Source organism: Hyla sarda, chromosome 6, assembly GCF_029499605.1.
Source record: "Hyla sarda isolate aHylSar1 chromosome 6, aHylSar1.hap1, whole genome shotgun sequence".
Taxonomy (NCBI): Eukaryota; Metazoa; Chordata; class Amphibia; order Anura; family Hylidae; genus Hyla; species Hyla sarda.
In genome coordinates this window covers 187,723,778-187,795,866 of record NC_079194.1, presented here as the reverse complement: position 1 = coordinate 187,795,866, position 72,089 = coordinate 187,723,778, and the positions used below count along the sequence as shown (strand labels likewise).

At 42.5% G+C, this 72,089-nt stretch overlaps 1 long non-coding RNA gene across 1 annotated transcript; it reads left to right on the top strand.

Annotated features, from left to right (window-relative positions):
- Positions 1 to 24,643: 24,643 nt before the first annotated feature.
- LOC130276560 (uncharacterized) lies at positions 24,644 to 53,988 on the top strand. The gene is made up of 3 exons (XR_008845166.1): positions 24,644 to 24,795; positions 50,114 to 50,387; positions 53,855 to 53,988. It is a non-coding gene; the product is annotated as an uncharacterized LOC130276560 (long non-coding RNA).
- The last annotated feature ends 18,101 nt before the right edge of the window (positions 53,989 to 72,089 follow it).

The following is a 72,089-nucleotide window of genomic DNA, read 5'->3' as shown; positions in this document are numbered from 1 at the left end:
AAAAGTGCAGTGCAAATCATACCTTTATTAAATAATGAAAATACAAAATAACAAACAAAAGCAGAATCCAGGATCTTCATGTCACACATACACAACCAGATGTCTTGAGCGAGCGCTTTGAAAGAAGAGGACGCGCGCAGGCTCCCTGGCAGGGGGAGGGGGGTAGTGGGTTGAGCGGCGCAACGGGGCCAGGGGGGTTGCGGGCGGCGCAGCAGGAGCGGGATGTGCGGCCATTCACCTATACAGTATGCCTCCAGTTGTTTCCCCACTACAACTCCCAGCATGCCCTGACAGCCAATAGATGTCAGGGCAAGCTGAGAGTTGTAGTGGGGAAACAGCTGGAGGGACACTGAATAGCTGAACTAAGGGGGGGTGGGGAGTGAGTTGAGCAGCACGACGGGGGGCGGGGTTGTGGGCTGCGCGGCAGGGAGCGGGAGTGCACAGCGATCACAGATACTGTTTTCAGCTATACAGGGTGCCTCCAGTTTTTTCCCCACTACAACTCCCAGCATGCCCTGACAGCCAATAGATGTCAGGGCAAGCTGGGAGTTGCAGTGGGGAAACAGCTGGAGGCACCCTGTATAGGTGAACTACGGGCGGAAGTGTCGGCCCCAGCAGGCATCAGTGACGTGGTGCAGGCTGGGGAAGTCTGCCTGCTACCAGGCAGACAAAAAGGCATTTTTTAATATGTAAAAAAATAAAAATAAAGGCAGGGAGGGGGTTAGGGATAGATGGGTAATAGGCAGGGACAGAAAAAAGAAAAAAAGTGATGGTGGGAGCTACCCTTTAATAGAAGTAATTTACAAATCTGTTTAATTTTCTGGTGCCAGTTGATTTAAAAATAGATAATAAATGTTTTCCACCGATGTACCCCTTTAACCCAGATCTGGGCTCTTTATCTGCTGTACCATTCCTCTTGTGGTATGGTCATCTCTAAACACCCACCCAAGGGATAATCCTCTACCCCAGTTCCATTACATTACACCATGGCGCCTTTTTGAATCACTAAACTCGAGGCAAATCAGTCATTTCCTCTGCAAAGTAGTGCTTTAGTGGATCTGTATTTCAACTCAAACAAACACACTATATAAAGTAAATTATACATTTTCAAAAATAGTCTAAAATACAAAACCAGTGCAGTAAATATACAGAAGAGAATATACTAAAGCTATCTAGCCTGATCATAAACTGAAGATTCCTTTAGACCAGTTAACATAGTTCAGTTCCAATTTTGCATGAAAAAAGTATCCACATTACCCGTGGCATTGTTCCCATACACTGCAGCATTACCATGTTCTTTTCACCAGTATATTAAAATTGATTAGATTCCATTAGAATTATTTTCCGTGTGAGGTACAAAAGGGGATTTTTCATTTCAAGTTTTCATAATATCAAACTAATCTTTGAGCAGGAATGGATAGACTGTTATTTAGATTTTCAATTCTGTGGAGACAGCACTCCAAGCAGATTTCGAGATATATTCATGACCTCTTGTATAGTCTGATCATAATTATCCGACTGACTGATGTGTATTATTGTTTTTGTTCATTGTGTTATGTTGTGTCTTCAGCTCAGAGTTTTAATATTATCCCTTTAGTTCTGAAATTGTCATAAACATCTCACAAATGCATTATCTGATGAAGGAAATAGCTCTGATATTCATGGATGTTTTCAATAATACATCAGAGTATATTTGTTGTGGAAATAAGTTATATGAAAAAGTTATTATAGAAGTTTGGAATCTGTAGTGACTCTAAGGACTGAGATGTTATTTAGCAAAGAGTATGGGATCTTAGGAGCCATGGTAAAATACAACACATGGGCCGAATGCCATATTTCCTCTCTAAAATATGTACTAGCCAAAAAGTTACCTGTGTTTGCTTGGAGGCCAATGGAGAAGTAACTCCAGTTACAATTAATGGGGTACTCTGGTGGAAAACATTTTATTTTTATGTTTTATTTTTTTAAAGTCAACGGGTGCCAGAAAGTTGAACAGATTTGCAAATTACTTCAACTGTACTTAAAATTATTAACCCTTCCAGTACTTATGAGCTGCTGTATACTACAGAGGAATTTCTTTTCTGTCTGACCACAGTGCTCTCTGCTGACACATCTGTCCATGTCAGGAACTGTCCAGAGCAGGATAGGTTTGCTATGGGGATGTTCTCCTGCTCTGGACAGTTCCTGATATGGATAGAGATGTCAGCAGAGAGCTCTGTGGTCAGACAGAAAAGAAAGTCAAAGAGAAAACTTCCTCTGTAGTATACAGCAGCTGCTAAGTACTGGAAGGTTTGAGATTTTTAAACAGAAGTCATTTACAAATCTGTTTAACTTTCTGGCAACATTTGATTTAAATATATATATATATATATATATATATATATATTTTATTTATTTTTTTTCCCCCCCACTGGGGTACCCCTTTAACCCCTTAACGACAATGGACGTAAATGTATTTGATGGTGCCGTGGTACTTAACGCACCATGGCGTACATTTACGCTCCGTCATGACCCCGAGCACCTGACCAGTACTCGCGTCATGTGCGACAGGTCCCGGCTGCTATCAGCAGCCAGGGACCCACCGGTAATGGCCGACATCCACGGTCCCCTCACCTGGCTCCAGCAGTCTCCTTGGGTCTTCTGCTCTGGTCTTAGATTGAGCAGACCAGATCAGAAAATCACCAATAACACTGATCAGTGCTATGCCTTAAGCAGAGACTATTTAAATGTAAAAATGAAAGTAAAAAAAGTAAAAAAAAAAATGAAAAATCCCCTCCCCCAATAAAAATGTAAAATGTCCTTTTTTCCCATTTTACCCCCATAAAGTATAAAAAATAAAGAAATTGATACACATATTTTGTATCGCCGCGTGTGTAAATGTCCGTGTAAATGTCAAAATGATTAAAATATAATGTTATTGATCCTGCACGGTGAGCGGCTAGAACGGAAAATTGCTGCTTTTTTGTCACATTTTATAAAAAAAAAATGTAAAAAATGTATAAAAGTTTTTTATACACAAATGTGATATCAATGAAAAGTACAGATCATGGTGCAAAAAATGAGCCCTCATACCGCCGCTTATACGGAAAAATGTAAAAGTTATAGGTCATCAAAATAGAAGGATTTTAAACGTACTAATTTGGTTAAAAAGATTGCGATTTTTTTTAAGCGCAACAATAATAGAAACATATATAATCATAGGTATCATTTTAATTGTATTGGCCCACAGAATAAAGAACACATGTCATTTTTACCATAAATTGTACGGCGGGAAAACAAAACCTTCCAAAATTTGCAAAATTGCGGTTTTCTTTTTAATTTCCCCACACAAATAGCATTTTTTGGGTTTCACCATACATTTTATGGTAAAATGAGTGATGTCATTGTGAAGGACAACTGGTCACGCAAAAAATAAGCCCTCATACTAGTCTGTGGCATTAGCCGGCATTAGGGCAGGGCAATCCGGGCAATTGCACAGGGCCCCCATCCCCCAGGGGGCTGCTCAGTGGCGAATCCCCCCCCTGGATCCACCACATAGCAGCCCCCAGGGGGATGGGGGGCCTGTGCAATTGCCCAGATTGCCCCGCCCAAATGCCGGCTCTGGTTACAAGGGGAAGACAGACATTATTAAAATATATCTATTACTTGTTATTTTAACTAAGCCATGGCCATATGGGCGTCATGGTGGCAACTGTGCTCCAATATAAACACACATGCACACACATAAACTTGGGAGGCAACCTTCTGGGTCTTATTTTGCTCACCAGATGGAATACAAGAGTACATTGGGACAGTCTGTATACACGTAGCCCTGTGATTTGTCTTGAGATGTTTCAGAAGCATAGAAATAAATTATTAAAGTGGTAAAACTTGGAAGCCCTCAGCCACAGTAATTGATTAGAATGACTTCTGCCGTGAATGAGTGTTGGCTGATTGCTTAGTCCTCAACAATACACATCTCTTGTATTTTCAGAGGCACAAAAGCAGAAGTTGTTCAGGAATGTTTTTTGCTTGTAATGCGGGGTAATCCTGCCACTGCAGAAATCACTCTATCAATTATTAATTGCTTTTAATGAGTGAAAAGGATTTTTTTTTTTAACTCTACAACACCAATTTTGGGAATTTGGCATTGAAATGCAAAATATGACTATTAAAATATATGTTGTCACCAAAAATGTCATTTAATATTGTGCAATATAATGTGGTGTAGTAGTATATAATTATGATAATGGTGTAATGATCATAATAGCAGAGTATGCTATAAAATTGCTTTAATATATTATAATACTGTAAAATAATAATATTAATAATAATAATAGTAATCATCTATACATATAAAACTCAATGAGGGGAATATGCAAAGCTCATGGTAAAAAAAAAAAATCCAGATATACTGTATATTCAAAATTGTGTACGTTGGTTTTCTGCAAGGTTTGCACGGTTCATGTCAAAATACTAAAGTGGGCGTGTTAACGTAATTTGAGAATTTACTATTATTTAAGGCTGTGTAGACAATTTACTTGAAAAAATATCATGTAAAAACACACCAGCTCTGAAGTGGTGTAAGTTTGTATTATTTTGTACTAAATATTATGTTTTTTTTAATCTTTATTTTCTTTCAATTATAACAATTATACATTCTGTATAAAATCACATTTCCATTTTCCTTTATCTATTATTAATATTTCAAAAGAAGAATTTTTAACCCCTCCCCCTATACATTTCTCAAATCCGGTACCAGTGTCCCGTCTGACCCTCGTCATCTGCACATTCTTTTCATTTTTAATCTTCTACTACCTCTCCCCCTCTCCCCCACTCATCTCCCCCCTAAATAAACCTCTCTATCACTAAATCAAAAAAAATAGGAAAGGTGACATTACCTTCTCCCCCTCTTCAAAGTCCAACTTTCAATCTAGGCCAATCGACATAGCTCATCTTCCTTCCTTCCAACTATTACCTCACTCTCTCTCTTCTAGTTTTAACCATACATATCATCCGTCAGTCTCTCTTTTTTTTCTCTCTTCCCCTTCCCTCTCTTTTTTCCCTCTTTTAATTCCCCCCTTACTAATTAGTATTTACAAGTTTCCTCCCCTTGCCAGTGAGGAGCGCTGCACCTTCACGCCCCACTCCTCCCTAACTACTTGTGCTCCACTGCTGATGTGTTTATTGTGCACCTTCCAAGATCACCAATTTCGGGGAGAACCTTTTTATTAACTATTTTATCCCTTTTTTGGGTGGGAAGACTGATACCATTTACCTCATTCACATGATCTGATACATGGGCTTTCAATCACTCTATTTTTATTCCATCTTGGAGAAAAGAGGAGCGGAGGATGAGCACAGAGAAACAAAAAAGAAGAACCCCCCCCCCCCCAAGAAAAAAAACAGCAATCCATAAAAGAGAAAAAAAAAAAAAAAAAAAAAACAAGAAGGAAAGAGAAAAAAAAAAAAAACATCCCTAACCATTTCATGGTTGCTTCTGGCTTCGGTCGGACAGAACACCTCCCCTTACAAATATAAATATAAAATCACCCCCTCCCCCCTTATCCCACGCTGTGGCAGAAGGGAGGAAAAAAAGTGTATTCAATTTATCTGAGACTCTCCACCAAACACCATCTTTCTCTCTCTGTCATACTTTCAGTCCACCTTTCCCAAATTGCATGGAACTTAGCCAAGCATCCAACCTTAGCTTCCCAACAGAACTCAAAATTCATCATCTTACACACCGTGGCATTAAAGGGGTACTCCGCTCCTGGCATCTTATCCCCTATCCAAAGGATAGGGGATAAGATGTCAGATCGCCGCGGTCCCGCTGCTGGGGACCCCGGGGATCGCCGCTGTGGCACCCGGCCATCAATACTGCACAGAGCGAGTTCACTCTGTGCGTAATGATGGGCGATACAGGGGCCAGAGCAGCGTGACGTCATGGCTCCGCCCCTCATGACATCACGGCCCGTCCCCTTAATCCAAGTCTATGGCAGGGGGCGTGATTACCGCCACGCCCCTCCCATAGACTTGTATTGACGGGGGCGGGCTGTGATGTCACGAGGGGCGGAGCCATGACGTAACGATGCTCCGGCCCCTGTATTGCCCGTCATTACGTGCAGAGCGATCTCGCTCTGCGCAGTAATAATGGCGGGGTGCTGCAGCAGCGGGACCCCGGCGATCTGATATCTTATCCCCTATCCTTTGTTCGTCAATGTTTGGAACTTCTTTAGACATCCATTTTCTTGCCACCAATAGTCTTGTTGCAAATTGCACTTTGCATCTTAGAATCTTATCCGTCTTTCTTCCTTCCATTCTTAACTCCCCCTAATAAACAAGATATCAATTTATCCTGCTAATTTAACTCTAGCCTTCCTTCTATCATCCTTGCCACTTTAATCCAGAACTCTTTAAGCACAGGACACTCATAATACATATTGAAGAACCCCATTCCTTCACTCTCACATCTTGGGCATTTGTATTTTTTACGTTTATCTATTTTTCCCAGGAGTTGCGGTGTATAATATAACCTATGTGTTATAAAACATTGTGTAATTCTATGTGAACCATTTTTAATAATATTCAAGTTCTCTCGCCAAATTCCTCTCCATTACCTTTCTGTTACCTGTCCTATATCCTTCTCCAATTCTTTTACACTAAAGTGCTTTCCTCCCTTATTTTTAACATCTATCATTATTTTATACATCCTAGAAATAATTTTTTTTTATCCGTGCCTTCCCTTAACACTTTCATTATCAAGCAGTCATTAATTCTCAATTCCTCTTTCTTATCTATTTTTTTAACTGCCTCCTTAACTGTGCATAACTAAATGGTGACATCATATTATTAGTAATTTTACATTGTGCACTCAGGTCCTCGAATGATCTGAGTTTCTCTTAAAAAAATTGTGCTACAAGTTTCACATTGTATTTATCCCAAAATCGCCCTTCCTGTCCCTCTAATTCTTTAAACCATGAGTTATTGCATAATCTCGTGCATGCAAGAGAACCTTTCACCTTCATTACTTTTTTCATTTGTTCCTATAATTTATCTACCATTTCCCCTATAGGATCCTTTCCACCCAACTTAGATTCTAGGAATTCTTCCATATCCTCACACTCGTCTTTTTTTTTTCTTTTATAATGTTCGCAAAGAAATCTATTTCTTTCCATTTCTTTACATACCTCAACTGTGCTGCTATATAATGTAGTCTAAAATCTGGAACAGCTAGTCCTCCATTATTCACCCCTCTGCTTAGATAACTTAATTTCATTCTTGGTTTTTCCCCTTCCAGACAAGTTCTCTTTCTATGGTTTCAATTGCTTTAAAAATTTGTTCTCCTAACCAAACTGGACTATTGGTCAACACAAACAGTATCTGGGGTAGGATTATCATCTTCAATAGGCCAATCCTGTCCGCCATACTGAGTGGTAAACCTAACCAGATTTTTATCTTTGCTTTTATCTTTCTCAAGATAAGCCAAACATTTAGTTCCGGGTATTTTTGGACTTGCCTTCCTACATTTATACCTAGGTACTTAAACGTTTCTCCGTCTCCTATTATCTTGTAGGATATTTGCTCTCTCATAGGACATTTGCTTGTCTAGTGGCATTAATACAGTTTTGTTCCAATTTATACTTAATCCCGATTTACTCCCAAATTCCTCTATTTCCTCTATGATCTCCTTCAATACCTGCTGCGTATTTCGAATATAAAGCAGTATGTCGTCTGTGAAAAGTGATATTTTGTCCTCTGTCCCACAACATCCAAACCCCTCTAACCTCTTGTTCTCTCTAATCCGTATTGCCAATGGCTCAATATATAGGGCAAAGATATGGGGGACAGAGGACAGCCTTGCCTGGCTCCCCTGGTCAACTGAAATCTTTCCGACTCCACACCATTTATCAGAACCGCTGCCATAGGGGAATCATACAGAATTCCCATCCATTTCATAAATCCTTCCCCAAATCCATATCCCCTCATCACTGTAAAAAGGTAGGACCACTCCACCCTGTCAAAGGCCTTGACAGCGTCCAATGACAGGATGGAGCGGTCCCCCCCCCCCTCCCTCATCTACAAATTCCCAAACAATCTTTTCACATTATATGCCGTAGTTCTTTCACTCATAAATCCACATTGGTCTTTTGAGATTAATAAGGGCATTACCTTTGCCAATCTCACTGCAAAGTTCTTTGCCAATATATTCGTATAGCAGCGAGATAGACCTATACACGTCCGGCTCACATTCATCTTTTCCAGGTTTGAGAATTAAAGTTATTACTGCCTCCTTCATTGAGGGGGGTCAGTATTGCTCTCTTTAGGATATCTTTAAATAGTTTCACTAATCTAGGAACTAGAACACTCACATACTTTTTGTATAGCTCGAATGGTATCCCATCCGGGCCCGGAGCCTTTGATCTGGGTGCCTCTTTTACCACCTTCCATACTTCACTTTCTGTAATCTCCCCCTCTAACATCTCCACATTTTATCTTCTCCTAGTAAAGCTGGATGCTAATCAGCATAGCTGTCACTATGTGTGTCATTCATCTTTCACAGATTCCTGAATGTCTGATCAACTTCTTTGTCATTCAGGAGTCCGAGAATGCTTTGACCATTTCAGCATGCTGGGTGTTGTAGTTTAGTAACAACTGAAGCTGCAATGTTTGTAAATAACTGTGTTAGAGCAGTGTTGCCTCCATCTGTTTTAAAACTACAGCTCCCAGCATGTCCACACATTCTTTATCTGTAGTTTTGCATACACAATAGAAATCTCCTATACTGGATACCGGTATGCTTTACGGCTGGTATCCAGTATGCTGTAAAATCTAGACTAGTCTGTCTAGCTAAAAGACAGGCGACCCCTAGTGGTGGCTATTTTGAGCTTGAATTTCAGGTGAAATTTTAATTTTTTTTAACAGGTGTATATTGTGAAATGTCATATTGCAATGAGTCCTGCAATATATGAAAAGTTTTTAACAATGACAGTGCCTCTTTAAGGTGAAAAAGGGCTCAGTCCTTAAGGGGTTAAACACTCCTAATGAAATTTAACAGCAGAAATAATTACCTTCCTTCTTTATCTATTTTGAGTTTAACAGCTCTAGCTTCAATCCTTTATGTATTAACACACTTACCCCTCTGGAGTAGCATGTATGTACTGTATTTTATCTTTTGTATCTTTCTCTAATAGACAAATAATATCTGGTAGATCTTTCTCAATTACTTTATAGACTGCCGTTCGTCTAACCCTATCCGCCAGCCCCCTTACATTCCAAACCAGTACTTTCATTCAAGAGAACCCCCCCCCTTCTGCCAACCCTCAACACCCCCTCCTCCCCCCCCCCCCCTCCTTCCTTGGCAATGCCAAAAACTTTTTCTGGCAATCCTCTATCTTGAGCCCCCCACCCGGTCAGCCGGCCAGTTTATACCTTTTTCCCCTTAAATTGCATCAATATTTAATTCTTTATCCATAGGGGAAACTAATACATTATATTTTACTTAATCCCTTCCTTTTCCAGCCAATCATTTACTTCCTCTGCTGAGGCAAGGAACCACGACTTATCTTTATATATCACCCTGAGTTTGGCTGGGAATAATAACGAGTACCTGATATTTGCTTCTCTTAGCCTTTTTTTTTTATCATGTATAAAAGTTAGCCTCTCCTGCTGTGTTGCCCTCGAGAAATCTGCATAAAACATAATTTTATTACGGTACCTTTGATCTCCCTATCTGCCCCTCTGGCTACCCTCAAAATTACATCTCTATCTGTCACCGAAAGTAACCTGACAAGAATTGTTCTCAGATGGGCCCCTGGTAGGGGAGGCTTTGACAGAACCCTGTGTGCCTTTTCCACCTAAAAAAAAAAAGCTGATAGACCTTGTCCATTAAAGTTTTTCAGTATCCAATTTTTAACAAACCCTTGACAATCTTCACCTTCTTGTCTTTCTGGGATTCCCACTATTCTTACATTTGATCGTCTTCCTCTAAATCCCTCAGCAGTCAGGGGATCATTTTACCCGCTAGCCAGACCGGGTTGTTAGAGCGGCGTCCCACGTGCACGTCCGCTTATATGCTCCACCCACCTGCCCTGGGTATCCACTAAATATTATTTTAAAAGCTTAGATAAATAATATATAGCTGTATATAACTATTAAAAGCAGTTTAACACCTTAATTCCTTTTTTATTAATAATTGTATAGTATTCTTTTTTTGCAGCACTCATTCTCAAAGTCCTAAAGCTTTTTTTTGACACCTACACCCCCATTTTTTTTAACCTCTTAAGGACCAAGCCCATTTTGGCCTTAAAGACCAGGCCATTTTTATTTTTACATTTTTGTTTTTTCTTCCTCAGATATAGCTTGCCAGCCTGTCTTTTCCCGGGTTTGCAATTTTGGCTCATAGCTCAGCAAAAGTGGCACAGATTTGTAACTATTTGGCGCAAAAAATCTAAAAAGTGTGGCAAAAATTTTTTAACCATATATTCAATTACTTTGAGAATCCCAAGTAAATTACTAATTGACGTAAAGAAAAAAAGTGCAGAAATATACATCAATCTTTGAATATGCTTGCCAATGTGTGTATGTGTGTTTTTATGTTCCAGCATCACTTCCAAACGGCTGAGGATAATTCGATAAAACTTGGTACACATGTTACTAATATGTCAATTACAAACATAGAATAGATAATTTAACCTTTACCCACCCCCATTTGCGAGGGTCAGTTTTTATTTAAAGTCTCATACAAGTCTATGGGAAATATGTGTTACTGCATATCTTCTAAACAGCTGGAGATAGTAACATAGTAACATAATTCATAAGGTCGAAAAAAGACCAGAGTCCATCAAGTTCAACCTATAACCCTAATGAGTCCCTACTGAGTTGATATCAATCTAGAATCCATAACCTGTAATGTTATTAATCTCCAAAATGCATACAGACCCCTGTTAAATTATTTTACAGAGTTCACCATGACCACCTCCTCCAGGAGAGAATTCCATAGTCTCACTGCTCTTACAGTACAGAACCCCCATCTGTGCTGGTGTAGAAACCTTCTTTCCTCTAGACATAGTGGATGCCCCCTTGTTATAGATATAGACCTGGGTATAAATAGATCATGGGAGAGATCTCTGTAAGGTCACCTTATATATTTATACATAGTTTTTAGGGACCCCCCAAAGCCTTTCTAAACTAAATAACCCTAATTCTTATAATCTTTCTGGGTAATATAGTCCTCCCATTCCCACGTATTACCCTGGTTGCCCGTCTTTGAACCTTCTCCAGCTCCACTATATCTTTCTTGTACACTGGTGCTCAGTACTGTACACAGTATTCCATGTGTGGTCTGACTAGTGATTTGTACAGTAGTAGAATTATTTCATTGTCGTGGGCATCTATGCCCCTATTGATGCACCCCATGAATTTATTTACCTTGGCAGCAGCTGCCCGACACTGGTCACTACAGCTAAATTTACTGTTAACTAATGTGGTAGCCATTGGGGGGTGTATAGTAGTAGGGATGTTGTATTGGTATATGAGGTATTGGTATATGTTAACCCTATAGTTCGTGACGCCAGTCTGAGGGCTAGTATGCTGAGGTAATTCTCCGGCCTATTGCCGACCTTCCCAGTAACGATAGGTGCATGAAGTGACTGAAGATCCACAAGGAGATTTAACTTGAACAACTTTACTTAAGTATTTACGGTACATCCAAGGCACAGTAACAGTCTAATATGACAGTCCTTATATTGCTCAGTGACTGACCTTGAGGTATTTAGAAAGTCTCTGAATTTAGGGAAGATATTGCAGATCCGTCCGGATTTAGGGGTTAGATTAGGTCCGGTGATGCTGCAGAGTGTCTGGGGATTGATACACTCTTGATTTAGTATTGATCAGCCGTCGCCGCAAGGCTCAGGCCTAGCTCACTGCGAGAATAGCTGCGCAGGTCCTTCTCGGTTGACAGCCCAGGAACAAGAGAGATGCTTACTGCTTGGCTGCGCAGGAACAAGAGAGAGAACAATGGCCGCCGCTCCCTTATATGGGCAGGGGCGGGGTGAATCTTATTGGTCCGAATACCTGTCATTCACTCGTACACAGAATGATGGGATTGCATACGTCATAGGGACCTCCACAGGTCCTCAAGCAGAAATACCATAGAGTTCACTTAGTCATGTGACCCGCAGGTCCTGGTATGCTACGCGCAGGTAATTAACTATTCATTTACATTTATATAACTATATTTACATAAACCTTGCATAAGTTACTGGTTTACTAGATTGAATAGAGGTGACAAGGGGTAGACTATACAACATGGACCCCTACGTCCTTGGGACTCTGGCTATGGGGACCCATACACATAATGGGACCGCATAGGATGCGGTACCTGGACACCACACTAAGACTCCCAAGTCCTTTTCAATGTCAGTCATCCCAAGTGTTCTCCCATTTAATACATAATCCCTGTGTTTAACCTTATCTGCCACTTCCCAGCCCAAGCCTCCAACCGGTCCAGATCCATTTGTAATAGTGAACTGTCCTCTATAGTGTTTACCACTTTACAGAGTTTAGTATCATCTGCAAAGATTACAACTGTACTATTCAACCCCTCTACAAGGTCAATAATGAATATACTAAATAGAACAGTACCCAAGACTGACCCCTGTGGTACCCCACTAGTAACAGAAACCCAATCAGAATAAGTACCATTAACTCCTTAACGACGAAGGACGTATATTTACGTCCTCCGCCGTCTCCCGCGATATGCCGCGGGGTCACGCAGTGACCCTGCGTCATATCGGGTCGGTCCTGGCGGCCATCAACGGCCGGGACCCGCGGGTAATACAGGACATTACCGATCGCGATGATGCCCTGTATTAACCCTTCAGACGCAGCGATCAAAGCTGACCGCCGCGTCTGGAGCGAAAGTGAAACTATCCCGGCTGCTCAGTCGGGCTGTTCGGGACCGCCGCGGTGAAATCCTGACATCCCGAAAAGCTTACAGGACACCGGGAGGGACCTTACCTGCCTCCTTGGTGTCCAATCGGCGAATGACTGCTCCTTGGCTGAGTTCCAGGCAGGAGCAGTCAAGCGCGGATAACACTGATCACAGGCGTGTTAACACATGGCAGTGATCTGTGTAAAAGATCAGTGCATGTAATGTTAGGCCCCTATGTGTTAATAAAGATCATTTACTGTATTTAATGCGTATAACACGCACTTTTAAAACTTAACCCCTTAAGGACTCAGCGTTTGTCCATTTTTGCATTTTCATTTTTTCCTCATCACCTTCTAAAAATCATAACGCTTTCAATTTTGCACATAAAATTCCAGATGATGGCTTATTTTTGCGTTACCAATTCTACTTTGCAGTGACACTAGTCATTTTACCAAACAATCCACGGTGAAACGGAAAAAAAAATCATTGTGCAACAAAATTGATGAAAAAATTTCATTTTGTAACTTTTGGAGGCTTCTGTTTCTACGCAGTGCATTTTTTGGTAAAAATTACCCCTTATCTTTATTCTGTAGGTCCATACAATTAATATGATACCCTAATTATATAGGTTTGATTTTGTCGCACTTCTGAAAAAAATCATAACTACATGCATGAAAATGTATACGTTTAAAATTGTCATCTTCTGACCCCAATAACTTTATGTACAGGTCGGTATGAGGGCTCATTTTTTGCACCGTGTTCTGAAGTTTTTATCGGTACCATATTTGTATTGATCAGACTTTTTGATTGCTTTTTATTCATTTTTTTATGATATAAAAAGTGACCAAAAATACGCTATTTTGGACTTTGGAATTTTTTGGCGCGTACGCCATTGACCGTGCGCTTTAATTAATGATACATTTTTATAGATCGGACATTTACACACGTGACGATAACACATATGTTTATTTTTATTTACACAGTTTTTTTTTTTATGGGAAAAGGGGGGTGATTCAAACTTTTAATAGGTAAGGGGTTAAATGACCTTTGTTAACTTTTTTTTAACTTTTTTTTGCAGTGTTATAGCTCCCATAGGGAGCTATAGCACTGCACACACTGATCTCCTATGCTGATCCCTGCAGAACCATAGCCCTGCATGGATCAGTGAGATAGGGGCTCAATTGCTCAAGCCTGGAGCAGGCTTGGAGCAATCAAACCCCGATCGGACGCCGCGGACACAGGTAAGGAGACCTCCGCCTGCATCCCAGCTGATCAGAACATCGCAATTTTATCGCAATGTCCCGATCAGCCCGACTGAGCTGCCGGGAAGCGTTTAGTTTCACTTTCAGACGCGGCGGTCAACTTTGATCGCCGCGTCTGAAGGGTTAACAGGGTTAACTGTTAGCCCAGGGTCCCGGCTATGATTAGCAGCTGGGACCGACCCGGTGTGATGCGGGGTCACGGCGTGACCCCGTTTTAAACACCGGGAGCTGGGCTCAGGATGTACCAGTACGTCTTGAGTCCTTAAGGAGTTAAATTTAAGGCAAAAAAGTCTGCCTGCGTGTTATACACCGATAAATCTTCTGGTCACTTATTTAAAGCGGCCGCAGCAGCGTCTGCTTGTTAAGTATTAACAGCACTGCCGCTGCCACTTTAAATCAGTCACCAGCGGTGTCTCCTCCCCACACTGTCACTTGTTTTCTCCTGCAGTATCCACAGGTACTGGTGTGGTGGATAGTGCGGGAGACGCTGATTAAAATGAGCCCTACCTTGCCCGGATCTGCACTACCTTTTAATCAGCGTCTCCCGCACACTCCACCAGTACCTGTGGACAGTGCGGGAGAAAACAAGTGAGTTTTACTTTTACTTCATTTCCCCTCCCTCCCCCCTCCCTCATCATTCCCCCTTTCCTGCTTTTTATAGTTTTGTTTATTTTCCTTACCTGTCTGCACTTCGGCAGGTCAGGTCAGGCGGAGGGTCTTGCGGGGTCAGTGAAGCAAATGAGTTACGTCCTCTCCCGGCTTCTCTGTGCGACATCACTCACGTCACTTTTCATTTCCTGTAGTCGCCGCCGAAAAGTGAGATCCCTGATGCTGCACAGAGAAGCCGGCAGAGGACGTAACTCATCTGCTTCACTGACCCCGCAGCCCGCAAGACAGCCGAAGCACAGACAAGTAAGGAAAGGGGAAGAGTGGTCTTTAACCTGCAGACCTCCAGATGTTGCAAAACTACAACAAGTTTTGCAACATCTGGAGGTCTGCATGTTGAAGATCATTGGATGCCATAGGAGGAACATGATGGGGGGATGATGATAAAGGGAAATGATGATGATGAGGGGGGGATGAGACAGGGGGAAATGATGAGGGGGGGATGAGACAGGGGGAAACGATGAGGGGGAAAATGATGGGGGGATGAGATAGGGGGAAATGATGAGGGGGGGATGATGAGGGGGGATGATGAGACAGGGTGGGGGAATGATGGGGGACATGATGAGACAGGGTGTGGGGATGATGAGGGGGGAATGATGGGGACATGATGAGACAGGGTGGGGGGAATGATGAGGGGGAATGATGGGGGCATCATGAGACAGGGTGAGGGGGATGATGAGACAGGGGGAAATGATGAGGGGGGAATGATGGGGGGCATGATGAGACAGGGTGGGGGATGATGAGACAGTGTGGGGGGAATGATGGGGGAAATAATGAGACAGGGTGGGGGATGATGAGGGGGGAATGATGGGGACATGATGAGACAGGGTGGGGATGATGAGACAGGGGGAAATGATGGTGGGGAAGGCACTAAAGGCTTAATGTCTGTATGGCTAGTGGTGGTCTATGACAGGGGGAAATGATGAGACATGGGGGGTGGCGATGAGAGGGGTAAATGTGGCACAGGGACTGATAAAAGGGAAGGAATCATGTGGCACTGGAGGGGACGGGACCAAACTGAGGTGCAGAAGAAAACAAAGTTGGGGGGATGATGTGGCATTTAGTCCAAGTCATTTATTTTACCTTTTTTACTTATATTCCCTGTTAAAATGGGTGTGCGTGTTATAAGCCAGTGCGTGTTATACACCAATAAATATGGTAATCCTTCCCTAATAAAAGTTTGAATCACCCCCCTTTTCCCATTAAAAAATAAAATTGTAAATAAAGATAAAAATAAACATATGTGGTATTGCCGCGTGTGTAAATGTCCGAACTATAAAATATATAATTAACTAAACCGCACGGTCAATGGCGTACACGTAAAAAAAAATCCAAAGTCCAAAAAAGCGTATTTTTGGTCACTTTTTATGCCATTAAAAAATTAATAAAAAGTGATCAAAAAGTAAGATCAAAACATAAATGGTACCAATAAAAACTTCAGATCATGGCGGAAAAAATTAGCCCTAATACCGCCCTGTACGTGGAAATATAAAAAAGTTATAGGGGTCAGAAGATGGCATTTTTAAACGGATACATTTTCCTGCATGTTGTTATGATTTTTTCAGAAGTACGACAAAATCAAACCTATATAAGTAGGAAATCATTTTAACCGCATGGACCTACAGAATAATGACAAGGTGTCATTTTTACCGAAATATGCACTGCGTAGAAACGGAAGCCCCCAAAAGTTACAAAATGGCGTTTTTTTCTTCGATTTTGTCGCACAATGATTTTTTTTCCCATTTTGCCGTAGATTTTTGGGTAAAATGACTAATGTCACTGCAAAGTAGAATTGGTGACGCAAAAAATAAGCCATCATTTGGATTTTTAGGTGGAAAATTGAAAGGGTTTTGATTTTTAAACGGTAAGGAGGAAAAAACGAAAATGCAAAAACTGAAAAACCCTGCGTCCTTAACGGGTAAATAACCACCCTCTGTTTCCTATCACTGAGCCAGTTACTTACCCACTTGCACACATTTTCCTCTAGTCCAAGCATTCTCATTTTATGCACCAACCTTTTATGTGGCACCGTATCAAATGCTTTGGAAAAATCCAGATACACGACATCCAGTTAGTTTGACAGGACCGATACCTCATAAAGCCATGCTGATATGGGGTCATACATTTATTTTTATCAAGATACTCCAAAATAGCATCTCTTAGAAAACCCTCAAACAATTTACATACAACGGAGGTTAAACTAACAGGTCTATAATTCCCAGGGTCATCTTTTGACCCCTTTTTAAATATTGGCACCACATTTGCCATACGCCAGTTCTGGGGAACAGACCCTGCTACTATAGAGTCCCAGAATATAAAAAATAGGGGTCTGTCTATTACATTACGTAATTCCTTTAGAACACGGGGATGAATGCCATCTGGACCTGGTGATTTGTCTATTTAGATTTTTTTTCTTCCTGGGTTAGACAGGTGACCTGTAGAGGGGAGTTTACCTTACCTTGCTGTATTTCACCTGGCATTTCATTTTCCTCGGGGAATACAGTGGAGAAGAATTTGCTTAATATATTTGCTTTTACCTGATCCCCGTTTATAATTTCTTCCTCATCATTTTTTAAAGGGCCAACACTTTCATTTTTAACCTTTTTGCTATTTATATAGTTAAAAAACATTTTGTGGTTAGTTTTACTCTCTTTGGCAATAAGTCTTTCTGTCTCTATTTTTGTAGCTTTTATCAGTTTTTTACATATTTTACATTTTTCTCTATAGCTTTTTAATGCTTCTTTACTGCCATACTGTTTTAGTAGTAAAAATGCTTTATTTTTGTCATTTATTGCCCCCTTAAAGGGGTACTCCGGTGAAAACCTTTTTTTCTTTTAAATCAACTGGTGGCAGAAAGTTAAACATATTTGTAAATGACTTCTATTAAAAAATTTTAATCCTTCCAGTACTTATTAGCTGCTGAATGCTACAAAGGAAATTCATTTCTTTTTGGAACACTGATGACATCACGAGCACAGTGCTCTCTGCTGACATCTCTGTCCATTTTAGCAACCATGCATAGCAGATGTATGCTAAGGGCAGCATGGTGGCTCAGTGGTTAGCACTACTGCCTTGCAGTGCTGGGGACTTGGGTTCAAATCCCACTAAGCGTTATTATTATTATAATAACGTCAGCAGAGAGAACTGTGCTTGTGATGTCATCAGAGAGCATTCCAAAAAGAAAATAATTTCCTCTGTAGTATTCAGCAGCTAATAAGTACAGGAAGGATTAAGATTTTTTAATAGAAGTAATTTACAAATATGTTTAACTTTCTGTCACCAGTTGATTTAAAAGAAAAAAAGGTTTTCACCGGAGTACCCCTTTAACCCCTTAAGGACACAGGACGTAAATGTACGTCCTGGTGAGGTGGTACTTAACGCACCAGGACGTACATTTACGTCCTAAGCATAACCGCGGGCATCGGAGCGATGCCCGTGTCATGCGCGGCTGATCCCGGCTGCTGATCGCAGCCAGGGACCCGCCGGCAATGGCCGACGCCCGCGATCTCGCGGGCGTCTGCCATTAACCCCTCAGGTGCCGGGATCAATACAGATCCCGGCATCTGCGGGAGTTCGCGATTTAAATGAACGATCGGATCGCCCGCAGCGCTGCTGCGGGAATCCGATCATTCATAACGCCGCACGGAGGTCCCCTCTCCTTCCCCCATGCGGCTCCCGGCGTCTCCTGCTCTGGTCTGTGATCGAGCAGACCAGAGCAGGAGATGACCGATAATACTGATCTGTTCTATGTCCTATACATAGAACAGATCAGTATTAGCAATCATGGTATTGCTATGAATAGTCCCCTATGGGGACTATTCAAGTGTAAAAAAAAAAGTAAAAAAATGTAAAAGTAAAAGTAAAAAAAAAGTGAAAAATCCCCTCCCCCAATAAAAAAGTAAAACGTCCGTTTTTTCCTATTTTACCCCCAAAAAGCGTAAAAAACATTTTTTATAGACATATTTGGTATCGCCGCGTGCGTAAATGTCCGAACTATTAAAATAAAATGTTAATGATCCCGTACGGTGAACAGCGTGAACGAAAAAAAATAAAAAAAGTCCAAAATTCCTACTTTTTTTAATACATTTTATTAAAAAATTTTTTATAAAAAGTGTATTAAAAGTTTTTTATATGCAAATGTGGTATCAAAAAAAAGTACAGATCATGGCACAAAAAATGAGCCCCCATACCGCCACTTATACGGAAAAATAAAAAAGTTAGAGGTCATCAAAATAAAGGGATTATAAACGTACTAATTTGGTTAAAAAGTTTGTGATTTTTTTTAAGCGCAACAACAATATAAAAGTATATAATAATGGGTATCATTTTAATCGTATTGGCCCTAAGAATAAAGAACACACGTCATTTTTACCATAAATTGTACGGCGTGAAAACAAAACCTTCCAAAATTAGCAAAATTGCGTTTTTCGTTTTAATTTCCCCACAAAAATAGTGTTTTTTGTTTGCGCCATACATTTTATGATATAATGAGTGATGTCATTACAAAGGACAACTGGTCACGCAAAAAATAAGCCCTCATACTAGTCTGTGGATGAAAATATAAAAGAGTTATGATTTTTAGAAGGCGAGGAGGAAAAAATGAAAACGTAAAAATTAAATTGTCTGAGTCCTTAAGGCCAAAATGGGCTGAGTCCTTAAGGGGTTAATGTTCTTATTCATCCATAACGGTTTTCTTTTATTTCTGACCCTTTTAGTCCCATAAGGTATACACATCTTACAGTGAGAATTTAAGATATTTTTAACCCCTTAAGGACTCAGGGTTTTTCCGTTTTTGCACTTTCGTTTTTTCCTCCTTACCTTTTAAAAATCATAACCCTTTCAATTTTGCACCTAAAATAAAAATCATTGTGCGACAAAATCGAAGAAAAAACGCCATTTTGAAACTTTTGGGGGCTTCCGTTTCTACGCAGTGCATATTTTGGTAAAAATTACACCTTATCATTATTTTGTAGGTCCATACAGTTAAAATGATACCCTACTTATATAGGTTTGATTTTGTCGCACTTCTGGAAAAAATCATAACTACATGCAGGAAAATTTATACGTTTAAAAATGTCATTTTCTGACCCCTATAACTTTTTTATTTTTCGACGTACAGGGTAGTATGAGGACTCCTTTTTTGCGCCGTGATCTGAAGTTTTTATCGGTATGATTTTTGTTTTGATCGGACTTTTTGATCACTTTTTATTCATTTTTTAATGGTATAAAAAGTGACCAAAAATGTGCTTTTTTTGACTTTGGAATTTTTTGTACATTTTTTTTGCAGTGTTATAGGTCCCATAGGGACCTATAACACTGCACACACTGATCTTTTACACAGATCACAGGCGTGTATTAACACGCCTGTGATCAGTGTTATCGGCGCTTGACTGCTCCTGCCTGGATCTCAGGCACGGAGCAGTCATTCGCCGATCGGACACCGAGGAGGCAGATAAGGGCCCTCCCGATGTCCTGTCAGCTGTTCGGGATGCCGCGATTTCACCGCGGCGGTCCCGAACAGCCCGACTGAGCAGCCGGGTCACTTTCATTTTCACTTTAGAAGCGGCGGTCAGCTTTGACCGCCGCTTCTAAAGGGTTAATACCGCACATCGCCGCGATCGGGGATGTGTGGTATTAGCCGCGGGTCCTGGCCGTTAATAAGCGCCGGGACCGACGCGATATGATGCGGGATCGCAGTGCGATCCCGCTTCATATCGCGGGAGCCGGCGCAGGACGTAAATATACATCCTGCGTCGTTAAGGGGTTAAAAGTCTCCCATTTAGTGTCAATATTCTTGTTTTTGAGGACATTATCCAAATGTATATTGTTAAGGGCTTCTCTGAGTTGATCAAACTTTGCCTTCCTAAAGCTCCATTTTTTTGTGGACCCTCGAGAGATTCCCTTATTGAAGAGCAAGCTATAATATATTATATTATGATCAATTTTTCCTAGGTTTTGTTCTACCTGCACAGTAGTTATTCAGTCAGGTCTGTTGGTTAATATTAAGTCCTGTAGGGCGCCCCCTCTGGTCGGGCCATGAACCATTTGGGACAGATATTTGTCTTTAGCTATAGTCAGAAACCTGTTTCCTTTATGAGATTCACAGGTCTCAGTCTCCCAGTTTATATCAGGATAGTTAAAGTCCCCCATTATTATCACCTCATTCTGATTTGCTGCCTTGTTTATTTGCCTCAGTAATTGATCTTCTGCCTCTTCCATTATATTTGGCGGCTTGTAGCACACCCCTATCAGGATTTTTTTGTTTGTTTTTATCTCCATATATTTCTGCTCATAATGACTCCACATTATCAATTCCCTCCCATATATCCTCCCGCAATGCTGCCTTCAGACGATCCTTCCTGATTAGACTATATCCCTGTATGTTGACCGCCCAGTCACAGCTATTGTCCAACCAAGACTCTATTATACCCACTATGTCATCATTTTCCTTAGACATCAACCATATTACTTCGATAATACTTGGTCAGATGTTACTTATATGTCCACTAAAAATATAGGTTAGTTAATTTAACCCTAAGTCCCATGCAAATCTATAAGAAATGTATGTTCCAGCATAAATTCTGTATGGCTGGAAACATTTCAATAATACCTGGTACACATATTACTTATATGTGAAATAAAAATATAGGATAGTTAAATTAACACTAACCTACCCCTTTATGTGAAGAATGGGGTTTCTGTTTCAAGTCCCATGCAAGTATATGGGACTTCTGGTGCCTTACTCCACAAGCTCCGCTCTTCATCCCTTGGGGAATGCGTCAGTTGGGCCATACCCTCCCCACATGTGACATTCCATTTTTTAGAACCACACACACAATTTGAGCCACACCGCTTTTATTTTCTACCCTTTTTGTGTATTGGTGTGGCTTGCAAATCACGCCCCACTCCCACAAAACCATGCCCCCTTCTATTTACAGCTTACAATATCTTCATCTCAATTCAGCCCCACCTGAGGACGGCACATGGGGATTAGATATGAGGGTTAGATATGAGGACGGCATATGAGGACAAAATATGAGGACGGGATATCAGGTCAGGATATGAGGACGGGGTATGAGTTTGTTATATGAGGAGGGGATATAGGGTAGGAATATGAGGAGGAGATTTGGGGTCGAGATATGAGGATGGGATATGTGGACAAAAGCTTCCTCCCCCACAAGGATTAGGTAGGAAAAAACCGAGCCAGGTTCTCAGCTAGTAATTATAATAATATAATAATAATAATAATAATAATAATAGAGTGTTGCTCACAGGGAGGCTGGGAGAAGTAGTGCAGGTCCAGCTGGGGGTAGCAGTCTATGGTATCACATTAGCTTTGAGGGATTGGCTGAACACTAAATATCCTTTGGTGGTCTCTACAACTTTTGTAATGGGGAGTAAGCACAATAAGGGTGGTCATTGACCTCATGGCACTCTAGGGTGTTAGTGCCCGCTTGGTGGTAAACCTGCGATAATAGATTGGAGAAGACCCGGGTGTAAACTTGAAAAACATGAACAAACCTCACTTGGAGAATCCTCTGTGCACACCAATACAAAATGCAGTCTCCTTACAGCACAGGGTAATGATAAGTTTACATACTCTTTTGCTTCAGTGAAGTAGACTATCCCAATAGGGACTTACATAGTAGGAGTAAGGTTTTTTAGTAAAACTTTAGATGTTGCTTAGGATACACAGTCTAATCAGATTAAAGCTACTGAGAGGGGACTTCATAGCTTGGCTCACTGTTAAAAACCGGATCCAGATCGCTCTTGTCCTCAGTCTTGGCCGAAGGTTTACCATCCAACAAGACAATCACCCTAAGCGCACAGCCAGGACAACACAGGAGCGGCTTAGGGACCACTCTGTAAATGTCCTTGAGTGACCCTGGGCAGGTACGCATAAACTGTATCCCAATGTGTTGGGCCTGCCTCCACATTTGCCAAATTTAGCTGTCCTATTAGTGCGCTTACAGTTAAATGCATAGCCAGAGAGCTGTGACAGCTAAGGGAATAGGAGTGACAGTGTTAAAAAAAAACATTGGTATCATTGATAACTTGAAATATAAAGGATTTCAATTTGCACTGGGTGTTAAAAATGGTATCGGCACATTCTTTAAAAAAATAAATAAATATATATATATATATATATATATATATATATATATATACAGTAAACATATAGCAGACCTTAACATAAGCAATAACGTTTAATGTCATATAATGTAATAAATGTATTGAATCCGGGAAATTATTACCTTTTTAATTTAATATTTTTGACTTGTATCATATAAGCATATAAATGTGCTATATAAAGTAGAATAAAATGACCTTGCATAATACCAGTATAATGAAAAAACATAAAAGATAGCAACAACGAGAGGTAATATCGAGATTAAAGTAAACCTATAAGTGTCCTCCTGTCCCTGGGGTCCATTGGGTGTCCTACCAGGAATATGTTTGTATGTATGTTATCTTGTATCACACAGAGGGTGGGGGGAAAAAACGCAGAACAAATGTCATCTTTAGGACTCAAGAAGCATGTAAAAGTGAACAGCTGGTGCTCATTTGGCCTACATCCTTCTCCTGTAATGCTTGTAGCTTGAGGCACCAGTAATATTTTAAGCCACTGTCACAGGAACTATCATTGAGCCAACATTTTGAAATGCTTGGATGTTAACAGAAAAATCTCGGTCTTTAACATCTTCATTTCTGAGAGATATTTTTTACCTTTACCAGTCAGGAAGAAATTCCCTGCCTATACACTGAAACACTTTAGCTGCTTTTTTTTTTTTTTGTAATTTGATCTTTTAATAGGATTTATATATATTTTTTGTTATACTCATGCTGACAAGGGCTCTTGCATAAATTTTAATTGCCAGCAAAACACAACACAGATATGTAATAAGGTAGTCATTTCTGTCCAACTGTTGCTTAACCTCGTACATGGGATTCTCACCTGAGGTTGTACTATCACAGAGCTGTATTGGTCACTACAGTGTTTTTATTATATTTTGTTCTCCTTTACTGGATGTACCACAACTGCATTTGTAAACCTTCAAAATGACAATGTTTCCAAACGTATAGGCCTGTGTAGAGTAGGACCACTAGATGAAAAGTCTAAAGGCTAGGGTGAAACATTGCAGATTTTCTGCCGCAGAAAATGAGCCAAAGGCAGAAGTGGATCCAACTACAAGTGGAAAGCATAACACTATATTTCTCCTTCCAGTTGGATCCACTTTAGCCTTTGACTCGTTTTCTGCTATGGAAAACCTGTAGTATATCTGCATTGTGTATTTCTAGCCAAAATTTAGTCTAGCCTGGGATAGTGTGGATAGGAGGTGTGGTGTAGGTTATAAAAGGCTCTGCAGCACAGAGTGGAGTTTTAGTTACTTCAAAGTTCAGGAATAGTTTGCCCATTACACACTGGCACTCCTCATGCCTGGATGTGCGAGATATGGAGGCCCACTGCTGCTGTGCAGCGCAGCAGGATGGCTCATATTGCTTCAACAGACAGATCCCACCACAGCGTGCTTAAAGAGACACTAGCTACAAAAATTAGTTATGTTGCCCCAATCCAGTAAAGAGTACAGCTGAGATAACTGTTGCCAGAGAAACCACTGTAACTATTCATAAGACTGTGCATCTGCGAACATACATATTGTAACCACAAGCATCTGCACCAGTAAAATTGTCAAACTGCTTAGCCCAAACTTTATTTATCAATTGGGCTACCAGCATACATCCTTTTCCTGGTGACAGTAGAAGCAGGTTGGTCCTTTTGCATGTAACACTTGTATGTTTATGTGTTGCTATAGTTACCTACCTCTGATACGAACTTGTAACAGCAGCGTTAGGAGGATGTGTGTCATCACTACATGTTCCCCGTTGTCTGCACGATCCCCTGACCTGTCTGAGTCTATGGACAACTGAAGAATAACGTGACCCCGTTTCATGGTGAGAGCCATCTTCTTGTTCCTTACTTCATTTGGATTTCTTTCTAAAGTGTCTACAATGGGTCTAATTTTGAACATTTACAATATCTTAATTTCCCCACCTGACCTCTGCAACCTCAGACACTCATATATGTAAAAATGGAAATCATATATGGGCAACCCTATATCTCCGGCTACCTGGCGGACGATATGGGCTCACACAGCGAAGGCCTCATCTTGTGTCTCTCATAAAGAGAACCAATAAAAGATACTATTCCACTGGTATCACACGCCTGAGGTTCTTAATCACTTTTACCCACAGTTGTCTTCCAGGTGTTGGAGATGTAATCTAGAACCAGGTTCCTTACCACACATTTTTGGTCTGAATATAATCCGTTGAATACATCCCTATGTTGTCTGTCCTTCAGTCACTGCCTAATTGGCTAATTGGACTAATAGGATGAGAGTGGGAGAGTGGGAAGTACCTTCACTCTCCACAAATATTTTTTTTTTTTTTTTACTAAAATATTCCTTACTTAACCCCTTAAGGACTCAGCCCATTTGGGCCTCAAGGACGCAGAAAATTTTATTTTTAAGTTTTCGTTTTTTCCTCCTCACCTTCAAAAAATCATAACTCTTATATTTTCATCCAGACTAGTATGATGGCTTGTTTTTTGCGTGGCCAGTTGTACTTTGTAATGCCATCACTCACTTTACCATAAAATGTATGGTGCAACCAAAAAAATACTATTTGGGTGGGGAAATAAAAAAGAAAACCACAATTTTGCTAATTTCTATTACTGTTGCGCTTAAAAAAAATCGCAAACTTTTTAACCAAATTAGTACGTTTAAAATCCCCCTATTTTGAAGACCTATAACTTTTTAATTTTTCCGTATATGATCGGCGGTATGAGAGCTAATTTTTTGCACCGTGATTTGTACTTTTTATTGATACCATATTTGCTTATATAAAACTTTTAATCAATTTTTAGACTTTTTTTTTTGTTCACGCCGTTCACCGTACAGTATCATTAACATTTTATTTTTTAACACTTTTTGGGGGTGAAATAGGGAAAATGGGACAATTTACGTTTTTATTAGGGGAGGGGGGTTTTCAAATTTTTTTAACTTTATTTTTTTACTTTTATTTTTACACTTTAATAGTCCCCATAGGGGACTATTTATAGCACTCATTCGATTGCTAATACTGTTCAGTGCTATGTATAGGACATAGCACTGATCAGTGTTATTGGTCATCTTCTGCTCTGGTCTGCGGGAAGGCAGATCAGAGCAGAAGACGCCGGGAAGGCAGCGGAGGCAGGTGAGGGGACCTCTGGCTGCCATGCTGGATGATCGGATCACCGCGGCAGCGCTGTGGGCGATCCGATCATCCATTTTAGTGACCGCGATGCTGCAGATGCTGTGATCTGTATTGATCACGGCATCTGAGGGGTTAATGGTGTGCATCCGCGGGATCGCGGATGTCCGCCATTACCGGCGGGTCCCTGGCTGCGATCAGCAGCCGGGACCTACCACGGATGATCCGGGCATCGCTCCAATGCTCACGGTTATGCTTAGGATGTAAATGTATGTCCTGGTGCATAAAAGTACCAGCTCACCAGGACGTACATTTACGTCCTGCGTCATTAAGGGGTTAAAGGGATATTGCAGGAAAAAAATTTGTCGCATCTCAAACTTGCAGCAGAAAACTCGCTGTACATGGATGGGGGGGAAACCTTCATCTGTTGCAAAACTACAACTCCCAGCATGCACTGACAGACCATACATGCTGAGAGTTGTAGTTATGCAACAGCTGGAGGCACATTGGTTGCGGAACACTGAGAGTTTGTTACTTAACTCAGTGTTTCGCAACCAGTGTGCCTCCAGCTGTTGCAAAACTAGAACTCCCAGCATGTACAGTCTCTCAGTGCATGCTGGGAGTTGTATTTTTGCAACATCTGGAGGCACACTCGTTGCATAACACTAAGCTAGGTAACAAACTTTGGTTTCACAACCAATGTGTCTCCAGCTGTTGCAAAACTGCAACAATCTGCATGCATTGACAGTCAAAGGGCATGCTGAGAGTTGTAGGCCTCCCCTCCTGCTGTATTCTGCCGCCGGGACCTCCACCGCTGCTGCCACAGATTCTGCTGCTCTTGTCACCGCCACCGTTCCTGAGGGGACCCCCGCCAGACCAGGAAAAGGTAGGAGACCCTGCCGGCCCTGATCGCCGCCATGATCGCTGTCCTGATCACCGCACAGCAGGGTCGTGATTGGTCGGTCGTTCCGAAAGATCAATCATGTGATTGTGGGGCGGCACCCGTGCCACCTCACTCCTGCTGGGTAAGGGTGAATGGGGCTGTCTCGAACAGCCCAGTTCACCCTTTTTTTCTGGGTCACCGGGTCACCAGAGACCCTATTTACCCGGAATAGCTGCAAATCGCCGTTCTGAATTGACTCAGGACATCCCCAAGGGTTTGCACGAGGTGCCTGCTGATAGATATCGGACCGGAATTCCCACAGGTGTACCCATAGGCCCTCAGTCCTTAAGGACTTTGAAACGGGGGTGTATGAATACGCCCGGCGTCCTTAAGGGGTTAAGCTATTATTTAAAGTTTAACATTTTTTTTGCATGTTCATACAGTCTTTTTGTTTTTTTCCTGATCCCTTTCAATGCTGTGGATCAGAATTTCTGGTTTCCTATTGCATATTGAGCAGTGGTAAATATTTAGAAAGAGAAAAACCAAACACAGGTGGTGCTGCCCTGTGCCGTTACCAAAGGCAACAAGTTATTTAAGAAGAACAGTTACACAAACTTGATGATGTTGGGCTGAGAGCTCAACATCTTTGTGCGCATAAAGAAACAGATGAAAGCAGGGCAGCCTCCAACCTGGACCTGACCATGGAAGGGTCCTGTAAACAAATCTTGGAGTCACTGGAGTATCTAGAGGAGCAAAAATGGGTTTTCTGTGGGGCCCGCGCTGCACCGGTAACCGGGACAAACCTTGGACACTGTGGTTAAAATAAAAAAGGTTTTATTTAGAAGCTGTCAACACTTTTCAGGAGCATGTGCCCCCATTTTCAAGTCTCCTGAAAAAGAGACTTGAAAAAGGGGGCACATGCTCCTGAAACGTGTTGTCAGCTTCTTAGTAAAACCTTTTTTATTTTAAACATAGTGTACACGGTTTGTCCCGGTTAACGGTGCGGCGCGGGCCCCATACAAAACCCAATTTTGCTCCTCGCGATACTCCAGTGACTCCAAGATTCATATTGAGCAGTGGGTGAGAGGTCCTGCTGTGGACAGTTGCCTTTCAGGATTGTGCAAACAAGGAGAAGGGACTCTCTAGAACAGTGGTTCTCAACCTTTTTGGCGACTGTACCCCCAAGGCCTGAAAGTATGTCCGCGGGTACCCCCCCGCGCGGAACTTGCACTCGAGGGGTACCCGCGGACAAAAGGCTTGTTCTTACCTTTATACTAAAGCATTCCCCCTCCCTCTTAATCCCCTTGTGCTATTATCCCCCTCCATCTTTATCCCTTTGTGCCACTATTCCCCTCTCCATCTTAATCCCCTTGTGCCATTATTCCCCCCTCCATCTTCATCCCCTTGTGCCACTATTCCCCCCTCCATCTTAATCGCCTTGTGCCACTATTCCCCCCTCCATCTTAATCCCCTTGTGCCACTATTCCCCCTTCCATCTTAATCCCCTTGTGCCACTATTCCCCCCTCCATTTTAATCCCCTTTTGCCACTATTCCCCCCTCCATCTTAATCCCATTGTGCCACTATTCCCCCCTCCATCTTAATCCCCTTGTGCTATTACCCCCCTCCATCTTAATCCCCTTTTGCCATTTCCCCTCCCTCCATCTTAATCCCGTTGTGCTACTATTCTCCCCTCTCCATCTTAATCCCCTTGTGCTATTACTCCCCCTCCATCTTAATCCCCTTTTGCCATTTCCCCCCCGATCTTAATCCCCTTTTGCCATTTCCCCCCTCCATCTTAATCCCCTTTTGCCATTATTCCCCCCTCCCTCTGATCCCCATTTGCCATCCCCCCTCCATCTTAATCCCCTTGTGTTATTATTCCTCCTCCATCTAAATCCCCTTTTGCTATCATTCCCCCCTCCCTCTTAATCCTCCTGTGCTATTATTCTCCCTCCATCTTAATCTCCTTGTGCCATTATTATCCAATATGGCAAAAGGGGATCAGAGAGAGGGAGGAATAATGGCACAGGGGGATTAATATGGAGGGGGAATAATGGCACATGGGGATTAAAATGGAGGGGGAATAATGACACAGGGGGATTAAGATGGAGGGGGAATAATGGCACAAGGGGATTAAGATGGAGGGTGAATAATGGCACAGGGGGATTAAGATGGAGGGAGAATAATGGCACAAGGGGATAAATATGGAGGGGGAATAATAACACAAGGGGATAAGGATGGGGGGAATAATAACACAATGGGATAAAGATGGAGGAGGAATAATAACACAAGGGGATTAAGATGGAGGGGAGGAATAATCAACCCCCCCCCCCCCGCCTCCATCTTACTCTCTTGTGCCATTATTCCTCCCTCCCTCTGATCCTCTTGCACCATTCCCCCTTCCTCTGATCCCCTTTTGTCATATCGGATAATAATGTCACAAGGGGATTAAAATGGAGGGGGGAAATGGCAAAAGGGGATTAAGATGGAGGGGGGACATGGCAAAAGGGGATCAAGATGAAGGGGGAATAATGGCAAAAGGGGATTAAAATGGAGGGGGAATAATAACACAAGGGGATTAAGATGGAGGGGGGATAATCAACACCCCCTCCTCCATATTAATCCCCTTTTGCCATTCCCCCCCCCTCCAACTTAATCCCCTTGTGCCATTATTATCCGATATGGCAAAAGGGGATGAGAGGAAGGGGGAATGGCGCAAGGGGATTTAGGTGGAAGGGGAGAGGGATAATGGCGGAGGGGGGGGGGAATGAAGGGAGATGGGGAGTAATAAAGCACAAGGCATTACATTTTAATGCCTTGTTCTTTATCACTCCACATCCCCCCTCCACCATTATCCCTCTCCCCCTCCATCTTAATGCCTTGTGCTTTATTTCCCTCTCATCCCCCCTCCGCCATTATCCCTCTCTCCCTCCATCTTAATGCCTTGTGCTTTATCACTCCCCATCCCCCCATCATCACCCCTCAATCATGAAATGGAGGGGGAGAGGGATAATGGCAGAGGGGGGATGAGGAGTAATAAAGCTAAAGGCGTTAAGATGAAGGGGGAGATGGATAATGGTGGAGGGGGGGGGGTTGAGGGGGGATGGGGAGTAATAAAGCACAAGGCATTACATTTTAATGCCTTGTGCTTTATTCTTTATTACTCACCATCCCTCTCCCCCTCCATCTTAATGCCTTGTGCTCCCTCCAATACATCCCCCCTCTGGCCCACACAGTTATTAACTTTTTTATTCTTTTTACCTGGCCTCCGGCGGGACCCTGTTTGTTGCTTCTTGATGCAGCGCGTCCCGTTCGGCGGGGCCGCACTGATATGTGACGTTCTCCTGCACTGTGCGGCAACTCCGCGCAACCTCAGGGGAGGTGACACGTCTCCCCGGCAACCAGGCAGCTCACTTACAGTAACTGAGGCTGCAGCTTGGGCCGCACTACTGTACGGTGAGCTGCCGCGGCTATGCGCTGTCAAATACTGGCCAATGCATGGCCGTCATTTGACAGGGCTTTCGCGTACCCACGCTCAACCCGTGGCGTACCCCTAGTGGGTACGCATACCACGGGTTGAGAACCCAGGCTCTAGAAACACATAGAGGAGAATTGTTTTTGCATTTTTAAATTATAATTTCAATAAGACACAAAATAATATGAACAGGGTGGAGGACTGCGGCCGGATTTTTTTTAATTTTTTTGTTCTATGTCTTATGTTCTTTTAACTAATACAATGCCAAACATATGTATTTAATTAGGACTAGCTATCGTCAAAGCTTTTCCATTATAATCCACTTCTTTCACACATCAAAATCGAATCAACGGATGACTAACATAACAAACGTTCTACAATGTATCTCTTAATTCACAGCTGTCCCTGAATTTCAATATCCCCATCCACCTGTGTCTCTCCTCCTAAAGTAGGATCAGTATTTTCATCGAATGCCACTAAATTCCAATGAAGCGTTATGTTAAAAAAAAAAAAAAATTAGATTTTTTCCCCGACATTGCTGTATCCTTTTTATGAATATTTCTGATTAATTTTATCTCTAGTGAAAGTGGCAAAGAATAAGCATTTGTAATGAGTCAAGGCTTGGAGAATCAATCAGATTTAGCACCAGAAGCAGGCTGTGAGGCAGCACCAGTTATCTCTGCAGAAACAATGACGTTTTGTGACTAGAATACGATTAGGGGAAAATAAAAGCAGTTTTTTTTTTGCTCCCACTTTCAGAATTCAGACCTAACTGAAGCCTCATACAATACAGAATAACAATTAGCTTAAATATTAATTTCAACTTTCCCTTTTTTGAGAGCAATCAATGCTAATTTGCATCGAATACATAGAATGTGGAATATACTAAGAGAATCTTTATTTTTTTTTCTTTACTGTTAGCAGGTGTACAATGGAAAGAGATGGTCTTGCATATTAGAGGAGATTTGTTAATTATGGGTTCTATTCAAACAATTTCTTGCATCGAGGGAGTAGAAAATCACTAATAATTCAGCATGAAATACACAAAGAACTTTGCAGCTGCAAAGCCAAACTAGCATTTAAGTACTGAAGCCCGCTCCTGCTGCTGCGCTCACTGTTAATTAACCTATTTGCCCATGTTACTTGGGATGCAAATATACAGGAAATAAGTAGTAATAAGATACGCAGATTTGATTGCGATGAGGAGTTTAATGGCGGAACCAAAATATAGCTAAAATAGATATGTAGATGCCGGCAGCACACATAGAGGAGTCTCTAGAACAAAATTAAAATGGTGCACCCCTAGAAGTGATGATATGCTCCTTCAGGCCACTTTTCCTCTAAATTTAGCAAAACAGCTAAAAAGTAAATGTAGTTTTAATGTCATGTGGACTTTAGGTCCCACAGTCTGTGCTAACTCCTAAATAAGGCATAAAAATGCAGCAACTAGCTCACCTCCCAGGTAGATTATCCTCTGTTAGCAGCACAGACAATACTTCGGATTAAGTCCATAATAAAGTCCAGGAAAAATATCAGAGGTATAGCAAAAATTGAGAGTGATATTGTATCTCCATGTTTCATGGCAGTAAAGTCCCATTATATACACATCTGTTAAAAACAGTACGTGTCCTTTAGAGAACCAACAGGTGGTATCAAGATTACGAACAGTTATGCCCATTACAATCACGCTCATCATGCCTTGCTAATATCTTTTACTTAATTTTAAGATGTAAAATTTTACTGCTCTACATCACTATATGCACAATATGAAATATCACACTTATGATGCCAAAACTGTCTATTCACTCCATTTCAAGATGCAAAACAAAACACACACACAGACACACACACACATAGTTAACGAGGACTTGTGGGGGAGTGTTTTTTAAATAATATTTTCATAAACGTGTTTTTTTTTATTATTTACTTTACAGGCTTAGTAGTGGAATTCGGCTTATAGACGGAGTCCATTACTGAGCCGTGGCTTAGTGTTAGCCCCAAAAACTACTAGCGCTAAGTGGTAACAGGCTGGTGTTATTTAGGCTGCTTTGTTGGTGTCTGGCTGACAATGAAGATATGGGGAACCACACTCATTTTTGCATAAATAATTATATATATATATGTATATATATATATATATATATATATATATAATATATATACCCATAGGGTTGCCCCTATTTTTATTCTCATCCAGATACCAACTAAGCAGCAACAGCCTTAAATTGCCAGGGTGAGCAAGGACCATTGTTACTGGCCTCCCCCAGCCTAAATAACGCCAGCCCGTTCCCGCCTAGGCCCCGGAGAGCCATTTTTGACGTCCCAGGCCTGTTGGTACCACCTCTTCCTGGCACCCCTGTGGCGGTAAGTACCAGGGTAATAATTGGGGGGTTAGCTCTAGCTGTTTTGTGGCTAATGCTAAGCCCCGGGTTAGTAATGGACTCTGTCTATATGAAAGCTTCCACTATTAAGCATGTAAAGTAAATATAAAAATGTAAAAAAAAAAAAAACACGTTTAAAAAACCTTTCTTCCAAAAAACACTCCCCCACGAGCCCTTGTTAACCATTTTATTAACATTAAACAAAAAGAAAAAAAAAAGCGCTAGACCACCGAATCCAAAGTAGTCCATAGGATATACGGATCTGAAATGAGAAGGAAAAAAACGTGTAAAATTGGTTAGTACATTTATTGTCACCCTCCCGCACATCTCCTGTCTGCACGACGTGACTACAACTCCCAGCATGCCTTTACAGTAGGAGTTTGGGAGTTGTAGCTGTGCGGCATGGGCAGGAGATGTGCGGGCAGGTGACAAGCTTGTAGTTGTAGTCAAGTGGTGGGGCAGAAAGCTTGTCACCTGCCAGCACATATTCCTCCTGCCCACCGGCGCCACACCACTACAACTCCCAGCATATCCTCACTGTAAGGGCATGCTGCGAGTTATAGTTGTGCAGCATGGGGGGTGATAAGCTTGCCAGGGAAGTGGGCGGCATTGTGCTCCGCTTCCTGGCTTCCCAGCAGGAAAATTAAGTTATGGCACTATAACTTCATATTTTCTGTTGGCAGCTGTGATTGGCGAGGCGGTCTGGACCAATCACAGGTCTGCCCGGGAAATATGAAATTACAATGCTGTAATTTCATATTCCTGTCAGCTGGCTCTGCCCCTAGGCCACCCGCCCATATCTACCACCCGCTCGCAAGCTGTTGTAACTATAACTCCCAGCTTGTCCTCCCTGTAAGGGAATGCTGGGGGTTGTACTTCTGTAATACCTAGCAATTGGGTGATAGATGCAGGCGGATGGCCGATGAGCGGAGCTGCGCAAAAAGTCGCAGTTGTTACTTTTTGTGTGACTATTTTTTTTAAATTGCTGTCAAAGGCAAGTATGTAAGCCAGGTCTGACCTGGCTTACACTTGCAACTACAACTACTACATTGTATGTAACAAACAACAAAGATTAGGTATTGGAGTTTATCTCATGTGTGTTTCATTTTAAACTTAGTACTAATTGCCATATTGTGAACTAAGGTTTTGCACTTTCCTATTACTTTATTTAGTTTGTCTTTCTTTGGGTTTCCTCTAGTTAGTGAGTTTTCTCCCAATAAAGGAGCTAGACATGCTAATAGAATTATTGGATTTTAAGACAAGACACTCCTATTATACTTTAAACAGTTTTTTAGTGAACTCATCAGCAAATAAGTAATGTAAATATCAAAGAAAAACTTTAGATATATGATGCAACCAAACATGCTGCATCAATACAGTAACCAATCACAGCATAGCGTAGGCCATGTAGGTAACTGTTGCCCTGTTAACTTCCTTCTACTTTGCTGCTCAGCAGTGTGTTCAGACAAGTATTTAGTGCTCTCTCATATTGTATAATATATATTTGCATATATATATATATATATATATATATATATATTCTACACATATATATATATATATATATGTGTGTATGTGTATATATATATATATATATATATATATATATATATATATATATATATGTGTGTGTGTGTGTATATATATAAAGGTGATGAGTATTTATCTCAGGGAGAGATTATCACTCCTGGTATGACGGAGCTTCATAAGGCCATTTTGCACTCCGCAGGCATTCTGGGTAGGGGAATATGCAAAGCAGCTCATTACACCACCTTATTCAGGTAGTGTTCCCTGGTATCAGCTTAGCTCCTGTTAAGGAATATGAAAAGCTAATTGGGATTTATGTCAAGCCAGACTTCTTCCCAAAAGGAAAGTTTCTACCCATACATATTTATATATATATATTTTTTTCTACATATATATTCATTTCTTTATTTTATCCTTTATGTGATCATTTTTTCCTATCTATTTGTTAATAAAATGATTGCATTCTTTTATCCATATTCCTCTCCTGTTTATTTTTCCCCTTTCTTTTTTTCCATTATTTAGATTTTTCCCCTCCTTCTTTTCTTTGCCCTTAGGTGCAATTTATATACTTATTTTGCCGATTTTTTTAATTTCCTATATATTTTACCTTTATTTTACCGAACAACTCAACTTCCTCTGTAGTATACAGCAGCTGATAAGTACTGAAAGGAATAGCATTTTTGTATAGAAGTGATTTACAAATCTTTTTAACTTTCTGGCACCAGTTGATTAGAAAGAATGTGTTTTCCACCAGAGTATTCCTTTAAATTAAATATATATATTTTTTTCAATTTCAAAGGCTCCAACTGCCTTTAACCCCTGCAAGGGCATGTGGACTTTGTCAAAGAAAATTTCCCCCACAGGTGGCTACCCCTGGAGTTCCCTGCATTAGCAACAGTTGACACATGGATGGACAGAAGTCACTGATTTCTGGCACTAAGGAAATAATTGTAGTTGGTCAGGCACAGTTCATAGTTTTGGCAAAATTTTCTTTAGGCACAAGTTCAGGGCTGGCTTATTTCTCTCAGTGCGGAATTCTGGTAGAAGATCAGGGTAGGTAGCAGACTGAAGAATATGGTCAGAAAATGATTAAAGGGGCTTAAAGGGGTACTCCGGTGGTCAACGTCTTTTTCCGTTTTTTACTTACCCTATTTGTTTTGTTTCATTTCTATTCTTGTTGTTTAGCCTACTCTATTTCCGTTCTTTGTTGTCTTTTTATCCCCCACTTTGTTTTCCTATTTTTGCTTCTATTTCCTGTTTCTTGCTGTGCTGTAAACTACAAATCCCAGCATGCCACATGCCTTGCTGGTTTGGGGCGGCTCCTTTTTTTGTTTGTTTGTTTGTTCCACCCTTTACCCACCATACTATTTTCCCGGGTCAGCCCCCTTGTAGACAGCACACTAATATAATCAGCCTTGGTTGGGATACACACACAAAGGGGACTACAACTCCCAGCATGTGTCATTCAGGAGTCCTCCCTCCCCCTTCACATATAGAGATAATTCCCAGTATGAGATTCATACCCTGCAGTCCATACATCCCCAGCCCGTGCACCTTCTCATCCTCCCCTTCAGATAACACTTATCTTCTCTGTGAGGTCCTTCTCCTATGCAGACCTGTGTCCTTAGAATACAGAGCAGGGGGGAGGGGAGGTGAGGAGCTGTGTACTCAGCTGGATGAGATGAGGGGGCGTGGCTTATTTTTATCTTGCAGACAGAGAAAAAAAATCTGTGACATCTTGTCCACAACAGACTCAGAACTGTTGACAACAGTAACAGAAAACCCTCTGAACTACAGAACTTCCTGCCCAACAAACAGGTAAGAAAAACACATACTTGCTGCCAAAACATATAACACATGTATATTGCAAAAAAACTAAACTTACAAAGAAGATGCCATATAGTCAAAAAAATTAACCACGGAGTACCCCTTTAACCCCTTAAGGACTCAGGGTTTTTCCGTTTTTGCACTTTCGTTTTTTCCTCCTTACCTTTTAAAAATCATAACCCTTTCAATTTTCCACCTAAAAATCCATATTATGGCTTATTTTTTGCGTCACCAATTCTACTTTGCAGTGACATTAGTCATTTTACCCAAAAATGCACGGCGAAACGGAAAAAAAAATCATTGTGCGACAAAATCGAAAAAAAAAACGCCATTTTGTCATTTTTGGGGGCTTTCGTTTCTACGCAGTGCATATTTCGGTAAAAATTACACCTTACCATTATTCTGTAGGTCCATACAGTTAAAATGATACCCTACTTATATAGGTTTGATTTTGTCGCACTTCTGGAAAAAATCATAACTACATGCAGGAAAATTTATACGTTTAAAAATGTCATCTTCTGACCCCTATAACTTTTTTATTTTTCCACATATGGGGTGGTATGAGGACTCATTTTTTGCGCCGTGATCTGAAGTTTTTATCGGTATGATTTTTGTTTTGATCGGACTTTTTGATCACTTTTTATTCATTTTTTAATGATATAAAAAGTGACCAAAATACGCTTTTTTGGACTTTGGAATTTTTTTGCGCGTACGCCATTGACCATACGGCTTAATTAATGATATATTTTTATAGTTCAGACATTTACGCACGCGGCGATACCACATATGTTTATTTTTTATTTTTTTTACACTGTTTTATTTTTTTTATGGGAAAAGGGGGGTGATTCAAACTTTTATTAGGGAAGGGGTTAAATGACCTTTATTAACAGGTAAGAGCCCTCCCGGTGTCCGATCAGCTGTTCGGGACGCCGCGATTTCACCGCGGCGGTCCCGAACAGCCCGACTGAGCAGCCGGGTCACTTTCACTTTCACTTTAGAAGCGGCGGTCGGTCAGCTTTGACCGCCGCTTCTAAAGGGTTAATACCGCACATCGCCACGATCGGCGATGTGTGGTATTAGCCGCGGGTCCCGGCCGTTGATTAGCGCCGGGACCGACGCAATATGATGCGGGATCGCGGCGCGATCCTGCTTCATATCGCGGGAGCCGGCGCAGGACGTAAATATACGTCCTGCGTCGTTAAGGGGTTAAGGAGTGGGTGCAGTTTGAAGAACAGGTCTATTGGAATGTGTTTAAGAGGGGGTTCCTAAGAGACAAGAGTTAGAGCACATTATAATATTATTGGGATATCCAGGATAAGAAAGCCCACACAAGACACAATGACCCCAAGCAGGAGCATGACAAACAAGCACAGGATGCAGGGTACAGCAGAGATGTTTTTATTTAATTATTATTTTTATTTCTATTTAAGCCTTTTTATCGTTTTTATATAAAAAAAATGTCTCTGGGATGCCCATTCTGGTAACCTATTGAGAGATCGGGGTGGTCAAACAGTTGGTTAAAGACTTCCACCAAAATACCTTAATAACCTGTAGTGGGAAAGCCATATAAAGGGGTTTCCCATATTTATCACCCATGTATTGGATAGATTTATGACTGCTGAGGGTCACTAGCAATCACTAGAACAAGGTTCCTTAATCCAATTCTGCTCAACTACACAACCACAGTAAAGAGCAGTTTAAACTCTATGGGACTGATAGAAACAGCTGAGCACAGCATTGGAACTTCCGGTTATACAGTGGGGCAAAAAAGTATTTAGTCAGCCACCAATTATGGAAGTTCTCCCACTAAAAAGATAAGAGAGGTCTGTAATTTCCCTCATAGGTATACCTTAACTATGAGAGACATAATGAGGCAAACAAATCCATGAAATCACATTGTCTGATTTTTAAAGAATTTATTTGCAAATTATGGTGGAAAATAAGTATTTGGTCAATAACAAAAGTTCATCTCAGTATATACCCTTATATACCCTTTGTTGCCAATGATAGAGGTCAAACATTTTCTTTAAGTCTTCACAAGGGTTTCACACACTGTTGCTGGTATTTTGGCCCATTCCTCCATGCACATCTCTTCTAGAGCAGTGATGTTTTGGGGCTGTTGCTGGGCAATACGAACTTTCAACTCCCTCCAAAGGTTTTCTATGGGGTTGAGATCTGGAGACTAGCTAGGCCACTCCAGGACCTTAAAATGCTTCTTACGAAGCCACTCCTTCATTGCCCAGGCGGTGTGTTTGGGATCATTGTCATACTGGAAAACCCAGCCACGTTTCATCTTCAATGCCCTTTCTGATGGAAGAAGGTTTTCACTCAAAATCTCATGATACATGGCCCCATTCATTTTTTTCCTTTACACCGATCAGTCGTCCTGGTCCCTTAGCAGAAAAAAAGCCCCAAAGCATGATGTTTCCACCCTCATGCTTCACAGTAGGTATGGTGTTCTTTGGATGCAACTCAGTATTCTTTCTCCTCCAAACACGACGAGTTGAGTTTTTACCAAAAAGTTTCATCTGGCCATATGACATTCTCCCAATACTCTTCTGGATCATCCAAATGCTCTCTAGCAAACTTCACATGGGCCCAGATATGTACTGGCTTAAGCAGGGGACACGTCTGGCACTCCATGATTTAAGTACCTGGTGGTGTAGTGTGTTACTGATGGTAGCCTTTGTTACTTTTGTCCCAGCTCTCTCCAGGTCATTCACTAGGTCCCCCCGTGTGGTTCTCGGATTTTTGCTCACCGTTCTTGTGATCAATTTGACACCACGGGGTGAGACCTTGCATGGAGCCCCAGATCGAGGGAGATTATCAGTGGTCTTATGTGTCTTCCCTTTTCTAATAATTGCTCCCACAGTTGATTTCTTCATACCAAGCTGCTTGCATATTGCAGATTCAGTCTTCCCAGCCTGGTGCAGGTCTACAATTGTGTTTCTGGTGTCCTTCGACAGCTCTTTGGTCTTGGCCATAGTGGAGTTTGGAGTGTGACTGTTTGAAGTTGTGGACAGGTGTCTTTTATACTGATAACAAGTTCAAACAGGTGCCATTAATACAAGTAACAAGTGGAGGACAGAGGAGACTCTTAAAGAAGAAGTTACAGGTCTGTGAGAGCCAAAAGTCTTGCTTGTTTGGAGGTGACCAAATACTTATTTTCTACCATAATTTGCAAATAAATTCTTTAAAAATCCAGACAATGTGATTTTATGGATTTCTTTTTCTCATTATGTCTCTCATAGTTTAGGTATACCTATGATGAAAATTACAGGCCTCTCTCATATTGGTGGCTGACTAAATACTTTTTTGCCCCACTGTACATTTATTTCCCTTTAAATGTCCATTATTTAAATTTTCTGAAATAACCCAGTCAATGTGGAAAAGTAAATGTCATTAAAAGAAGTACAAACCCTCAATACCTAACTAAAGAAATATGTTATTCTTAAATTCTTTCCCTTGTACATTTTATCTCTTTATTCCTTTAGCAGTTTATCAATAAATCTGACTTTGCACCTCCATTCTTATTGGCCTATGCTTTATGTATTGACTTGCTAACACATCGCAGTTCTAATCTGTGGCTCGTGATTTTGTTTCTTAAGTGTCCTGTTGCTTAGAAATCTTGATTTAATTCTTACTGGAATATAATATCCATTTCCCGCATGCTTTATCAGAATACTTTTGGTTTACTGTTTGTGTAATAATATTAAGGCATTAAAAGGATTGCTTTCTTACTCCGGCTCATAAAGATATAAGAAGGAGCTAATGACTGTTCTCTGGATGGATGCATCATGGGTAGTAGTAGTAGTGATAAGTGACTTTCCAGAAATCAGAGCTTTTTGGTAAAATTACAGAAATGTACTGTGATTTGCAAGAGTACATAAAATGCATTATGCCATGGTAATAAAAACAAATATGACAAGGTTATTTAAGGGCATAAGAAGTGTGAATTCCCCTGAATACATTTAGAATTGATGACTTTGGGGGGAAAAATAGACAGAATTTACCAGTGTGTTTATCTGTAATTGTCACGATGCCGGCTGGCAGGTGGTGGATCCTCTGTGCCAGAGAGGGATTGGCGTGGACCGTGCTAGAGGATCGGTTCTAAGTCACTACTGGTTTTCACCAGAGCCCGCCGCAAAGCGGGATGGTCTTGCTGCGGCGGTAGTGACCAGGTCGTATCCCCTAGCAACGGCTCAACCTCTCTGGCTGCTGAAGATAGGCGCGGTACAAGGGAGTAGACAGAAGCAAGGTCGGACGTAGCAGAAGGTCGGGGCAGGCAGCAAGGATCGTAGTCAGGGGCAACGGCAGAAGGTCTGGAATCACAGGCAAGGAACACACAAGGAACGCTTTCACTGGCACTAGGGCAACAAGATCCGGCGAGGGAGTGAAGGGGAAGTGAGGTGATATAGGGAAGTGCACAGGTGTAAACACTAATTGGAACCACTGCACCAATCAGCGGTGCAGTGGCCCTTTAAATCGCAAAGACCCGGCGCGCGCGCGCCCTAGGGAGCGGGGCCGCGCGCGCCGGGACAGAACTGACGGGGAGCGAGTCAGGTACGGGAGCCGGGGTGCGCATCGCGAGCGGGCGCTACCCGCATCGCGGATCGCATCCCGGCCGGAGGTGGTAACGCAGCGCCCCGGGTCCGTGGAACCGACCGGGGCGCTGCAGTGAGGGAAGTGTAGCGAGCGCTCCGGGGAGGAGCGGGGACCCGGAGCGCTCGGCGTAACAGTACCCCCCCCCTTGGGTCTCCCCCTCTTCTTGGGGCCTGAGAACCTGAGGATCAGACTTTTGTCCAGGATATTGTCCTCAGGTTCCCAGGACCTCTCTTCTGGACCACAACCCTCCCAATCCACTAAAAAAAAAGTTTTTCCTCTGACCTTCTTAGAGGCCAAGATCTCTTTGACAGAGAAGATGTCCGAGGAGCCGGAAACAGGAGTGGGAGGAACAGATCTAGGAGAAAAACGGTTGAGGATGAGAGGTTTAAGAAGAGAGACGTGAAAGGCATTAGGGATACGAAGAGAAGGAGGAAGAAGAAGTTTGTAAGAGACAGGATTAATTTGACACAAAACTTTAAAAGGACCAAGATAGCGTGGTCCCAACTTATAGCTCGGGACACGGAAACGGACATATTTAGCGGAGAGCCATACCTTGTCTCCAGGGGAAAAAATGGGAGGAGCTCTTCTTTTCTTATCTGCGAATCTCTTCATGCGAGAAGAAGCCTGTAAGAGAGAATTTTGGGTCTCTTTCCATATGGTGGAAAGATCACGAGAAATTTCATCCACAGCGGGCAGACCAGAGGGCAAGGGGGTAGGGAGGGGGGGAAGAGGGTGACGGCCGTACACCACGAAAAACGGAGATTTGGAGGAAGATTCAGAGATTCTGAAATTATACGAGAATTCGGCCCAAGGTAGAAGATCTGCCCAGTCATCCTGGCGGGAGGAAACAAAATGTCGTAAATAGTCACCCAAGATCTGGTTAATTCTCTCTACTTGTCCATTGGATTGAGGATGGTATGCAGAAGAAAAATTTAATTTAATCTTGAGTTGTTTACAGAGAGCCCTCCAGAATTTAGACACAAATTGGACGCCTCTATCCGAGACGATCTGTGTAGGCAACCCGTGAAGACGAAAAATGTGTACAAAAAATTGTTTAGCCAACTGAGGCGCTGAAGGAAGACCAGGAAGAGGGATGAAATGTGCCATTTTGGAGAATCGATCAACGACCACCCAAATAACAGTGTTGCCATGGGATGGGGGTAAGTCAGTAATAAAATCCATACCAATCAGAGACCAAGGTTGTTCGGGGACAGGTAGAGGATGAAGAAAACCAGCGGGCTTCTGGCGAGGAGTCTTATCCCGGGCACAGATAGTGCAGGCTCGCACAAAGTCCACCACATCAGTCTCTAGAGTCGGCCACCAATAGAAGCGAGAGATGAGTTGCACAGATTTCTTAATGCCCGCATGACCTGCGAGATGGGAGGAGTGACCCCATTTGAGGATCCCAAGGCGTTGGCGTGGAGAAACAAAGGTCTTTCCTGGAGGAGTTTGCCTGATGGAGGCTGGAGAAGTGGAAATCAGGCAGTCAGGAGGAATGATGTGTTGAGGAGAGAGTTCAATTTCAGAGGCATCTGAGGAACGAGAGAGAGCATCGGCCCTAATGTTCTTATCAGCAGGCCGAAAGTGAATTTCAAAATTAAATCGGGCAAAGAACAGAGACCACCTGGCCTGACGAGGATTCAGCCGTTGGGCAGACTGGAGGTAGGAGAGGTTTTTGTGATCGGTGTAAATAATAACTGGAAATCTTGATCCCTCCAGCAGATGCCTCCATTCCTCAAGTGCTAATTTAATGGCTAGAAGCTCTCGATCCCCGATGGAGTAGTTCCTCTCCGCCGGAGAGAAGGTCCTGGAAAAAAAACCACAAGTAACAGCATGCCCGGAAGAGTTTTTTTGTAGAAGGACAGCTCCAGCTCCCACTGAGGAGGCATCAACCTCCAATAGGAAGGGTTTAGATGGATCAGGTCTGGAGAGCACGGGAGCCGAAGAAAAGGCAGACTTGAGTCGTTTAAAGGCGTCTTCCGCTTGAGGAGGCCAAGACTTGGGATCGGCATTTTTTTTTGTTAAAGCCACAATAGGAGCCACAATGGTAGAAAAATGTGGAATAAATTGCCTGTAATAATTGGCGAACCCCAAAAAACGTTGGATGGCACGGAGTCCGGAGGGGCGTGGCCAATCTAAGACGGCAGAGAGTTTATCTGGGTCCATTTGTAGTCCCTGGCCAGAGACCAAGTATCCTAGAAAAGGAAGAGATTGGCATTCAAACAGACATTTCTCTATTTTGGCATAGAGTTGATTATCACGAAGTCTCTGAAGAACCATACGGACATGCTGGCGGTGTTCTTCAAGATTGGCAGAAAAAATCAGGATATCGTCCAGATATACAACAACACAGGAGTATAGGAGATCACGAAAAATTTCATTAACAAAGTCTTGGAAGACGGCAGGGGCGTTGCATAGACCAAAGGGCATGACCAGATACTCAAAGTGTCCATCTCTGGTGTTAAATGCCGTTTTCCATTCATCCCCCTCTCTGATGCGGATGAGATTATAAGCACCTCTTAAGTCCAGTTTGGTAAAAATATGGGCACCTTGGAGACGATCAAAGAGTTCAGAGATGAGGGGTAGGGGGTAGCGGTTCTTAACCGTGATTTTATTAAGACCGCGGTAGTCAATGCAAGGACGTAGAGAGCCATCTTTTTTGGACACAAAGAAAAATCCGGCTCCGGCAGGAGAGGAGGATTTACGGATAAAGCCCTTTTTTAAATTTTCTTGGACGTATTCAGACATGGCAAGAGTCTCTGGGACGGACAGAGGATAGATTCTGCCCCGGGGTGGAGTAGTGCCCGGGAGGAGGTCAATGGGACAATCATAAGGCCTGTGAGGAGGTAGAGTCTCAGCTTGTTTTTTGCAAAAAACGTCCGCAAAGTCCATATAGGCCTTAGGGAGACCGGTTACATGAGGAAGCACAGGGACACGGCAAGGTTTACTGGGAACCGGTTTTAAGCAGTCCTTGGAACAAGAGGGCCCCCAACTCTTGATCTCCCCAGTGGACCAATCCAGGATTGGGGAATGGAGTTGAAGCCAGGGAAGTCCAAGAAGGATTTCAGAAGTGCAATTGGGGAGGACCAACAGTTCAATCCTCTCGTGATGAGATCCGATGCACATTAGAAGGGGCTCCGTGCGGAAACGTATAGTACAGTCCAATCTTTCATTGTTTACACAATTGATGTAGAGGGGTCTGGCGAGACTGGTCACCGGGATGTTGAACCTGTTGACGAGAGAGGCCAAGATAAAATTTCCTGCAGATCCAGAGTCCAAGAAGGCCACAGCAGAGAAGGAGAAGGCAGAGGCAGACATCCGCACAGGCACAGTAAGACGTGGAGAAGCAGAGTAGACATCAAGGACTGTCTCACCTTTGTGCGGAGTCAGCGGACGTCTTTCCAGGCGGGGAGGACGGATAGGACAATCCTTCAAGAAGTGTTCGGTACTAGCACAGTACAGGCAGAGATTCTCCATGCGGCGTCGTGTCCTCTCTTGGGGTGTCAGGCGAGACCGGTCGACCTGCATAGCCTCCACGGCGGGAGGCACAGGAACAGGTTGCAAGGGACCAGAGGAGAGAGGAGCCGGGGAGAAGAAACGCCTCGTGCGAACAGAGTCCATATCCTGGCGGAGCTCCTGACGCCGTTCGGAAAAACGCATGTCAATGCGAGTGGCAAGATGGATGAGTTCATGTAGGTTAGCAGGGACTTCTCGTGCGGCCAGAACATCTTTAATGTTGCTGGATAGGCCTTTTTTAAAGGTCGCGCAGAGTGCCTCATTATTCCAGGATAATTCTGAAGCAAGGGTACGGAACTGTACGGCATACTCGCCAACGGAAGAATTACCCTGGACCAGGTTCAGCAGGGCAGTCTCAGCAGAAGAGGCTCGGGCAGGTTCCTCAAAGACACTTCGAATTTCCGAGAAGAAGGAGTGTACAGAGGCAGTGACGGGGTCATTGCGGTCCCAGAGCGGTGTGGCCCAAGCCAGGGCTTTTCCAGACAGCAGGCTGACTACGAAAGCCACCTTAGACCTTTCAGTGGGGAACTGGTCCGACATCATCTCCAAGTGTAATGAACATTGGGAAAGAAAGCCACGGCAAAAAGCCACGGCAAAACTTAGAGTCCCCATCAAATTTATCCGGCAAGGATAGTCGTATTCCAGAAGCGGCCACTCGCTGCGGAGGAGGTACAGGAGCTGGCGGAGGAGATGATTGCTGGAGCTGTGGTAGTAACTGTTGTAGCATAACAGTCAGTTGAGACAGCTGTTGGCCTTGTTGCGCAATCTGTTGTGACTGCTGGGCGACCACCGTGGTGAGGTCAGCGACAACTGGCAGAGGAACTTCAGCGGGATCCATGGCCGGATCTACTGTCACGATGCCGGCTGGCAGGTGGTGGATCCTCTGTGCCAGAGAGGGATTGGCGTGGACCGTGCTAGAGGATCGGTTCTAAGTCACTACTGGTTTTCACCAGAGCCCGCCGCAAAGCGGGATGGTCTTGCTGCGGCGGTAGTGACCAGGTCGTATCCCCTAGCAACGGCTCAACCTCTCTGGCTGCTGAAGATAGGCGCGGTACAAGGGAGTAGACAGAAGCAAGGTCGGACGTAGCAGAAGGTCGGGGCAGGCAGCAAGGATCGTAGTCAGGGGCAACGGCAGAAGGTCTGGAATCACAGGCAAGGAACACACAAGGAACGCTTTCACTGGCACTAGGGCAACAAGATCCGGCGAGGGAGTGAAGGGGAAGTGAGGTGATATAGGGAAGTGCACAGGTGTAAACACTAATTGGAACCACTGCACCAATCAGCGGTGCAGTGGCCCTTTAAATCGCAAAGACCCGGCGCGCGCGCGCCCTAGGGAGCGGGGCCGCGCGCGCCGGGACAGAACTGACGGGGAGCGAGTCAGGTACGGGAGCCGGGGTGCGCATCGCGAGCGGGCGCTACCCGCATCGCGGATCGCATCCCGGCCGGAGGTGGTAACGCAGCGCCCCGGGTCCGTGGAACCGACCGGGGCGCTGCAGTGAGGGAAGTGTAGCGAGCGCTCCGGGGAGGAGCGGGGACCCGGAGCGCTCGGCGTAACAGTAATTCTCTGGCACTTAGGGCTATCAGCTGGAGACGCAGTATGTTACACATTGGAAAATATTTCTGGTCAAATCAGGACAAGGAAGGCAAACTTATTTCAAACTGGTTAATAATTTCTTACACATCCAATTTGCACAGTAAAAATGAGATCTCAGTTAGCAGTGTGATGGTCTCAAGCAGCTCCTAACTATCAGCAACTGGAGCTCCTGGTGCCCTCTCTCATTTTCATAAAATTTTCATCTGCTTTTCAACTACATCTCACTGAAGCTTCAGCCATTGGGACAAGACCAACATGGAATCAGCTATATTTCCTTGGGGCCGGGGCTCAATTCGACACATTGCCCCAAGCACTGAAGCGAGACGGGACATTGCTAAGGCCAGCAATCTGCTGCACTGGACTGATCGACGAAGACTAAACCAAAAAAATCACCCTAGCACCAGACTTTCCCCATTTAACATGTTTTGTTTAACAAGGTAGTTGGCTTTGCAGACTTTTAAATATTTATTTATTTATTTATTTATTAGCTGTGTACCTGGTGTTGACCGTTTTTTCCTACTTAATCCTTGTGGGGAGAGGAAAAGTAACATAGGAGGAAGTAATTGTCCTCATATCCCGTCCTCCTTTCCCGTCCTCATATCCTGTCCTCCTATCCCATCCTTATATCCCAACCTCATATCCTGAACTCATATCCCAGACTCATATCCCGGACTCATATCCCGACCTGATATCCCGTCCTAAAATCCCATCCTCCTCTCCCGCCCTCATATCATGTCCTCATATCTCATCTTCATATCCCATCCTCATCTCTCGTCCTCATATCATGTCCTCATATCTCATCTTCATATCCCATCCTCAGGTGGGGCTAAGTTATGATGAAGAGATTGTAGGCTGAAAATAGAAGGGGGTGGGGTTTTGTGTAAGTGGGTATGACTTGCAAGCCAGACCAATGTATAAAAAGGGTAGAAAATAAAAGGGTGTGGCTTAAATAGTGGGTGTGGCTTTGTGAGATGGGTGAAGCATTCGGTAGGGGTGTGGCCAGACCGACGCACTCACCAGGAGATGCAGAGCTTGTGGAGTTAAGTACTTGAAGTCCTATATACTTGCATGGGATGTAAGACAAAAATCCCATCCTTCACGTAAGGGGGGAGTTAAGAGGTAATTTAACTATCATATATTTTTATTTGACATAAAAGTAACATTTATACTAAGTTTCATCAAAATATCTCCAGCCATTTGGAAGTTATGCTGGAATATACATTTCCCGTAGACTTGCATGGGACTTTAAACAAAAACCCTGACCCTTACAAATAGGGGTGGGTTAGGGTTAATTTATCCATCCTTTGTTTGTAGTTGACATATAAGTAACATGTGTGCCAAGTTTTATTGAAATATCTTCAGCCATTTGGAAATAATGCTGGAATATACACAAACACACCCATTGAGTTTTATATATCTATATAGTTTTATTCCTCTGTGACCAGAGGAAGAGCGCGTATGCGCTCAAAACGCGTCTGTGGTTACCACCTTCACTTGTATCCTGTGTTGTCTCCTTAATTTTGTAATACAGCTTAGTTTTACTGCACCTCTGCTGGATCATCATTTTGCTTTTGAATGACAGACTACCACAGTGAAAGAGAGAGCTCTGCCCATGAGGTCTTATACTCTACAAATACTATTTGATATGCTGTATTAAGAAAAAAATAAAAAAAATAAAAACAAAAAACTTAAAAAGATTAAAACCAGTGATAAAAAACATGCTTATCCCTGCATGTAGGTAACCACTAAGGGAGCTATTTTTCACTGCTTTCGTGTGCAGGTTAATTTTCCTGATCCGAAGTGTTGCCTTAGAATTAGCTTCATGTTTTTCTCCTATTCTTCCCTCTTTGTATCTCGTCCATCTTTCAGATCAATTGCTGCCTTCATCCTTCTGGTCCCCTTTGGTAATGATAGTAATCTATATTCGTACAGAAAATAAGTTACTAAGACGCCAACCCAATTGATAAATTCATATGTGAACATTTCAGCTACAGAAATGTTATTGTTTATCTACAGGGCCGTCAATACAAATTCAGTTGTATGGTAATCCCTTTGGGAAATCTCCACAACCTTGGTCGCCTTTTCATTTTCCAACATGTATTTACTTTATTTCCACGTTTCATTATGTTTAATGCGGCTTGGAAGTTTTCTTTGGGTCTTTACAATATATGATGTCCAGAATAAGTCAGTGGATAGAGTGCTCTGGAGACGGTAGCTTAGATGATCTGAAAAGACAGGGCATGCTCCATATACTGTACCTAAAAAAAAGCTAAAATCATTAAGGTTGGATTAAGTATAACTATATTGGCTGCAGTGGAAGCAGTCAAACTCGAGACTTGGTGCATGTATTTAGTCCCAGGAGCTTCATGTTAACCTTTATATTTATTAGCAGACCATATTTTGCTTAGAGAAGGAGGTCCTTTATTTGTATACCAACTCCTTTAGCAGTCAAAAAAGTAGTAGATAGTATTCATTATCATATGACACTTCAAAATGGCATACAGAAAATTGTTTAGGTTCTCAATGGTGGACTCCTTGTACAGTAATCATCATGTAATAAGGGAGAAGGGAGGCAAGTGGAGATCTAATGGTAGAAATTGGTGCATCAATAAATTGGAGCATGCTATACATGCTACACGTTTTGACAGTTTCATTAATATATTCAGGTATAAGATACAAAGTTGACATTTCTCTATAAAGCTATCACTGGTTGGACCAGTCGTGGACCAGTCACTCCATAGCCCAATCAGCAGATGGACTTCACAGGCTGTCTCAGCTACAACAGCTTCACTGTCTCAGACAGCATCATTCATTCTGTACTCTTTTGAAGGTTCCATACAACACTAACAGTAGCTCGTTTCATGAAAGCCTATTATACTTGCCCACTGAATTATAACCAACCACATAATAACTTGATGCTTTCTTTACTTACCTGAGATCACTTACCTCATAAGTACAATTTAAAGTTTTACCTCCTTACAGGTAAATGATGCTGATTCAGGGGTTTCTCAAGTAAAACAACCACTTACACGTTCTGATAGTCTATAATTGTTTATTCATCTGGTTGTAGTAAACATATAACAAAATTGTAATTGTGAACTGGAGTTTTATGCCATCATCCATTTCTACTTTTCCTGTTAAAATGAATAGTATAAACCAGCCATTGTTTTAAAAGGTTTTGTTACACTTTCTCCAGCTTGGTTAAATAAGGAGTTTCTCTGATGGGCCTTTTCCAGATTTTCTCATGAGGCCACCTCATCTATTAATAAATGAGAGCCCACCCTCCTATTTCACACTGCTACAAATGTAGATTTCTGATAACAATGGAAATGGATCATCATAAAAAGATGTTATTAAATTAATTATTTTATGGCATGTCTTTTTTTATGTCTTGAGATACTTAAGATATTTCTATTGTTTTGTCCATGTAAAAAATCCTGAAATGCTCAATTTTTTTTACTGGCTGTTGTAACACAGTACACACATGTCCTATTTATTTTAGCCCCTTTTCCAGCTTTACTGTATAGAATAGGACAAGGTTGGCATTGCAATGTCACCTCATTATCATAGATGGCAGGAGAATTATTAACAGTTCAGTTGTACTGCTAGAAGCCTTAAAGAAGCAGAGGCTATACTCTGTCTCTTCTTGGTGATTGTATAAGAATATTTACCCCTGATCATTATTATAGATAATTTTACAGTAAAACTTGACATTTCCCTTTAAAACTACACAGTTTAGCATTATGGATGCTCAAACAGCTCACACCATGATGTAATGCAGTGTGGAGAATATATCATTAATAAATCTATAGATCTTTGTAAGGTCGGACAGTTCCATCTAGTGTGATTACATGTGTAATTCACGTGGTATGTGAAGCCTTCAGGGCACACACAAGACATAGAGGTATGGGGACAACTATAATGCCTGCATCCATAATTGCATTCTTCTGACTTCCCAATGCATTTCTTCAATTATAGCACCAAATGAACATTCATAACATCAACTCTATAAGAAACACTCCTCACCAAGAAGCTGCAAAGTCCTCACATTACATTTGTATTACTATGTTGATTTAATGACTCGTTTTTATCCTTGAGGAGCTAGCGGCCTGTATAGTTTCATCAGAAGATAGTGAATGTTGTTTAGTATCTGGAAATCCTGACATTGATTCCAGTAGTACATTTATATGAATCAATTTAATTGTATTACAGAGCCTAGAGCGGACGATAACACGTAACAATGTAAATTCTGAGCAAGAACCTCCAGCTCCTCACAGCCGCACAATTAGAAAATCAAATCTGACTGTTACTGAAAGTCTGCTGAGCTGTGAAAGCCCTCTCTTTTGTTATCAGCAGAATCTTGCATCCGTAACAATGCCGAGAAACGTACTTGATTATTCGGCTGCTGACATGGTCGACTTAGCTTTAGAGAGAAGCTGCGTACTGTAAAGAAAAAAAAATCACATATTTATAAATGTTCTTCAAGGTAAGGATAAATAATGCTGCACCTCTCTTTAATAATACTTCTAAACTACCATATAACCTTAAAGGGGTACTCTGCACCTATACATCTTATCCCCTATTCAAAGAATGGAGAATAAGATGTCTGATCCCGGGGGTCCCGACGTTGGGGACCCCCACAATCTCGGCTGCGGCACCCTAGACATCTGGTGCACGGAGCAAACTTCGCTCCGTGCTGGATGACTTGTGATGCGGGGCAGAGGTTTGTGACGTCACGGCCACGCCCTGCTCATGACGTCACGCCCATACCCCCTCAATGCAAGTCTATGGAAGGGGGCGTGGGTTGTCACGCCCCCTACCATATACTTGCATTGAGGGGGTGTGGCCGTTATGAGCAGGGTGTGGCCGGCTCGCACAAATACTACAATGTACAGCACACATAATACTGTCATATAGCATTTAAAGGAGGACTAATGTGCAGAAAAATGTATTGTCTTTTCAAAGGATAGGGATAAGTTTTAGAACATGGTGGCTCTGACCGCTGGAACACTCCATGATCTTCTGCATGGGACCCCAGCTCTCCCCCGGAATGGAGCGTGTTACCCTCGGCCAACTCGCCCCCTTCATGTATCTCTATCGAAGAGCCGGAGATAGCCAAAGGCCAGTGCTTCACGCGGGGGTCAACACTCCCCGTTCCCAGGGAGGGACAGGGTCCCATGCAGGAGATCATGGGGGGTCCCAGTGGTCAGACCCCCTATAACCAGAAACTCATCCCCTAGTCTTTGTCCTGCACGATAGTTCTTCTTTAAGCCTATTTTGAAATTATAATCCATGGTCACTGTGACAGGAAATGATGAATGACAGGTGCAGAAAGGAGGGTATCCTTTGGGGGAGAAGGGGGCATTACAGCTGATAATTGTCACAATCATATTAAATGGCATGTTGCATCTATTCCATACAATAAGTCATATATTGTTTCATTGCTTTACCTAGATGCTAAGGGAATTCTATGATCTGCAGTAATAGCCTTGTCAGTATGGCTGTACAAGTGTTCTAGTGTGAAGCCTCACAGTTATTGGAGAAAGATGAAAAATGTAAAATCTTCTTGAGAGCTCTTACCTTTCCTATTATACAATATTGATTATTGAGCAGGAGCTCATGATCTCCATTTGTTATGTAAGAACGGAATCAATATAGTGATTTCCTGACACTACAAATACACCCACCATTTCACTAAAATGAAAGTCATTGCACAGGTGTAAAATGCCCATTAACCGGTGACTGGAAATAGTTTACTTTAAGCTGACCATAGGAAAAGTTCTATAGAAGTTATGAGACTGAAGTGACGCAACTTAACATAGGACAAACCTACTACAGAATACACTTAATCCAGTCACCTGTGACCAGGACATCATAAGAAAACAGTTTTAAGTAACTATGTCTTCTTTTTAACTAGAAGAACTGGTGCAGGTTTCCTGGGGCATACTTAAAGGGGTATTCCAGGATCTGAGCTTTTATCCCCTATACAGGAGGATAGGGGATACAATGTCTGCTGTCATTTATTACATCTTAATATATTGTAAACTGTTTATGTTTGTATTGAAGATGTAATTTTGTACAGTCTGCCTCAGATAGACTGTACTAGAAGATCTCCAATTTAACATTTAGCTGCCAGTAGTATGGCAGTAAATTGTAAAAGAAATCTAATGATTGCTTATAAAAGTCCCATTGGGGATCAAATAAGTGTAAAACAATTTAAAAAACATGTTAGAAAAAATTAACATTTTAATCACCTTCCTTTTCATAATTTTCAAACAAAAAGTCTAAACTTATAAAGAGACACTGTCACCAATAAAAAATACTAATGTGTCACTGATATAGTAATTCTAACACTATTTCTAATATATGTCTCATATTATGGTTTGTACCTTATATTTAGCTGCTATAATTCCTGCCACTAGATGTCCCCATGCGGGCTAATTTGATATACTTTGATAGAATTGGATTACCTTTATCAAAGAGTTTTCATAGTGGTAATCTGTGCTTGCCGCCAGTTGTCTTGTAATTGGTGTTCCTTGGGGTGACTGTCGGGCCCCATTACTCCTGGTGGCAATCTTGGCCCGGTACGTCACAGTTCCTTGTGACTCCTTCTATAAGCCCTGCCTCTTTGCTCGCATTAAACACTGCCCACTAATAGAATATGTATGAGGTGTGGGCGTGCTCAGCAGCATTGTTCAAACACGTCTCATGGCCACCATCCTGTCACATGGTGTCACTATGCATACAATATATGCAGATACATTTGCCATCAGTGACTAGATAGGCGAAGCACTGGGAGTGCTTTCCTTGTAAATACAGCAAACACATACACTATATGGACAAGTATTGTGACACCAGCACATTACATCTACAGGATCTTTTGGGACATCCCCTAAATTTTAGATCCATAATTGTTAATATGTGGTTGGCTCCCCCTTAACCTTCTTTCTTTTAAAATGACTTTTTACATGATTTTGGAGCATGTCTGTGGGAATCTTTGTCTATTCAGAAGAACATTTGTGAGATCTGACACTGATATTGGAGGAGAAGGCATGGCTCATAATCTCTGTTCTGGTCCTTCACATACATGTTTGATGGGGCTTTGATGGGGAGTTCTTCCACACCAAACTTAGCTATTCATGGCTTGCTTTGTGCACAGGGTACAGTCATGCTGGAATAGCACACAATAATCTAAAATGTCTTGTTAAAGCAATAGGACTTTCCTTCAATAGAAGAAAGAGGCCTAGGCCATCTCCAAAAAAACAACCCATAGCATGATCCTCCCTCCATTAAACCTCATAGTTGGCCCAATGCTGCCTTACATGAGTATTTTGCACCAAAAATGGCTCAGAATAATGAAAGTTGATGCATTTTACAGTTCCTCATGGTGAAATAGTGCAGTACTAGACAATAAATATTGGCTACAACAAGCGTCCACAGAAAGCATCACTTTACAAAAATACTGACAAAAAATAAAAAAAAAATAATAATAATGAAACTCTTTCATCTGAACAAGCAGATATACAATTCTCACATCCCCGAAAGTGTATCTCATATGTCACTTATTTCCATCAACCGCCCATGTCAGCTGCTGACTATTGCACTTTTTATATATGATTCCGATGCTTTGAGGTAAGATTAAAAGTTTGGAGTGCACCCATTTTAAATGAAAGTGGCGTGTCAACATAGACTGACAAAAATCAAAGCAATATTTTGCCAGAATTTGAACATTGCCCTTGAGCTGTCAGTTTTGCAATCAACCTGTATTTTCAGAGTGGAAAAAAAAATTAAAGATAAAAAAACAATATTAAGGAATATTATGAATCTGGGTTACACTCACTGTGCTGTATATTTTATTTGACAAGGCAATAAGCACTGGAAAAAATATATTTGTGAGAGCAATTATATAATGATGATAGATTGAAGTGGGTGTTTTTGATTTTTTTTTCTTAGGACTTGAATATTCTGCTGTTAAAATAAATAACTTTATGCACATAACTTAGAATGAAATGGCCATGGAAGACAATGAGAACATTTATTACAGAGCAAAGCAAAGAAGATAACAAAAAAGCCAAGGCAAAGCATAGAAAACTGTTTTAAAAAATCTAATAAATGTGTTTTTCAATTTGTGAGTTCTACAGCTGTCTTTTGCCTTTAACAAAGACTTTGTCCTGATAATATTTAAAGGCAAATTTTTCCCTATCCACACTTGCAGATCGGCGGGAGTCCGACCTCTGGGACCCTGATGGTCCTGAGAACATCATAAATAAGGGGTTATGGACGGCTTCCTGGAATGAGTGTGTTTGGAATAAAACAGGTCCTTATTATACAGTGCCCAAAAATACCAGACTAGAGAACTATAATTGCATCAGCATAAATTAGCCAAACAGTAAAAATCTTTATTGGAATATCATGACATATTGATTAAAATCATAATCAAAAACATATATAAAGATGGTAGCAACAGAAATACACAGGGGTGGTCCAGGCTCTTGTAGTATGATCACAGTATAAAGGACAAAATAGTATCGTAACAATGTCATAGGCGTTACATAATATATAAGCTAGACATATATAGCCACATAACAATTACATGGTAAAGTGCATGTATCTAGATGTAAACAATGAAAAGCAAACATAGCATAGCTGAATACCCACATAACAAGTAATCCAAACAACGCGACTGAAGCCCACCCCTATGACCGTTTAAGCAAGGGTTATTTAGGGATGGTGTACCCATTTTTTCTGGTAAGAACTCCCCTACCCTTTATGGCTATTTGTGTTGCTCTTTGGAATGGTGTGCCCAAAGATAGTGGAAATACTGACTCACATGTTCTGCAATTTAACAGGAGTTGTTCTTATGGGCTGTGTGATTATTAAACTAAGTACCCTCCTATTAGACATCTTTCTGCTGCCCTAAAAGAGTGACTGTTGGCATTGCAACCACACATTCCCTGCCTTTGAGAGTCTTTAACCACCAAGCTTGTACCAATTATTGTGCCTGTAACCATAAAAGCATTGCATTCTAGTAAAGTTACAGCCCAGTCCTGCCGCGTGTTAACCTTTTTACTGTGGGGCTTGAGTGGTGAACCAGTCTGTGACTCTCTAAACTGCATAGAGCATAATATTCACTGTTAAATGACAGTAAGGGAACATATTGATAGTAGGGGAAAAAAATTATGGAAATGGTATAAGCCCACTTGGAGAGATGTACCGTATTTATCGAGGTATACCACGCACCGGCCTATAACGCGCACCCTCATTTTACCAAGGATATTTGGGTAAAAAAGTTTTTTACCCAAATATCCATGGTAAAATGAGGGTGCGTGTGTGCGCGTGTATACCCCGATACACCCCCAGGAAAGGCAGGGGGAGAGACGCCGTCGCTGCTGGCTTCTCTCCCCCTGCCTTTCCTGGGGTCTAGAGCCCTGCTGCCAGACCTTCTCTCCCCCTGGCTATCGGCGCCGCTGCCCGTTCTGTCCCCCTGACTATCGTTGCCAGCGCCCCATTGCCGGCGCCGATAGCCAGGGGAAGAGAAGCGGCGCCGACAGCCCCATTGCCGGCGCTGACGTCATGCGCCATGCAGCGCATAGCAACGACGCAGGGGACGCACACCGGAGGCCTGAAGCAGTGCAGACCCGACCCCGGCAACAGGTAATTATGCAACCGGGGATGGGGGAAGGCAACGGGGCAGCGGCGCCGGCAATGGGTGCCGCTGCCCCTTCTCTCCCCCTGGCTGTCGGCGCCGCTTCTCTCCCCCTGGCTATTGGCGCCAATAGCCAGGGGGAGAGAAGGGCCGGCAGCAGGGCTCTAGACCCCAGGAAAGGCAGGGGGAGAGAAGCCGGCAGCGACGGCCTCTCTCCCCCTGCCTTTCCTGGGGGTGTATCGGCGTATAACACGCACATAGACTTTAGGTTAAAATTTTTTGCCTAAAAAGTGCGTGTTATACGCCGATAAATACGGTATCTTTAGGATATGATTAAATTGGTGGATATTGGCAGGGGCATAGCTATAGAAGGTGCAGAGGTAGCAGTCGCATCTGGGACCTAGTGCCCGATGCGACTGCTAAGCGATAAGTGACAAGTATTATAATTGCCACATAGGGCCCTGTTGCAAATTTTGAATCGGGGACCAGAAGCTACACGTTATGCCTTTGGATATTGGGTGTAAGTGTGATGGTTCTAGGTATCATAAAAAAAGGAAATGGTGCAGCACGAGCAAAGTCTGAGAGATGGGAGTGAGATGAACAGATTATGAAAGCTGTTAGTTTGAGATAATTGACAGAGTCCAGCTACTGCATGTAGGATATACTGGGGGTGGGGGACTAGAGAAAGGAAAGAGATACAATAGTCAAGGCGAGTGAATCAAAGCAAAATTGGAGTTTTAGCTGTTTCAGCAGCAAGGAAAGGGAAGATTCTGGAGATGTTTTTTAAGGCGCAGGTGGCAAGAACATGAAAGGGATATGGAGAGTAAAAGATAGATTTGCAATAGCACAGCCCTGCAATTCTCCTCCCCTGTGTATTTGCTTAGTTATGCTTGGGCTTGTAGTGCCTCAGGGTTCTACTGTGTATTTAATAATAGGTTATGCTGTGCCTTGTACTACCTTAGTGATTTTCTGTGTTGTGGAATTGTATGACCAAAAGTGCCCTATTCTTGTCCTTTACCATGGATATGAACCTAACAATATAGCTAAGCTAACAACATAGGAACATGCTAATAACATAGGGACATGCTAACAACATAGGAATATGCTAACAACATAGGGACATGCTAACAACATAGGAATATGCTAACAACATAGGGACATGCTAACAACACAGGAATATGCTAACAACATAGGGACATGCTAACAACATAGGAATATGCTAACAACATAGGAACATGCTAACAACATAGGGACATGCTAGCAACATAGGGACATGCTAACAACATAGGAACATGCTAACAACATAGGAACATGCTAACAACATAGGGACATGGCCTAAAGCAGATGCCCAGATCTCTGTAATAAGGAAAAGTAACGGTGAGCGAATGCCAGCCCTTCTAAGGGTGAATTCACACGTAGTGTTGAGCGGCATAAGCCATATTCGAATTCGCGAATATATGGACGAATATTCGTCATATATTCGCGAATATTCACGTTTTATTTTCGTATATGCAAATATTCGCATGTGCGAAAAATTTACATGCGAAAATTTGCTTAGACTAAAATTTGCATATGCGAAAATTCGCACACCAGTCTCACACAGTAGTATTAGAGCCTTCTTTACACTACACAAGCTGAAAGCAGAGAGGGATGATCACTGTTATGTGTACTGTGTAAAAAAAATAAAAAATAAATAAATAAAATAAACGAATATTCGTAATTACGAATATATAGTGCTATATTCGCAAATATTCGTATTGCGAATATTCGCGAGCAACACTATTCACACGTACAATATCCTGCACATATTTGATGGTCAGGATTTTATGTTGCAGATTTCAATGTAAACCAAATGATTGAACACAGCATCAAATCCTGTGCATCAAATCCTGTGCATCAAATCCTGCCCGTCAAATCTATGCAGGATACTGTACGTGTGAATAGACCCTGACCCATGATTGGAGGTGTGGTGGCATATAACCCTAACTAATTTATTTAAAAGGTTTGGTTTTTTGATTTAGAAAATCTATCTTCATATACTAAAATATTATATTACAGATGTCTCAGTTAACAAAGGGTGATCCACTATTTAACATCATCTCCTCCATCACAGTGGAAAGTGGTTGTGAAGAGCATCTCCCTCGCTCTGGACCTGTACAGCCTACATTACACAAACAAGCTCTGTGGTGGAGCTCTTACTGACAGATTTTAGCTCATCATTTGGGGACCCAGCAAGGTGACACTTTGTAATCAGGTTATTTCCAGAAGGTCATCCCAAAAAATAAGGATTGTCCAAAGTAGAGAACCCCTTTAATAGTATCATTAAGTTTTCTAAAGCAAGCAAGAGCAGTTACCGTATTTTACGTCCTATAGGACGCACCGGCATATAAAACGCACCCAATTTTAAAGGTGCAAAATCTAGAAAAAAAAAGATTCTGCACCCAACAGTGATTTTCAACCTGCGGACCTCCAGATGTTGCAAAACTACAACTACCAGCATGCCCGGACAGCCGTTGGCTGTCCGGGCATGCTGGGAGTTGTAGTTTTGCAACATCTGGAGGTCCGCAGGTTGAAGACTACTGGATAGGAGGTAGTACTCACGTGTCCCCGCCGCTCCGGACCCATCACCGCTGCCCTGGATGTCGCTCCATCGCTGTCGCCGTGTCCCCAGAGTGTCCCCGACGCTCCGGACGTCTTCTTCCCCGGGATCCACGCTCTCCGTCGCCGTCATCACGTCGCTACGCACGCCACTCCTATTGGATGACGGGACGGCGTGCGCGACGACGTGATGATGTCGAAGGAGAGCGCCGCCATGCAGGGGATCCCAGCCCGGAGCAGACAGCGAGGAGGGGGGTAAGGTCCCTCCCGGTGTCCTGTAAGCTGTTCGGGCCGCCGCGATTTCACCGCGGTGGTCCTGAACAGCCCGACTTTCGCTTCAGATGCAGCGGTCAGCTTTGATTGCCGCGTCTGAAGGGTTAATACAGGGCATCACTGCGATCGGTGATATCCTGTATTAGCCGCGGGTCCCGGCCGTTGATGGCCACAGGGACCGACCCGATAGGTGTGTATTCGCCGTATAAGACGCACCAACTCCCCCCCCCAGAAGAAAAAGTTTGTCTTATACGGCAAAAAATCCGGTAGCTATGTGTTTTTCATCCCCTATGTTATCCATCTTTGGACCACCTCAAGTCCTCTTCTTCCTTTCTTCATACAGGTACTTAAGACTGTTGACTTCCACTGAGTTTGTAGATACAGATGCTGGAATAATGCTGGAATAATTAGTATTCAGTCTGCTGGCTGCACATCCGCCTGCCACGGCCCCATTATTTGTTTTTAGCATAGAACATATGCAATATGCCCAGAGGCACCCTATTAGATAATTATTTATAAAACATCATTTGATGCTCCTCATCCACTTTCATCCCACAATTAAACGGTTGTACTTTTAATTCATGATAACAGGCTCATAAGGCTCAAATAACCCAAAAGTGGCATAACCTATAGCAAACATCAGCTCTTTCCGTTTGATTAGTCTTAATAGAGTGATTAAAGAAAGTTATCTACTGAGAAAACTACTGTAACATGTTTGCGATTTCTCCTTCACAACATTATTAAAACATTCCTTTTTATTTGCTTCTATGCATGAAAAATTAAAGAAGCAACACAATAACCCTGATTATAGATCGCCTATTGTGTGCCTACAGCTTTTATACAGACCTCAGTATCTCCATGGTTACAAACAAATAATTACTTGTATTCTGATCTTATTCCCATACTCCCCGTTTTTTGTCCGCTACTTTTTTGCTTACATACATAATGTTTATTATCAAGTTGTAATGGACTGGTAGAAGGAATCTGACTACAACATGAGACTACACCTGCGGTTGCCTGTATGTAATCATAGAGACATATTGGTCTGCACAACAGCCTTAGGCTATGTTCACTTTGTGGAAGGTCAGCATGGTGGGATGTCCCCACCGGTTGTAGAGCACTGGCAGAACATGCAGGCACTAGGACCCCTCAAAAATGCGCCATCTCATAGACAGAAATGCATTTTTACTTGTGACATGTCTATTCTTTCTGTGGATGACAGAATCAAAGAATTTTGTCGGCAAAAACAGTCAGCGGGGATATTCTGCCGTGTGCACAGTGCAGCAGAATTCCATTTAAATCAATGGAACTCGGCTGCAGCGGAGTGTTCATGCGGAATTCTTCTGCAGAATTATGGATGGAAATTCCGTTGTGTAAACATTAACTTAGACACAAAAGTGTATGATAGTTAGCATGAAGACACTCCGCACCACTCGACCAGCGTTCAGCGGATTGTACTCAGGTGCTGGACTGACACGGCCCCTAGAAGCCGCTGGCGGTCCTCTGTGGGTGCTACCATGCAATTAAGCAAACAGTAGAATATTGTATCAAGAAGAATGATGAAGCGGAGCACTCACCAGGTTCTATGCAGATGCTTCTTTATTGCTCAACAGGCAAAGAGGGGTGAAACATTCAGGGAAGCAGATGGACGAGACGCAGTGGTATGGAGCTGGCAACTGACCGTTGTGTGTCGAAGTGCTTCGTCAGGCCAGAGCGTGATGACATAGGGGAAAAGGTGTGCTTAACACGTTAAAGACCATGGACGTGTATACCTGTCCAGGCAGGGTGCATGTTCCCGTAGCAGGATGAGTATATACTTCCATGGTTCCCGTGATCGCTGCACGGACTGCCCTGTAACACACATTGGGGACCCTGCCGCACTGCCATGACTGAAGTAAAGTTCGGTCCCGACAGTTTAACCCTTACAGCCGCGGTCGGCAGTGACCGCGGGCTCTAAGTGTTGTGACAGAGGGAGGGAGCTCCCTCTGCCTTCCCTGCAGCATCCCGCAGCACAATTGTGGGGTGCTGTGTGTGATCCCTGGCGGGCGGGACCCAGCCGCACTGCCAGGACCGAAATAAACTTCGGTTCAAGGCAGTTTAACCCTTACAGCCGTGGTTGGAAGCGACCGCAAGCTGTAAGGAGTTTTGACAGAGGGAGGGGGCTCCCTCTGTCTCTCCCCTGTAGCACCCCGCACGATTGCAGGGTGCTGTTAGTTACCTGGGCAGGGGGGGGTCTTTACAAGGACCCCCAGGTCTGCCCCGGTTATTTGCCAGAAGCAAATGATATGCTGCCTGCCAGTGTAAAACTAACAGGCAGCATATAACTACAATGCTTTGGAATACTAAGTATTCCAAAGCAGTAAAAAAAGTGTAAAAAAAATAAATAAAAGTATAAAAACAATGGCCTGGATTTATCAAAGAATGTCTACGGTAGAGCTATTTTTCCATGTTTATTTGGGTGGTGGGTTTGACTAGCGTGCATCTTATTTATCAAGAAGGTGCAGCAGGATGAGGAATTGTGTGCAGTTCTGCTGTGGTGGGAAAAGCTCTACCACATACACTTTTTCTAGACACTTGTGAGGGAGGGAAGTAGACACTTTCCCCAGTCCTGAATTTGGAAGGTTAGGTGTTTTTAACTACTTTCACAAAGCTGCCGGAACATTTTTACTTGCATCTTAGACGCTACAATCAAATTCGATTGCGGTGTCTAAGGGGTTAAAGCCAGGCATCACCGTGATCGGTGATGTCTGGCATTAGAGATAGGTCCTGTTGGCAGATAGCCTCCAGGACCGCCCAGCTATGACCCACGCTCAGCTCCTGAGCTCGGGTCAAAGAAGGGGAATGGGACGCTGTCACCCACAAGAGGTTAAAGGGGTTCTCCAGTGCCTACACATCTTATCCCCTATCCAAAGGATAGGGGATAAGATGCTTGATTGCGGGAGTCCCGCAGCTGGGGAAGCCCGCAATCATGCACGGGGCACCCCGTTTGTAATCAGTCACCGGAGCGTGTTCACTCTGGGTCTGATTACGGGCGACTACAGGGCCTGCGGCGTGTGCCTCCGCCCCCATGTGACGTCACGCTCCGCCCCTTAATGCAAGTCGACGGGAAGGGGCATGATAGCTATCATGCCCCCTCCCGTCGGCTTGCATTGAGGGACGGAGCGTGAAGTCACACGGGGGCGGAGGCATGACGTCACACGCCGCCGGCCCTGTAGTCGCCCGTAATCAGACCCGGAATGAACACGTTCAGTGGGGACTGATTACAAACGGGGTGCCGCGTGCATGATCGTGGGCGTCCCCAGCTGCGGGACTCCTGCGATCAGGCATCTTATCCCCTATCCTTTGGATAGGGGATAAGATGTGTAAGCACCGGAGAACCCCTTTAAAGGTTAAATTATGGAAGTTAGAAGGGATTCTCACACCTACTGGTAGGTGGTGTAGCTTTGCACCTAAAAAAGTATCTTTGCGCACAAAATAGCGACTTTTGGCAAATGATAAATACGTGACCACTACATGGTCAAATAGAAAAAAGTTCTATGGGTAGGCAAAAAGAGTGAAACTGTCTATATCTAAAGACGCATAAAAGTCACTAAATATGCTGCTTGTGCCTCAATTGCACCAAAACATAGACAATAAAATGCTCTAAAAGCAATGATAAATCTCCCCAATAAGTGTAAAAAACAGTGTAAAACAAAAGGGTAAAAAAAAGGGTAAAAAAATTAGCCCCTTAACAATGCAGGACGCAAATGTACGTCCTGGTGAGGTAGTGCTTAACGCACCAGGACGTATATTTACGCCCTAAGCATAACCGCGAGCATCGACGCGATGCCCGGATCATGCGCGGCAGGTCCCGGCTGCTGATTGCAGCCAGGGACCCGACCGTAATGGCGGCGATCGGCGCTGCAGCGGCAATCAGATCATCCAAACTGCAGACAGAGGTCCCCTCACCTGCCTCCACTGCCTTCCCGGTGTCTTCTGCTCTGATTTGCCTTCCCGCAGACCAGAGCAGAAGATGACCGATAACACTGATGAGTGCTACGTCCTATACATAGCACTAAACAGTATTAGAAATCGAATGATTGCTATAAATAGTCCCCTATAAGGGACTATTAAAGTGTAAAAATATAAGTAAAAAAAGTACAAAAATAAAGTTAAAAAAAAATTGAAAACCCCCCTCCCCCAGTAAATTGTCCCATTTTCCCTATTTCACCCCAAAAAAGTGTTAAAAAAAATATTTTATATACTTATATGGTATTGCCGTGTGCGTAAATATACGGTGAACGGCGTGAACGTAAAAAAAAGAAAAAGTCCAAAATCGCTTTTTTTATAACATTTTATTCCCAAAAAATTATAAAAAATGGATTAAAAGTTTTATATAAGCAAATATGGTATCAATAAAAAGATTATTGCGCAAAAAATGAGCCCTCATACCGCCGCTTATACGGAAAAATGAAAAAGTTATAGGTCTTCAAAATAGGGGGATTTTAAACGTACTAATTTGGTTAAAAAGATTGCGATTTTTTTTAAGCGCAACAGAAATAGAAAAGTATGTTATCATGGGTATAATTTTAATCGTATTGACCCAAAGAATAAAGAACACATGTCATTTGTACCGTAAATTGTAGGGCATGAAAACAAACTTTCCAAAAATAGCAAAATTGTGGTTTTCTTTTTAATTTCACCACACAAATAGTATTTTTTTGGTTGTGCCATACATTTTATGGTAAAGTGAGTGATGGCATTACAACGGACAACTGGTCGCGCAAAAAAACAAGCCCTCATACTAGCCTGTGGATGAAAATATAAAAGAGTTATGATTTTTTGAAGGTGAGGAGGAAAAAACAAAAACATAAAAATTAAATTGTCCTTAAAGGGGTTGTGCGCTGCCCTAATTTTCGGAGCTCCGCTCACAGCGTCCAGAAGTTAATTACTCCGAATACTGTGTGCGGGCTTTCGTGTTCGCAGCCACCGGGCGTGACGTCACGCCCGGCCCCTCGCGACGTCTCGTCCGCCCCCTTGTGACATTTCGACGGCCCCCTCAACGAAAGTCTATGGGAAGGGGGACGTCACGAGGGGGCGGGCGAGACGTCACGAGGGGCCGGGCGTGACGTCACGCCCAGCGGCCACGAACACGGAAGCCCGCACACAGCGTTCGGAGTAATGAACTTCCGGACGCTGTGAGCGGAGCTCCGAAAATTAGGGCAGCGCACAACCCCTTTAAGGCCCAAATGGGCTGCATCCTTAAGGGGTTAAAAAAGTGTAAAAATAATAAAATAAAAAATAAGAATACATTTATTAAATAAATATAATGAAAAATAAAAATGCATAATGTGTAGAATCACACGGCGCACATCCGCAGGATATTACATGCTGCAGATGTCTGCCAGGAGTCACAATTATGAGCTCCATGCTGCAGCTGGTTAGCTTTGTGTGTCCACTCATATCAGTGGATTTCCCAACGGCAGTCATGAGCAGACACACTGAGCTACCCAGCCGCACCAGTAATCTCACCCTTGTGGCTGCCTGGGGCATCCGCGGTGTGAAATATGCTGTGCAAGCGCTCTATGTGACCCTACACTGCATCCCATTCATACTGTATTTCAGCAGTATGTTAGAGGTATCCGTCAGCATCATGTAAAAAAAAAGTGATGCTGACGTATACTGTAGCAGCTCCATTCATTTCTGAATAGACTGCTACACTATACATTGGCATCCCTTTTATGCCATGACAACAGACACCTATACTGCAGAAATGCAGTATGAATGGGGACTATCACCAACCCCCCCCCCCCACTCCCTCCAATAAAATAAACCATTTTTTTCAAGATTTTTTTTTTTTTACGCCCAGTGATGGATATATTGGCCATGAGTGGGTGCTTATTCCCACAACATGATGGATATATCATACCTATAATCCATTCAGCCTAATATGATGCCCTGAAAGCCAAATAGCGTTCCTCTCCTCCTGGGTCCTTCCACGCGGCCAAAGAACCAAATATAGCCTAAGCGGGGGTATTTCCAAACATGGGCTGAGCAGCTCAATAAAACATAGGGTGCATTTCTTTCAATATCAGAAGCGATACACAAAATTATGTCCCACAAATTATGCATTTGTGAAAAGCTAATTTAGAATTTTTAACACTGACTTCCTTCCAAAAAACTATGGTGTTAAAATACTCACTGTAGCCCCTAGCGAATTCCTTGAGGGGGTCTAGTTTTCAAAATGGGGTCATTTGGGGGGGGGGGGGGTTCCTATGTTCTACCATGTTCAAATTTGTACAAACATTGCATGGCACATATTTTACTTATCACATTTTCAAAATTTTCTACATTTAAAGTTAAATTGTTAGGCTTCTAATTAATTTAAAATGTTAATTAGTAACAAAAAAATTATTTAAAAATAAAGTAGACATCTGAAAGTATAATTTCAATAAACTATTTGGTCAGAAAGTATAAATATATGCAACCTACTAGTGTTAAAACAGCAAAAAATTGTTAATTTCTTTCTTTCATGATTTTTTGCATTGTAAAAAAAAATATCTACAAATGATATCGGCTTACTTTTACTATGTACATGAAGGATAACTTGTGACTAAATAAAGTCTGAATTATCGTGATTGGCAAAACATTACCAGAGTTATTCTCTAATAAAGTCTGACATCCCCGATTTGAAAAAAACAGGCCTGGTCTTTCAGGGGCGTACAGGTTTACTTGTATTGGTCCTTAAGGTGTTAAAAACATACAGGTGACCATGGAGATACAGGTAAACAAAAAACATTTGCATGTTTACATATAATACACACATAAAGTTAAGTTAAAAGCAATATCTTAACTTTGTGAAAACACTTAGAGCAGGGAATTTGACTCACAGAAAAGCCCCTAACTTCCTATCATTTAAGCCGAGTGGGCCAGTGGTATCAGCGCGAACAATCCATCTGGCTTCGCTTCTTATAGATGTTGATCTCTTCTATAGATGTTGATGCCTGTTCAGACCACGCTCTGGACTTTCAATTTTTTCTATAGCAGCAAATAGAAAAGCTTCTTGTTGCCATTATGGACACTTTGCATATGATAAATAAAGTGGCGAGCTCCTGAGCCTGTATTTAGAGATTTGACATGTTCCCTAATTCTGTGAAACAGTGGCCTAATTGTCTTCCCTATATAAAAATACCCACAGGTACAGAAAAAACCATAGACCAAGTAGGAAGTTCTACATGTGAAAAACTGTTTGATGTAACTGCCCAGTTTAAGCCCAGTAAATTACCATTGTATTTACAGAATGTGCATGAACCGCACCTGAAATTACCTGTTGGGCGGGTATCAGTGAGCCAGTTACTGTTGCATGTTTTCTTTTTTCTATTTATGTAGTCCTGGATGGTATTGTTTTTTCTGTAAGTGACTAAAGGATTAGACTCAGGGATTTTTATAAAATCAGTATCTTGTTGAACCATATACCAGTTCTTTAAAATGGCACATTTAATTGTACGGTTCATGGGGGTGTTTTTAAATGTAAATGTGAACCTGGAATGCTTTTTTCTTTTTATTTATTGTTTTTTGTTTTTAACAATTCTTCTCTTGGGATTTTGTCAACCTTCTGGCGGGTAATTCCTTTGCTATAATCTTGTTTCCAGTTCTGTAGCTTGTTCCATGTATCTTTTTATGTATGATGTTTATTCGTTTCAAATGAATTAGCTGGTTTACCGGGATACTGTTTTTTGTGTGGGTGGGATGGGAGGAGGCATAATGAAGGATTGAGTTTCTGGATGTAGGCTTCCTAAAACCTGATGTAACAATGGTGTTATCAATAATATTAAAGGACATCTGCAGCGTGATTAACACTTATCCCCTATCCACAGGATAGGGGATAAGTGTTTGATTGCGGGGGGTCCGACCGCTGGGACCCCCTGTGATCTCCTGTACGGGGCCGCAACTGTCCCGTGCAGGGGGCGTGCCGGCCGCAGCATGACGTTGCAGGCGGCACGCCTCCTCCATACATCTCTAAGCGTTCGTGCCTCCCAGTCTCCCCCATAGAACTGTATGGGGACGGGGAGGAGACGGGGCGTCACCGTCGACCTCACCATGAGCGCTAATGGCGGCGCCCCGTTAGGGAGATCGCGGGGGGGTCCCAGCGGTCGCACCCCCCGCAATCAAATACTTATCCCCTATCCTGCGGATAGGGGATAAGTGTCATACCGCTGCAGTTGTCCTTTAATCCTTACATCAGGAACTCCAAAGAATCCCTACAAAATACAAAAGAGAATTTCATGTTCATGGTGTTGATGTCACTTAAATGCTTCACAAAACTGTCAAATTTCTCCTCTGTCCCATCCCACACCACAAAAATATCATCCATGAAGCGGAGAGAGGTTTTGATGTGTATGGGTTAGTTATTGTAAAGTCATAATTATATTCAAATATGGCCAAATATATATTGCCAAATGCACAAGATATGGGTGTGCCCATGGCTGTATCTAGGCGTTGTTTATACCATTGGTATATTGAAAACAATTGTTTGTCAAAATAAATGCTACAGATTCTGCCACAAAATTAACATAATCAGGAGACTTATTGGAGCTTACCAGAAATTCGTGGAGGGCCTGTACACCCGCATCATGAGGGATGCGGGTGTACAGGCTCTTAACGTCTATTGACGCCAGTGTGAAACCCTTCTGCCAGTCAAAATCATTCAACACAGAGATTAAATCTCCAGGGTCTCGTAAATAAGATGGAATGTGGGGAAGCAATGGTGAAATCTTCCATTCAATGTAACTAGAAAGGAACTAAGTGGGTGATTCTATACCCACCACTATGGGGCGGCCAGGGGGAGGGCTAACTGGTTTATGGATTTTTGGTAATATATACCATTTTGGTTTTGTGGGGTTTTCGGGTAATAAACCTTCTGCAGCCTTTTCAGTTAAGATATTATTGCTGACATGTTTATGTAGTAATGTTCTAAGGCCATCCATTATCTTTTTTGTAGGATCTTGTTTTAATTTTTCATACACTGTCATATTACCTAGTTGGTTTGATACTTCGTTCTCATAATCAATTTTAAGCCACATGACAATAGATCCCCCCTTATCGGCCTTTGAGATCATGAGGTTGTCCCTTTCTGCGAACCAGTAAAAAGCTTCTTTTTTTTTCCTTAGCTGAAATGTTCATACTTGAACTTGGATATACAGGGGCTTTTACAACCTTACAGACAGCTCTGTGAAAAAGATCGACAGAGCTGCCTGGAGGGAGAGGGGGATTGAACCTAGAAGGATTGCTGTCACGGAGAGGAGTATCAGCAATGTCCTTTAAGGATTCATGAAAGCCATCACTATCTGTCGTGTGGCTAACATTTTGATATTTTTCTCATCCTCATTAGTAAAACCTGTAACCAATGTGAATCCCAGAGGACCTATTTTACATCGGGTGTCACCTTCTTTCTGCTACAAATTAGGGCGGTCTTTATTTCTTTTCATTATGGAAAAGTACTTAGTTAATGACAATTTTTGGATAGCTTTAATCCCTTAAGGACACAGCGCATTTTGTCCTTAAGGACGTAGCCGTTTTTTGCAAATCTGACCACAGTCAATTTAAACATTAATAACTCTGGAATGCTTTAACTTATGAGTTTGATTCTGAGATAGTTTTTTCATGACATATTCTACTTTATGTTAGTGGAAAATTTTTGTCGATACTTGCATCATTTCTTGGTGAAAAAATCCCAAATTTCATGAAACATTAGAAAATTTTGCATTTTTCGAACTTTGAAGCTCTCTGCCTGTAAGGAAAGTGGACATTCCAAATAAATGATATGATGATTCACATATACAATATGTCTAGTTTGTGGTTGCATCATAAAGTTGACATGTTTTTACTTTTAGAAAACATTATAGACCTTTTAAGTTTAACAGCAATTTTCCAATTTTTCATGAAAATGTCAAAATCTGATATTTTCAGGGACCAGTTCAGTTTTGAAGTGAATTTGAGGGTCTTTATGTTAGAAATACCCTATAATGGACCCCATTATGAAAACTGCACCCCTTAAAGTATTCAAAATGACATACAGCAAGTTTTTTAACCCTTTAGGTGTTTCACAGGAATAGCAGCAAAGGAGAAAAATTAAAAATCTTTTTTTTTTTAACACTAACATGTTTTTGTAAACCCATTTTTCTTCATTTTACAAGAGGTAATAGGTAAAAATGTCCCCCAAAATATGTAACCCTATTTCTCTCGAGTAAGTAAATACCTCATATGTGGATGTAAAGTACTCTGTGGGTGCACTAGAGGGGTGCGACAATGGGATTTTGGAAAGCAAATTTTGCTGAAATGGTTTTTGGGGGGCATGTCTCCTTTAGGAAGCTCCCATGGTGCCAGAACAGCAAAAAAAAAAAAAAAAAAAACACATGGCATACTATTTTGGAAACTACACCCCTCAATGAACGTAACAAGGGGTACAGTGAGCCATGACACCCCACAGGTGTTTGACAAATTTTCACAATAGTTAGACGTGAAAATGAAAATTTTTATTTTTTTCACTAAAATGCTGGTGCAACCCCAAATTTTTCATGTTCACAAGAAGTAACAACAGGTAAAAATGTCCCCAAAAATTTGTAACCCCATTCCTTTCGAGTATGGAAATACCCCATATGTGGATGTAAAGTGCTCTGCGGGCGGACTACAATGCTCAGAAGAGAAGGAGCGCCATTGGGCTTTTGGAAAGAGAATTGGGTTGGAATAGACGTCGGGGGCCTTGTGCATTTACAAAGCGTAGTGTCAGAAAAGTGGACCCCCCCCCCACATGTGACCCCATTTTGGAAACTAGACTCCTCACAGAATTTAATAAGGGGCGCAGTTAGCATTTAAACCCCACTGGCATTACATTTTTCATTTTCACGGAAGACTGTTCCAAAAATCTGTCAGACACCTGTGGGGCGTAAATGCTCACTGTACCCTTATTACATTACATGATGGGTGTAGTTTCCAAAATGGGGTCACATGTGGGGGGTCCATTGTTCTGGCACCATGGGGTCTTTGTAAACACAGATGGCATACACTTCCAGCCAAATTCTCTCTCAAAAAGCCCAATGGCGCTCCTTCTCTTCTGAGCCCTGTAGTTCCCCGCAAAGCACATTGCATCCACATGTGGGGTCTTTTCTTACTCAGAAGAAATGGTGTTACAAATTTTGGGGCTTTTTCTCCTATTATCCCTTGTGAAAATAAAAACTTTGGGGTAACACTAGCATTTTAGTGAAAAAAAATCAGATTTTTCATTTTCATGTCCAACTTTAACGAAAATTTGTCAAACACCTGTGGGGTGTTGAGGCGCACTATACCCCTTGTTACATTCCGTGAGGGGTGTAGTTTCCAAAATGGGGTCACATGTGGGTAATTTTTTTTTTTTTTGCATTTATCTCAGAACCGCTGTAACTATCAGCCACCCCTGTACAAATCACCAATTTAGACCTCAAATGTACATAGTGCACTCTCACTCCTGAGACTTGTGCATCTGCAGAGCATTTTATGCCCACATACGGGGTATTTTCGTACTCAGGAGAAATTACACTACAAATTTTGGGGATCTGTTTTTCCTTTTACCTCTTGTAAAAATGAAAAGTATGGGGCAACAAGAGGAAATTAGTTGAATTTTTTTTTTTTTTACACTAACATGCTGGTGTAGACCCCAACCCTTTACCTTTTCATAAGGGGTAAAAGGAGAACACAATAGTATTCCCCAGACAGGGTGCCTCCAGCTGTTGCAAATCTCCCAGCATGCCTGAACAGTCAATGGCTGTCCGGCAAAACTGATTATTTTGCAATAGCTGGAGGCTCCATTTTTGAAACACTGCCGTATGAGACGTTTTAAATTTTTATTGGGGGTGGGGGTGGGGGGAGCAGTGTAAGGGGTTGTATATGTAGTGTTTTACACTTTATTTTGTGTTAGTGTAGTGTAGTGTTTTTAGGGTACATTTACACGGGCAAGGGTTCAAATCAAGTTTCCCGCTGGAAGTTTGAGCTGCGGCAGAAAATTTGCTGCAGCTCAACCTGAAAGGGAAACTCGCTGCAAACCTCCGCCCATGTGAATGTACCCTGTACATTCACATGGGGGGGGGGGGGGGGAGGGAGCTAATCTTTAACTGTTGCAAAACTACAACTCCCAGCATGCACTGACAGACCATGCATGCTGGGAGTTGTAGTTATGAAACAGCTGGAGGCACACTGGTTGGGAAACACTAAGTTAGGTAACAGACTACCACATGGTTTCCGCACCAGTGTACCTCCAGCTGTTGCAAGACTACAACTCCCCTTTTGCAACATCTGGAGGCACACAGGATGGGAAACACTGAGTTAGGAAACAGACAGTGTTTCACAACCAGTGTGCCTCCAGTTGTTGCAAAACTACAACCCCCAGCATGCCCAGAGAGCCAAAGGGCATGCTGGGAGTTGTAGTTTTGCAACATCTGGCCCTTCAGATGTTGCCGAACTACAACTTCCAGCATGCCTTGACAGTCTTCGCATGCTGGGAGTTGTAGTTTTGCAACATCTGGAAGTGCACAGTTTGGAGACCACTATACAGTGGTCTCCAAACTGTAGCCCTCCAGGTGTTGCAAAACTACATCTCCCAGCATGCCCAGAAAGCCTTTGGCTATCTGGGCATGCTGGGAGTTGTAGTTGTGAAACTATGCAGCAGTGAAGTTCACTTACCAGATTTTCACTGCTGCATTCTGCTGCTGCCGGTCCTCCCTGCCGCAGGTCCCCCGCTGTCTGCCCCTGTCTGCCGGCGGCCCCCCCTCCCCCCCGGTAACCGCCGTAGCCAGCTTTGCCCCGCTCTGCCCGAACTTCCAGAGCGGGCAGAGAGGGGATCTCAACTTTGATTGGCCAATCGCAGGGGATAGGAGGAGGTGGCAACCCTGCCATCTCGCTCCTATACTTTAGGATGATCGGAGCTGTCTCTGACAGCTCCAATCATCCCTATTTTTTTGGGCTATTGAGTCACCAGAGACCCGATCAGCCTGGAAAAGCCGTGATTCGCTGGTCAGAATTGTCTCAAGACCCCCTGGGCGATATGCCGGGATGGCTGCTGATAGATATCAGCAGTCATCCCATTCCGATTATCGTGTCCGGAGACGCGGTGATCCAGGAAAGCTGTGCCGTAAATGTATGGCGCTGTGCGCTAAGTACTTCTTAGCAGCGCCATACATTTATGGCGCTCATCCTTAAGGGGTTAAACATATCATCCTCAAAGGAACAATAATCATATGATTCACACAAACCAAAATGTAACCCTTTGTTTAGAACTGATTAGCATTCTTCACTGAGACCTACATTTGTCAAGTTGACTACAATGTTCTGGGGTTTTATTGTCTCCAGGTAACCGTCTTTCTCTTCACAGACTTCCCTCTGGGGTCTTTTTCTCCACCTGCCCCCCCCCCCCCCCCCCCCCCAGTGGACTACGTGTGGGTTTGTTTCTCCCCTTGAAAATTCGGAACACAAGGCATCATCGGACAGACAGGATTCAGACTCCGTCATCAGGTAATCCTTCTTTTCGGGAAATTTTCTCTTTTTTTGTTGTTGATTTTTCTTCTTGCGGTTAAATGGTTGTTTACCATGGGAGTTATTTTGGGGATGATTTTTATTCCACGTGAACTCCTGATGTGACTCAAAGTCATTCTTATTCCTTAA